Source organism: Aphelocoma coerulescens (genome assembly GCF_041296385.1).
Source record: "Aphelocoma coerulescens isolate FSJ_1873_10779 chromosome Z unlocalized genomic scaffold, UR_Acoe_1.0 ChrZ, whole genome shotgun sequence".
NCBI classification, from domain to species: Eukaryota; Metazoa; Chordata; class Aves; order Passeriformes; family Corvidae; genus Aphelocoma; species Aphelocoma coerulescens.
In genome coordinates, this window is record NW_027184085.1 from 69,217,225 (window position 1) to 69,282,311 (window position 65,087).

Here is a 65,087-nt window from a genome sequence, read left to right on the forward strand (position 1 = left end):
GACCTTTCCTAAAATCACCCGCAATTTTATTCTTTGTCAAATAATCCCCTTGCAGCTCTTCAAATGTTTCAGGGCAGCAGTCGGCAGTGCTTGAATAGCATCAAAGGTCACGGGCGTGACACCCAGCTTTCTCAGAATTCCTGATTTCTATAGAAGTACAGGTATCTAGAAAAATACACGGAAATTCACCGTGAGCAGGAGGAAGTGGTGCTTTCTGCAGGCTCCTGTCAGAGCTCTTGGCCCTCCACAAAGGAACGGGGCGCCTTCCCAACACCCACAAAGTGGGTTTGGACTCCCTGGCCGGCTTTGATCTCCAGGTGGGAGAAAAGGGAGGCCCAGTCGAACACCTTTGGGATTAGTTCTAGGTTATGATTCTTTTTGCCCCCAGTCTTTAGCTCCGCTAAAGTTCCATCTGCTTTGGCACATCCATGAGGAAAGTGAGGCAGGTTGGAACCACCGAGGACATCAACACCAGGGACTCCATGTCGAGGGCACGTTTGAAGAGCAAAGAAATCAAGTGCCCTTAAGTAAAAGTGACAACCAGCTGATTTGGTTTCTTTGAAGTCCGGTACAGAAAGAAAAGTTTTCAGCAGGTGAACAAAGCAGGCTGTTCACAAGTGCCATTAGAAACCAGAAACTCCACCCATAAAAACCCAACCTGCAGGATTTCAACCCTGCTTTCTCGACAGTGGACGTGGCACTCAGTGCCATGGCCTGGTTCTCAGGGTGCTGTTAGGTCATAACTTTATTACCCTGCAGGTGACACTCGAGGGCCATCAGGGGTGACCGAGTGTCCCCTGCAGTGCCAAGGTCCGGCCAGGCCAGGCGCGGGGACCGGGCTGGCCACGCCCCTTTCCTCGTTGGCCACGCCCCTTTCCTCGTTAGCCGCGCCCCTTTCTTCGTTAGCCACGCCCCTTTCCTCGTTGGCCACGCCCCTTTCGACCATCAACCGCCCCTTCGGCTCAGGCTCCGCCCCCACGCGCCCTCCGCAGCTCTCATTGGCCGCCGCCGTCCCCTCGCGCCCAGCGCCACCTCTCATTGGCTGCCGCCGTCGCCTCGTGCCGGCTGCGCTTTGCCATTGGCTGCGGGCGCCGCTGTTGTTGTTCGTGCTGTTCCTGGCAGCAGGAGCGGCCCGGGGCTCACCTGGCACCTCTCGTCCCCTCTCTTCGCCACTTAGCGCATCTTATCGCCTCTGGGCCCTTCTTAGCACCTCTCACCTCTTAGCTCTCTTCCCCTCCCACTCCTTACCATCTCTTGCCACCTGTCCCCTGTCCCCTGGCGCCGCTGTCTTGCCGCAGCTCGATCGTCGCTCGCTCGCTCGCTCCCTGCCCGGGCCATGTCACTGTGCGGCGGCCGCGGGCTGCCCGGGCTGGCGGCCATCTCCCCGCTGCCCTCGCCGGGCACGGCCCCGCTCACGCCGCTGGACAAGGGTGACCCGGCGGGCCCCGCCAGGTGAGGGGGTGGCCGAGGGCCAGCGGCTGGGAGGGGCTTTGGCCGCCCGCCGCACGCGGGACTGCCCCGACGGGACACGGCTGCTCCGCGCGGGGCTCGGCGGCGGGGCCGTGCCAAAGGGGGCTGGCACGCTTTGGGGATCCCCTGCTGCAGCTCCTGCCCCCGGCCCGGCAGGGCCACAAGGGGCGAGGCCCAAGCGGGCCGCTGACACTGCCCCGTCCTGACCGCCCGCAGGCACCGGGACACCCCGAAGCGGGGCCACGGGGGGCTGCCCCTGCCGCGGCTGTGGCACACGCCGTCCCCGCAGCCGCTGGCCTCGGACTGTGGCCGCCACTCGCTCTCTTGCCAGCCCCCGGATGCAGGTGAGGGATGCGGCTGCTCCGTCCCCGGGCGCTGCCCGGGCCTGGGCTCCTGCAGAGGGTGTTAGCCTAAGGGGACAGGGCTGTGGCGGGAGGGCTTGGCCGAGGGGCTGGCGAGGGGCTCGAGGCGGGGCAGCTGGTGGGGAGGGATGGGCGGGAGCCTAGAGCTGCGCTGGCCGGGGCGCAGCCGGGAAGCGCTGCGGTGACAGCCTGCTCCGGGGGACACGCGACATTCCATGGGCAGCGGTGCTCGCAGGGCCGTTGGCACCCGCCTGCTGGGGGACTCCGTGCCCGGCCCCGAAGTGCCCGGGGCCCCGGGCTGGGGGCAGGAGGCCGATCCCCGCAGCGGGGCTACTAGCCCAGTGCCTTGTTCCCGCAGGACTGGAGCCGGACTTCCCCACGCAGCAGAAGCCCGCGGCCGCGCAGGAAGAGTGAGCGGCCCCATGCCCGTGTCCTCCCGGGGACACCCCCTGTCCCTCCCCCGCGCAGCAGGGCCCGCTCTCAGCCTCGCTGGCGGCTGTGCAGCCAGCTGTGAGCCCCAGGCTGTGCCTGGGCGGTGGCAAGCTGGCCTGCTTGGGCGGCGACGTGGATGCCACCGCCACTGACCCCATCTCTGCTCTCCCCACAGCTCCCAGAGAACGATGCCGGCGTTCGGGAGAGCGCTCAAAGAGTAAGTGCAGGGGCTCTGTCCCTGCCGCAGGACATGAATGCCGGGCTGTCCCCGTGCCCAGGCTGTCCCTGTCCCACAGCCAAAAGCCAGGCTGTCCCCGTTCCCCCTGCTGGGGTCCCGCTCAGGCCGTTGGTGTTTCCTCAGTGCCTGGAGGTGGTTTTGCCCCAGGTCCCTTTGGGGAGCTGTGACAGCCCCGGGTGGGGGGGGGGGCGTCTCACCCCGCCCTGAGCACGTGGGGGACAGAGGTGGCAATGGCAGAGGGGTGGGACTCAGCGGCCCAGGCCACCTGCTGTCATTTGACCCTTTCCTCTGCCGGCTCTTGCAGCAGGAAGCTCCTTCGGCAGAGGATGCACGCGTTGCCGGTGAGTGCTGGAGGCTGCGCAGGGCTGAGCAGAGCGAGGCAGGATCCTGCCGAGTCCCTGGGCGAGCCGGGACGAGGAGGATGGAGGCAGGAGAGGGGGCAGGGCTGGTGCGCACCTCTCACCGCTGGCTGTCCCACAGGCGTGGCAGCGGGACGGCAGCCGCGTCCTGAAGGACATCTCGCAGCTGCAGGAGCGCAGGGACAGAGCGCGGCGGCGCCGCAGGGAGCCCGAGGATGAGGTGAGGGGGGCAGCGAGAGCTGGGGGGCAGGGAGGGGACAGAGGGGTGCTGACGCCGTGTCCCCCCCGCTGCAGGAGGGCTTTGTGGCCAAGAAGCTGCCGAGGCCGGGCCAGCGGAGCCATGGGGCCGCCAGGAGGGAGCCCCTTGCCGAGAGCCCCTGGGCCGCATCAGAGCTGCTGGTGAGAGAGGCTGGAGGGCTCGGGAGGGCAGCAGCGATGGGTGATGCCGGGGCTGCACGCGTGGGAGCTGCCGCTCCGAGCTGCCCGCGTGGCCTGGAGAGCTGCGGAGGTGGGAGATGGCCGGGCCGGGGGGTCACGGGGACAGCCCGTGCGTCTCCAAAGCTGGAAGGCACCGGCAGGTGGTGGATGGAGCTCGCCTATGGGATCCGTGCCTGCCTGCGGCTGGGAAGCAGCTGGCAGGACTTGTGCCCATTTCACGATCTCCTCTGCCTGTGCCCCAAGTCTCCCCAGCTGCTGCCCTGGCAGAGCGATGCCACCGTGCCCCAGGAGAAGGAGAACGTGGTGAGCACGCCGGTGATGAGCAAGGAGGAGGCAAAGCTGGTACGTGGGAGCCTTTGGGAAGTGGACAGAGCCCCACAATCCCCTCTTGGGGTCTCCACTGGGGCGTCTGGGGCCGCTGCTTGGTGAGCAGCAGCAGCCCAGAGACTGTGGGCTTGTCTTGGTCACGGGGAGCGGGAGCCTCGGCCGCTGCCCTGCTGGTGCTGGGGCTTGCCAGAGCGCCAGGCAGCAGCGCGGGCTCTCCCCACAGCGGCCGGGGAAGCGCAGCCAGTGCCGGCAGCTGTCCCGCTCGCCCTCGGAGCCGGGCAGTGTCGCCAGGCCCGTCCTGAAGCGGGGACAGCCCTCGGACAGCGACAGCCCTGTGGAGGCCAAGCGGCAGAGGAGGGTGGCCGGCAGCCCTGGCCAGGAGGCGTCGCTGGAGCCGGTGGGTGCTGGGGAAGGTGTGGGCTGAGAGCCAGCGTGTCCCTGGCCGGCCTGGGCCCCGGCCCGGCTCTGGCAGAGCCGCTGCTGACATTTGGGGGTGTCTCTGGCTGGTGCCTCGGCAGGGAGCGTGGCTGGAGCCTTCCCGCTCCGCCCGGCGTGAGGAGCTCGAGAACCTGCTGGCCAACGATGACCAGGAGCTCATCGGGGATTTCTCCAAGGTAGGGCCACGAGGATGGGGCAGGTGAGGGGGTGCCCCCATCATTCGGAACGGGGAGCATGGCTGGAGCCCCGCAGCGCTGTGAGAGCCCAAAGCGAGCTGGTGGCCCATGCCTGGGGCCACGGGGCCTTGGGGCCGTGACTTGCCAGCCTGCAGCATCGCTGCGGTGCATGAAGAGCCCCATGGCCGCTCCTCTGCTCCAGCCGTGTGGCACAGCCCCGTCTATGTGGCCCTTGCCCTCCCGCGGGGGCACAGCTGGCCGCTCGGGGGCTTGTGGGCTGGGGCGACAGGTTGCAGGCCTGGGAGGTGTCCTTGGAATGGGGCTGAGCCCAGAGCCTGTCTGTTGCAGCCTCACCTCCTGCCGACGGTGGAGGGTAAGGAGCCGGGCCTGAAGTACATCTCCCCTGAGACGGTAAGGGGGCTGCAGCCCCTCCCCGGCCCCCCCGAGGGGCTGCCTGCCTGCTCTCGCCCTGTCCCCCGGCTGTCCCCCCCTTTGGTGACGCGCTCCCCCCGCAGCTGGCGGCGGTGCTGGCGGGGCACTTCAGCAGCAGCATCGAGAGCAGCCTCGTCGTGGACTGCCGCTATCCCTACGAGTACGAGGGGGGCCACGTCAAGGTCAGAAGCCCCTCGTGGCCCTGGGGCCGGGAGGAAGGGCGGGGTCCGAAGCACCCTCGGAGGTGCTGAGCCCACGGCGAGGGCTCGAGCAGCCCCCCCGGAGGGCACTGAGCCGCCCGGTGGGGTGGAGCAGCCCCTGGGCAGTGCCGAGCCACCCCCTGAAGGGCTGGTTCGCAGCTGCAAGGAGGAGGGTGACGGTGTCCCAGGACCGCGGGTGACGGTGCTGCTGGGGGAGGCTTGGGGGCAGCGTCCTTGAGTCGCTGCACAAAATGCAATGGGACACGGAGGGGGAAAAGGCGCCTTCTCTGCCTCGCCAGGGCGCTGTCAACCTGCCGCTGCAGCGGGACGTGGAGGAATCGCTGCTGGAGCAGCCCATCGTGCCCCTGGACTCCAGCAGGAGGGTGATCGTCATCTTCCACTGCGAGTTCTCTGTTGAGCGGGGGCCCAAAATGTGAGTGATGGCCCGGGGGGCCCGCTGGGCTCTGCCAGCCGCGGATCCCGGCACGGGGGTGATGCCGCGCGTTTTGTCCGTGGCACAGGTGCAAGTTCCTGCGGGAGAGGGATCGCCGCTGCCACGAGTACCCCCAGCTGCACTACCCCGAGCTGTACGTGCTGAAGGGCGGCTACCGGGAGTTCTTCCTCCAGTTCCCGGTGAGTGCCGTCCCCGTGTCCCCTCGGTGGCAGGCGGTCGGCGCCGAGAGGGAAGAAGTGGCGGGGGCACACGGCGGTGGCGAGGGGCAGCTGTGGCTCTGAGCATCCTCGCCGCCACGGGCGGGGATCTGCAGGGCCGGCGGCTGCTGTGCTGCGGGGGCTGACGGAGCCGTCCGTGGCTTGCAGAGCCACTGCGAGCCCCGGGACTATCGGCCCATGCTGCACTCCGCGTTCAAGGAGGAGCTGCGCAAGTTCCGCGGGCAGAGGCGGCTCCGCGAGCGCGGCCGGCGGGCGCTCTTCAGCCGCGGGCGGGACCTGTGAGCGCCCGGGGGTCTCTCAGCCGCGTCGGGGCAGCGCTGGAGCTGGGAACGGAGGAAGGCTTCCCTTGGCTGCGGATGCGCCTCGCCTGCTCGCTCGGGTTTGCTGCGATGGCTTTGGGGTGGTAGTTTTTGTTCAGAGCGGTTTTGCGTTTGTTCGTTGCAAATATTTTTGTGTTTGTTCGTTGTTGCAAATATTTTTTTGTTCGTTGTTCGAAATATTTTGTGTTTGTTTGTTGTTATAAATATTTTTGCGTTTGTTTGTTGTTCTAAATACTTTTGTGTTTGTTTCCGGTTAGGAATAGTTTTGTGTTCGTTGTTATCAATATTTCTGAGTGTCTCCGTTGTTAGGATTGTTCGCTGCAGTCTCTGTTAATAAAGTCCGATTGCAGGAGAACAAAGGCGTGTCCTGAGCTCTCGCTGCCCGCACCAGGCTGCTGCAGGGGTGGGAGCCCCCGATGCGGGGCTGGTGGGATGGCCAGGCCGGGCTGGAGGGCTCTGCCGGGGGTCTGGGGACAGGGGCAGCTGCTGGCAGGGGACAGGGCTGAGGTGCTGGCTTCCTTGTGGGGCGTGGTGACTTCCCCAGGGACACGTGGGCAAGCGTTGGCCCCGTGGCTGCTGTTCCTGCGTGCTGGGCTGGCAGCAGCATGGCCCCGGACCTCCACGGGACCCTCTTTCCTGAGCATGCTGGGCTTGCAGGCAGGACCCGTGGGACACTTGGGGTGGTGACATGGCACCCCTCTCCCTGGGACCCCCACAGCCAGGATCCTGTCTTTTCTTAGGGGGACTCCTGAACTTTGCAGCACCCCCAGGGCTGGCACAGCCGTTGCTGAGGGGAGCCCGGGCTCAGTAGGACTCGCAGAACTGTGGCAGCCCCGTTTTGGGGGTCAGGGCTCATCAGGACACTCAGGACCATCAACCCCCCAAATTCTGAGATCCTCCTGTAGTGATTACACCCCCTCTCCACGGGACCCCCGCGGTAATGACAGCCCTCTTGAGTGGGGCTGGGCTCATCAGGAGCCCCGGGGCTTTAACACCTCACCGCCCTGCCTGGGAGCCCCAAAGCCGTGTTATCTCTCTTTGTAGAGGGCTCTTCTGGCCTTTGCAGCACCCCCAGGGCTGGCACAATTCCTTTTTGGGGGACAGGGCTCGCTGGGAGGCCGAGGGATGTGGCACCTTGAAGGGGTGGGTGTCCTTAACACCAGGGTCCCCCATTCTCTCTCGGGCAAGTGGCCTCCCAGTGCCAAGTGCTTCAGTCACCCTTGGGGCACCCATCCTCCCCTCCACTTCCCTGTGTTCCTGATGAGCTGAAGTCACTCCTGGATGCCCCAGGGGGGCTTCTCCATGCCCTCCCTTCCCCAGCCAGGTGACAGGGGCCTGGTTATGGGTGTTGGGCCTGGCCTTTGCTTTGCTTTGTGCCCCACCAGAGAATCCATCTCTGGCCAAAATTGCCCTGGCTCCTGCCTGCACCTCCTTGGCCCCATATCCACATCCTGCTCCATCCCAAACTGCCAATGGGCTCCTGGATCAGCTCCTGCCTCACGGACAATCCTGGTTTGAAAGTCTGACAAGGAGCACTGGCACACACACGGGCAAAGAGGCGTGTCCTCTACTGAAGAAGACCTTGGGGGGGGGGGTGAGTAATCAGAGGACTTTGGGGTGCCAGGAAGGCCACACAGCTGAGTAGCTCAAGCAGAAAACAGCAACGCCAATGAGAAGTCACAAGAGCAAAACAGAGGACTGCACTGATGCCATGAAGATTTTTGCCTTTTCTTTTATACCCGTTATACCCTTTTACAACTTCTCTGTTCCTAGTGCTTTTTCCCCACAGTCTTGGACTTGCTTGTCAAGCTAAGAGACTAAACATTTTAGAAGCTTCGTAGCTAGGGATCAGTGTGCCCCAGAGCCCAAGGTCCTCTCCAGAACACATTCTGTAAAGCAAGATAGAACCAAACAGGGGAAGGTTCCTTGGGGAGGGGGGCTCACTTGAGCCTCTCATTGGGGAATCTTTGATAGTTATGCTAATTAGTAAAACCTATAATGTTATACCCAATGTTGGGGGAGAGGGGGACACAGAGAGTCTCGGCGGGGTGCATCTCGATGCATATGACCTGGACGTGTACACCTAAGAATCCTTAAAAACGAACACCAAGGTAAAATCCCTTTTCCCCTTCTAACCATGTATGACTCTTGATTTTAAGAGTGGAAAAGGCATCAGCACAAAATGGCAAAAACAAAGACCTTTCCTAAAATCACCCGCAATTTTATTCTTTGTCAAATAATCCCCTTGCAGCTCTTCAAATGTTTCAGGGCAGCAGTCGGCAGTGCTTGAATAGCATCAAAGGTCACGGGCGTGACACCCAGCTTTCTCAGAATTCCTGATTTCTATAGAAGTACAGGTATCTAGAAAAATACACGGAAATTCACCGTGAGCAGGAGGAAGTGGTGCTTTCTGCAGGCTCCTGTCAGAGCTCTTGGCCCTCCACAAAGGAACGGGGCGCCTTCCCAACACCCACAAAGTGGGTTTGGACTCCCTGGCCGGCTTTGATCTCCAGGTGGGAGAAAAGGGAGGCCCAGTCGAACACCTTTGGGATTAGTTCTAGGTTATGATTCTTTTTGCCCCCAGTCTTTAGCTCCGCTAAAGTTCCATCTGCTTTGGCACATCCATGAGGAAAGTGAGGCAGGTTGGAACCACCGAGGACATCAACACCAGGGACTCCATGTCGAGGGCACGTTTGAAGAGCAAAGAAATCAAGTGCCCTTAAGTAAAAGTGACAACCAGCTGATTTGGTTTCTTTGAAGTCCGGTACAGAAAGAAAAGTTTTCAGCAGGTGAACAAAGCAGGCTGTTCACAAGTGCCATTAGAAACCAGAAACTCCACCCATAAAAACCCAACCTGCAGGATTTCAACCCTGCTTTCTCGACAGTGGACGTGGCACTCAGTGCCATGGCCTGGTTCTCAGGGTGCTGTTAGGTCATAACTTTATTACCCTGCAGGTGACACTCGAGGGCCATCAGGGGTGACCGAGTGTCCCCTGCAGTGCCAAGGTCCGGCCAGGCCAGGCGCGGGGACCGGGCTGGCCACGCCCCTTTCCTCGTTAGCCGCGCCCCTTTCTTCGTTAGCCACGCCCCTTTCCTCGTTGGCCACGCCCCTTTCGACCATCAACCGCCCCTTCGGCTCAGGCTCCGCCCCCACGCGCCCTCCGCAGCTCTCATTGGCCGCCGCCGTCCCCTCGCGCCCAGCGCCACCTCTCATTGGCTGCCGCCGTCGCCTCGTGCCGGCTGCGCTTTGCCATTGGCTGCGGGCGCCGCTGTTGTTGTTCGTGCTGTTCCTGGCAGCAGGAGCGGCCCGGGGCTCACCTGGCACCTCTCGTCCCCTCTCTTCGCCACTTAGCGCATCTTATCGCCTCTGGGCCCTTCTTAGCACCTCTCACCTCTTAGCTCTCTTCCCCTCCCACTCCTTACCATCTCTTGCCACCTGTCCCCTGTCCCCTGGCGCCGCTGTCTTGCCGCAGCTCGATCGTCGCTCGCTCGCTCGCTCCCTGCCCGGGCCATGTCACTGTGCGGCGGCCGCGGGCTGCCCGGGCTGGCGGCCATCTCCCCGCTGCCCTCGCCGGGCACGGCCCCGCTCACGCCGCTGGACAAGGGTGACCCGGCGGGCCCCGCCAGGTGAGGGGGTGGCCGAGGGCCAGCGGCTGGGAGGGGCTTTGGCCGCCCGCCGCACGCGGGACTGCCCCGACGGGACACGGCTGCTCCGCGCGGGGCTCGGCGGCGGGGCCGTGCCAAAGGGGGCTGGCACGCTTTGGGGATCCCCTGCTGCAGCTCCTGCCCCCGGCCCGGCAGGGCCACAAGGGGCGAGGCCCAAGCGGGCCGCTGACACTGCCCCGTCCTGACCGCCCGCAGGCACCGGGACACCCCGAAGCGGGGCCACGGGGGGCTGCCCCTGCCGCGGCTGTGGCACACGCCGTCCCCGCAGCCGCTGGCCTCGGACTGTGGCCGCCACTCGCTCTCTTGCCAGCCCCCGGATGCAGGTGAGGGATGCGGCTGCTCCGTCCCCGGGCGCTGCCCGGGCCTGGGCTCCTGCAGAGGGTGTTAGCCTAAGGGGACAGGGCTGTGGCGGGAGGGCTTGGCCGAGGGGCTGGCGAGGGGCTCGAGGCGGGGCAGCTGGTGGGGAGGGATGGGCGGGAGCCTAGAGCTGCGCTGGCCGGGGCGCAGCCGGGAAGCGCTGCGGTGACAGCCTGCTCCGGGGGACACGCGACATTCCATGGGCAGCGGTGCTCGCAGGGCCGTTGGCACCCGCCTGCTGGGGGACTCCGTGCCCGGCCCCGAAGTGCCCGGGGCCCCGGGCTGGGGGCAGGAGGCCGATCCCCGCAGCGGGGCTACTAGCCCAGTGCCTTGTTCCCGCAGGACTGGAGCCGGACTTCCCCACGCAGCAGAAGCCCGCGGCCGCGCAGGAAGAGTGAGCGGCCCCATGCCCGTGTCCTCCCGGGGACACCCCCTGTCCCTCCCCCGCGCAGCAGGGCCCGCTCTCAGCCTCGCTGGCGGCTGTGCAGCCAGCTGTGAGCCCCAGGCTGTGCCTGGGCGGTGGCAAGCTGGCCTGCTTGGGCGGCGACGTGGATGCCACCGCCACTGACCCCATCTCTGCTCTCCCCACAGCTCCCAGAGAACGATGCCGGCGTTCGGGAGAGCGCTCAAAGAGTAAGTGCAGGGGCTCTGTCCCTGCCGCAGGACATGAATGCCGGGCTGTCCCCGTGCCCAGGCTGTCCCTGTCCCACAGCCAAAAGCCAGGCTGTCCCCGTTCCCCCTGCTGGGGTCCCGCTCAGGCCGTTGGTGTTTCCTCAGTGCCTGGAGGTGGTTTTGCCCCAGGTCCCTTTGGGGAGCTGTGACAGCCCCGGGTGGGGGGGGGGGCGTCTCACCCCGCCCTGAGCACGTGGGGGACAGAGGTGGCAATGGCAGAGGGGTGGGACTCAGCGGCCCAGGCCACCTGCTGTCATTTGACCCTTTCCTCTGCCGGCTCTTGCAGCAGGAAGCTCCTTCGGCAGAGGATGCACGCGTTGCCGGTGAGTGCTGGAGGCTGCGCAGGGCTGAGCAGAGCGAGGCAGGATCCTGCCGAGTCCCTGGGCGAGCCGGGACGAGGAGGATGGAGGCAGGAGAGGGGGCAGGGCTGGTGCGCACCTCTCACCGCTGGCTGTCCCACAGGCGTGGCAGCGGGACGGCAGCCGCGTCCTGAAGGACATCTCGCAGCTGCAGGAGCGCAGGGACAGAGCGCGGCGGCGCCGCAGGGAGCCCGAGGATGAGGTGAGGGGGGCAGCGAGAGCTGGGGGGCAGGGAGGGGACAGAGGGGTGCTGACGCCGTGTCCCCCCCGCTGCAGGAGGGCTTTGTGGCCAAGAAGCTGCCGAGGCCGGGCCAGCGGAGCCATGGGGCCGCCAGGAGGGAGCCCCTTGCCGAGAGCCCCTGGGCCGCATCAGAGCTGCTGGTGAGAGAGGCTGGAGGGCTCGGGAGGGCAGCAGCGATGGGTGATGCCGGGGCTGCACGCGTGGGAGCTGCCGCTCCGAGCTGCCCGCGTGGCCTGGAGAGCTGCGGAGGTGGGAGATGGCCGGGCCGGGGGGTCACGGGGACAGCCCGTGCGTCTCCAAAGCTGGAAGGCACCGGCAGGTGGTGGATGGAGCTCGCCTATGGGATCCGTGCCTGCCTGCGGCTGGGAAGCAGCTGGCAGGACTTGTGCCCATTTCACGATCTCCTCTGCCTGTGCCCCAAGTCTCCCCAGCTGCTGCCCTGGCAGAGCGATGCCACCGTGCCCCAGGAGAAGGAGAACGTGGTGAGCACGCCGGTGATGAGCAAGGAGGAGGCAAAGCTGGTACGTGGGAGCCTTTGGGAAGTGGACAGAGCCCCACAATCCCCTCTTGGGGTCTCCACTGGGGCGTCTGGGGCCGCTGCTTGGTGAGCAGCAGCAGCCCAGAGACTGTGGGCTTGTCTTGGTCACGGGGAGCGGGAGCCTCGGCCGCTGCCCTGCTGGTGCTGGGGCTTGCCAGAGCGCCAGGCAGCAGCGCGGGCTCTCCCCACAGCGGCCGGGGAAGCGCAGCCAGTGCCGGCAGCTGTCCCGCTCGCCCTCGGAGCCGGGCAGTGTCGCCAGGCCCGTCCTGAAGCGGGGACAGCCCTCGGACAGCGACAGCCCTGTGGAGGCCAAGCGGCAGAGGAGGGTGGCCGGCAGCCCTGGCCAGGAGGCGTCGCTGGAGCCGGTGGGTGCTGGGGAAGGTGTGGGCTGAGAGCCAGCGTGTCCCTGGCCGGCCTGGGCCCCGGCCCGGCTCTGGCAGAGCCGCTGCTGACATTTGGGGGTGTCTCTGGCTGGTGCCTCGGCAGGGAGCGTGGCTGGAGCCTTCCCGCTCCGCCCGGCGTGAGGAGCTCGAGAACCTGCTGGCCAACGATGACCAGGAGCTCATCGGGGATTTCTCCAAGGTAGGGCCACGAGGATGGGGCAGGTGAGGGGGTGCCCCCATCATTCGGAACGGGGAGCATGGCTGGAGCCCCGCAGCGCTGTGAGAGCCCAAAGCGAGCTGGTGGCCCATGCCTGGGGCCACGGGGCCTTGGGGCCGTGACTTGCCAGCCTGCAGCATCGCTGCGGTGCATGAAGAGCCCCATGGCCGCTCCTCTGCTCCAGCCGTGTGGCACAGCCCCGTCTATGTGGCCCTTGCCCTCCCGCGGGGGCACAGCTGGCCGCTCGGGGGCTTGTGGGCTGGGGCGACAGGTTGCAGGCCTGGGAGGTGTCCTTGGAATGGGGCTGAGCCCAGAGCCTGTCTGTTGCAGCCTCACCTCCTGCCGACGGTGGAGGGTAAGGAGCCGGGCCTGAAGTACATCTCCCCTGAGACGGTAAGGGGGCTGCAGCCCCTCCCCGGCCCCCCCGAGGGGCTGCCTGCCTGCTCTCGCCCTGTCCCCCGGCTGTCCCCCCCTTTGGTGACGCGCTCCCCCCGCAGCTGGCGGCGGTGCTGGCGGGGCACTTCAGCAGCAGCATCGAGAGCAGCCTCGTCGTGGACTGCCGCTATCCCTACGAGTACGAGGGGGGCCACGTCAAGGTCAGAAGCCCCTCGTGGCCCTGGGGCCGGGAGGAAGGGCGGGGTCCGAAGCACCCTCGGAGGTGCTGAGCCCACGGCGAGGGCTCGAGCAGCCCCCCCGGAGGGCACTGAGCCGCCCGGTGGGGTGGAGCAGCCCCTGGGCAGTGCCGAGCCACCCCCTGAAGGGCTGGTTCGCAGCTGCAAGGAGGAGGGTGACGGTGTCCCAGGACCGCGGGTGACGGTGCTGCTGGGGGAGGCTTGGGGGCAGCGTCCTTGAGTCGCTGCACAAAATGCAATGGGACACGGAGGGGGAAAAGGCGCCTTCTCTGCCTCGCCAGGGCGCTGTCAACCTGCCGCTGCAGCGGGACGTGGAGGAATCGCTGCTGGAGCAGCCCATCGTGCCCCTGGACTCCAGCAGGAGGGTGATCGTCATCTTCCACTGCGAGTTCTCTGTTGAGCGGGGGCCCAAAATGTGAGTGATGGCCCGGGGGGCCCGCTGGGCTCTGCCAGCCGCGGATCCCGGCACGGGGGTGATGCCGCGCGTTTTGTCCGTGGCACAGGTGCAAGTTCCTGCGGGAGAGGGATCGCCGCTGCCACGAGTACCCCCAGCTGCACTACCCCGAGCTGTACGTGCTGAAGGGCGGCTACCGGGAGTTCTTCCTCCAGTTCCCGGTGAGTGCCGTCCCCGTGTCCCCTCGGTGGCAGGCGGTCGGCGCCGAGAGGGAAGAAGTGGCGGGGGCACACGGCGGTGGCGAGGGGCAGCTGTGGCTCTGAGCATCCTCGCCGCCACGGGCGGGGATCTGCAGGGCCGGCGGCTGCTGTGCTGCGGGGGCTGACGGAGCCGTCCGTGGCTTGCAGAGCCACTGCGAGCCCCGGGACTATCGGCCCATGCTGCACTCCGCGTTCAAGGAGGAGCTGCGCAAGTTCCGCGGGCAGAGGCGGCTCCGCGAGCGCGGCCGGCGGGCGCTCTTCAGCCGCGGGCGGGACCTGTGAGCGCCCGGGGGTCTCTCAGCCGCGTCGGGGCAGCGCTGGAGCTGGGAACGGAGGAAGGCTTCCCTTGGCTGCGGATGCGCCTCGCCTGCTCGCTCGGGTTTGCTGCGATGGCTTTGGGGTGGTAGTTTTTGTTCAGAGCGGTTTTGCGTTTGTTCGTTGCAAATATTTTTGTGTTTGTTCGTTGTTGCAAATATTTTTTTGTTCGTTGTTCGAAATATTTTGTGTTTGTTTGTTGTTATAAATATTTTTGCGTTTGTTTGTTGTTCTAAATACTTTTGTGTTTGTTTCCGGTTAGGAATAGTTTTGTGTTCGTTGTTATCAATATTTCTGAGTGTCTCCGTTGTTAGGATTGTTCGCTGCAGTCTCTGTTAATAAAGTCCGATTGCAGGAGAACAAAGGCGTGTCCTGAGCTCTCGCTGCCCGCACCAGGCTGCTGCAGGGGTGGGAGCCCCCGATGCGGGGCTGGTGGGATGGCCAGGCCGGGCTGGAGGGCTCTGCCGGGGGTCTGGGGACAGGGGCAGCTGCTGGCAGGGGACAGGGCTGAGGTGCTGGCTTCCTTGTGGGGCGTGGTGACTTCCCCAGGGACACGTGGGCAAGCGTTGGCCCCGTGGCTGCTGTTCCTGCGTGCTGGGCTGGCAGCAGCATGGCCCCGGACCTCCACGGGACCCTCTTTCCTGAGCATGCTGGGCTTGCAGGCAGGACCCGTGGGACACTTGGGGTGGTGACATGGCACCCCTCTCCCTGGGACCCCCACAGCCAGGATCCTGTCTTTTCTTAGGGGGACTCCTGAACTTTGCAGCACCCCCAGGGCTGGCACAGCCGTTGCTGAGGGGAGCCCGGGCTCAGTAGGACTCGCAGAACTGTGGCAGCCCCGTTTTGGGGGTCAGGGCTCATCAGGACACTCAGGACCATCAACCCCCCAAATTCTGAGATCCTCCTGTAGTGATTACACCCCCTCTCCACGGGACCCCCGCGGTAATGACAGCCCTCTTGAGTGGGGCTGGGCTCATCAGGAGCCCCGGGGCTTTAACACCTCACCGCCCTGCCTGGGAGCCCCAAAGCCGTGTTATCTCTCTTTGTAGAGGGCTCTTCTGGCCTTTGCAGCACCCCCAGGGCTGGCACAATTCCTTTTTGGGGGACAGGGCTCGCTGGGAGGCCGAGGGATGTGGCACCTTGAAGGGGTGGGTGTCCTTAACACCAGGGTCCCCCATTCTCTCTCGGGCAAGTGGCCTCCCAGTGCCAAGTGCTTCAGTCACCCTTGGGGCACCCATCCTCCCCTCCACTTCCCTGTGTTCCTGATGAGCTGAAGTCACTCCTGGATGCCCCAGGGGGGCTTCTCCATGCCCTCCCTTCCCCAGCCAGGTGACAGGGGCCTGGTTATGGGTGTTGGGCCTGGCCTTTGCTTTGCTTTGTGCCCCACCAGAGAATCCATCTCTGGCCAAAATTGCCCTGGCTCCTGCCTGCACCTCCTTGGCCCCATATCCACATCCTGCTCCATCCCAAACTGCCAATGGGCTCCTGGATCAGCTCCTGCCTCACGGACAATCCTGGTTTGAAAGTCTGACAAGGAGCACTGGCACACACACGGGCAAAGAGGCGTGTCCTCTACTGAAGAAGACCTTGGGGGGGGGGGGTGAGTAATCAGAGGACTTTGGGGTGCCAGGAAGGCCACACAGCTGAGTAGCTCAAGCAGAAAACAGCAACGCCAATGAGAAGTCACAAGAGCAAAACAGAGGACTGCACTGATGCCATGAAGATTTTTGCCTTTTCTTTTATACCAGTTATACCCTTTTACAACTTCTCTGTTCCTAGTGCTTTTTCCCCACAGTCTTGGACTTGCTTGTCAAGCTAAGAGACTAAACATTTTAGAAGCTTCGTAGCTAGGGATCAGTGTGCCCCAGAGCCCAAGGTCCTCTCCAGAACACATTCTGTAAAGCAAGATAGAACCAAACAGGGGAAGGTTCCTTGGGGAGGGGGGCTCACTTGAGCCTCTCATTGGGGAATCTTTGATAGTTATGCTAATTAGTAAAACCTATAATGTTATACCCAATGTTGGGGGAGAGGGGGACACAGAGAGTCTCGGCGGGGTGCATCTCGATGCATATGACCTGGACGTGTACACCTAAGAATCCTTAAAAACGAACACCAAGGTAAAATCCCTTTTCCCCTTCTAACCATGTATGACTCTTGATTTTAAGAGTGGAAAAGGCATCAGCACAAAATGGCAAAAACAAAGACCTTTCCTAAAATCACCCGCAATTTTATTCTTTGTCAAATAATCCCCTTGCAGCTCTTCAAATGTTTCAGGGCAGCAGTCGGCAGTGCTTGAATAGCATCAAAGGTCACGGGCGTGACACCCAGCTTTCTCAGAATTCCTGATTTCTATAGAAGTACAGGTATCTAGAAAAATACACGGAAATTCACCGTGAGCAGGAGGAAGTGGTGCTTTCTGCAGGCTCCTGTCAGAGCTCTTGGCCCTCCACAAAGGAACGGGGCGCCTTCCCAACACCCACAAAGTGGGTTTGGACTCCCTGGCCGGCTTTGATCTCCAGGTGGGAGAAAAGGGAGGCCCAGTCGAACACCTTTGGGATTAGTTCTAGGTTATGATTCTTTTTGCCCCCAGTCTTTAGCTCCGCTAAAGTTCCATCTGCTTTGGCACATCCATGAGGAAAGTGAGGCAGGTTGGAACCACCGAGGACATCAACACCAGGGACTCCATGTCGAGGGCACGTTTGAAGAGCAAAGAAATCAAGTGCCCTTAAGTAAAAGTGACAACCAGCTGATTTGGTTTCTTTGAAGTCCGGTACAGAAAGAAAAGTTTTCAGCAGGTGAACAAAGCAGGCTGTTCACAAGTGCCATTAGAAACCAGAAACTCCACCCATAAAAACCCAACCTGCAGGATTTCAACCCTGCTTTCTCGACAGTGGACGTGGCACTCAGTGCCATGGCCTGGTTCTCAGGGTGCTGTTAGGTCATAACTTTATTACCCTGCAGGTGACACTCGAGGGCCATCAGGGGTGACCGAGTGTCCCCTGCAGTGCCAAGGTCCGGCCAGGCCAGGCGCGGGGACCGGGCTGGCCACGCCCCTTTCCTCGTTAGCCGCGCCCCTTTCTTCGTTAGCCACGCCCCTTTCCTCGTTGGCCACGCCCCTTTCGACCATCAACCGCCCCTTCGGCTCAGGCTCCGCCCCCACGCGCCCTCCGCAGCTCTCATTGGCCGCCGCCGTCCCCTCGCGCCCAGCGCCACCTCTCATTGGCTGCCGCCGTCGCCTCGTGCCGGCTGCGCTTTGCCATTGGCTGCGGGCGCCGCTGTTGTTGTTCGTGCTGTTCCTGGCAGCAGGAGCGGCCCGGGGCTCACCTGGCACCTCTCGTCCCCTCTCTTCGCCACTTAGCGCATCTTATCGCCTCTGGGCCCTTCTTAGCACCTCTCACCTCTTAGCTCTCTTCCCCTCCCACTCCTTACCATCTCTTGCCACCTGTCCCCTGTCCCCTGGCGCCGCTGTCTTGCCGCAGCTCGATCGTCGCTCGCTCGCTCGCTCCCTGCCCGGGCCATGTCACTGTGCGGCGGCCGCGGGCTGCCCGGGCTGGCGGCCATCTCCCCGCTGCCCTCGCCGGGCACGGCCCCGCTCACGCCGCTGGACAAGGGTGACCCGGCGGGCCCCGCCAGGTGAGGGGGTGGCCGAGGGCCAGCGGCTGGGAGGGGCTTTGGCCGCCCGCCGCACGCGGGACTGCCCCGACGGGACACGGCTGCTCCGCGCGGGGCTCGGCGGCGGGGCCGTGCCAAAGGGGGCTGGCACGCTTTGGGGATCCCCTGCTGCAGCTCCTGCCCCCGGCCCGGCAGGGCCACAAGGGGCGAGGCCCAAGCGGGCCGCTGACACTGCCCCGTCCTGACCGCCCGCAGGCACCGGGACACCCCGAAGCGGGGCCACGGGGGGCTGCCCCTGCCGCGGCTGTGGCACACGCCGTCCCCGCAGCCGCTGGCCTCGGACTGTGGCCGCCACTCGCTCTCTTGCCAGCCCCCGGATGCAGGTGAGGGATGCGGCTGCTCCGTCCCCGGGCGCTGCCCGGGCCTGGGCTCCTGCAGAGGGTGTTAGCCTAAGGGGACAGGGCTGTGGCGGGAGGGCTTGGCCGAGGGGCTGGCGAGGGGCTCGAGGCGGGGCAGCTGGTGGGGAGGGATGGGCGGGAGCCTAGAGCTGCGCTGGCCGGGGCGCAGCCGGGAAGCGCTGCGGTGACAGCCTGCTCCGGGGGACACGCGACATTCCATGGGCAGCGGTGCTCGCAGGGCCGTTGGCACCCGCCTGCTGGGGGACTCCGTGCCCGGCCCCGAAGTGCCCGGGGCCCCGGGCTGGGGGCAGGAGGCCGATCCCCGCAGCGGGGCTACTAGCCCAGTGCCTTGTTCCCGCAGGACTGGAGCCGGACTTCCCCACGCAGCAGAAGCCCGCGGCCGCGCAGGAAGAGTGAGCGGCCCCATGCCCGTGTCCTCCCGGGGACACCCCCTGTCCCTCCCCCGCGCAGCAGGGCCCGCTCTCAGCCTCGCTGGCGGCTGTGCAGCCAGCTGTGAGCCCCAGGCTGTGCCTGGGCGGTGGCAAGCTGGCCTGCTTGGGCGGCGACGTGGATGCCACCGCCACTGACCCCATCTCTGCTCTCCCCACAGCTCCCAGAGAACGATGCCGGCATTCGGGAGAGCGCTCAAAGAGTAAGTGCAGGGGCTCTGTCCCTGCCGCAGGACATGAATGCCGGGCTGTCCCCGTGCCCAGGCTGTCCCTGTCCCACAGCCAAAAGCCAGGCTGTCCCCGTTCCCCCTGCTGGGGTCCCGCTCAGGCCGTTGGTGTTTCCTCAGTGCCTGGAGGTGGTTTTGCCCCAGGTCCCTTTGGGGAGCTGTGACAGCCCCGGGTGGGGGGGGGGGCGTCTCACCCCGCCCTGAGCACGTGGGGGACAGAGGTGGCAATGGCAGAGGGGTGGGACTCAGCGGCCCAGGCCACCTGCTGTCATTTGACCCTTTCCTCTGCCGGCTCTTGCAGCAGGAAGCTCCTTCGGCAGAGGATGCACGCGTTGCCGGTGAGTGCTGGAGGCTGCGCAGGGCTGAGCAGAGCGAGGCAGGATCCTGCCGAGTCCCTGGGCGAGCCGGGACGAGGAGGATGGAGGCAGGAGAGGGGGCAGGGCTGGTGCGCACCTCTCACCGCTGGCTGTCCCACAGGCGTGGCAGCGGGACGGCAGCCGCGTCCTGAAGGACATCTCGCAGCTGCAGGAGCGCAGGGACAGAGCGCGGCGGCGCCGCAGGGAGCCCGAGGATGAGGTGAGGGGGGCAGCGAGAGCTGGGGGGCAGGGAGGGGACAGAGGGGTGCTGACGCCGTGTCCCCCCCGCTGCAGGAGGGCTTTGTGGCCAAGAAGCTGCCGAGGCCGGGCCAGCGGAGCCATGGGGCCGCCAGGAGGGAGCCCCTTGCCGAGAGCCCCTGGGCCGCATCAGAGCTGCTGGTGAGAGAGGCTGGAGGGCTCGGGAGGGCAGCAGCGATGGGTGATGCCGGGGCTGCACGCGTGGGAGCTGCCGCTCCGAGCTGCCCGCGTGGCCTGGAGAGCTGCGGAGGTGGGAGATGGCCGGGCCGGGGGGTCACGGGGACAGCCCGTGCGTCTCCAAAGCTGGAAGGCACCGGCAGGTGGTGGATGGAGCTCGCCTATGGGATCCGTGCCTGCCTGCGGCTGGGAAGCAGCTGGCAGGACTTGTGCCCATTTCACGATCTCCTCTGCCTGTGCCCCAAGTCTCCCCAGCTGCTGCCCTGGCAGAGCGATGCCACCGTGCCCCAGGAGAAGGAGAACGTGGTGAGCACGCCGGTGATGAGCAAGGAGGAGGCAAAGCTGGTACGTGGGAGCCTTTGGGAAGTGGACAGAGCCCCACAATCCCCTCTTGGGGTCTCCACTGGGGCGTCTGGGGCCGCTGCTTGGTGAGCAGCAGCAGCCCAGAGACTGTGGGCTTGTCTTGGTCACGGGGAGCGGGAGCCTCGGCCGCTGCCCTGCTGGTGCTGGGGCTTGCCAGAGCGCCAGGCAGCAGCGCGGGCTCTCCCCACAGCGGCCGGGGAAGCGCAGCCAGTGCCGGCAGCTGTCCCGCTCGCCCTCGGAGCCGGGCAGTGTCGCCAGGCCCGTCCTGAAGCGGGGACAGCCCTCGGACAGCGACAGCCCTGTGGAGGCCAAGCGGCAGAGGAGGGTGGCCGGCAGCCCTGGCCAGGAGGCGTCGCTGGAGCCGGTGGGTGCTGGGGAAGGTGTGGGCTGAGAGCCAGCGTGTCCCTGGCCGGCCTGGGCCCCGGCCCGGCTCTGGCAGAGCCGCTGCTGACATTTGGGGGTGTCTCTGGCTGGTGCCTCGGCAGGGAGCGTGGCTGGAGCCTTCCCGCTCCGCCCGGCGTGAGGAGCTCGAGAACCTGCTGGCCAACGATGACCAGGAGCTCATCGGGGATTTCTCCAAGGTAGGGCCACGAGGATGGGGCAGGTGAGGGGGTGCCCCCATCATTCGGAACGGGGAGCATGGCTGGAGCCCCGCAGCGCTGTGAGAGCCCAAAGCGAGCTGGTGGCCCATGCCTGGGGCCACGGGGCCTTGGGGCCGTGACTTGCCAGCCTGCAGCATCGCTGCGGTGCATGAAGAGCCCCATGGCCGCTCCTCTGCTCCAGCCGTGTGGCACAGCCCCGTCTATGTGGCCCTTGCCCTCCCGCGGGGGCACAGCTGGCCGCTCGGGGGCTTGTGGGCTGGGGCGACAGGTTGCAGGCCTGGGAGGTGTCCTTGGAATGGGGCTGAGCCCAGAGCCTGTCTGTTGCAGCCTCACCTCCTGCCGACGGTGGAGGGTAAGGAGCCGGGCCTGAAGTACATCTCCCCTGAGACGGTAAGGGGGCTGCAGCCCCTCCCCGGCCCCCCCGAGGGGCTGCCTGCCTGCTCTCGCCCTGTCCCCCGGCTGTCCCCCCCTTTGGTGACGCGCTCCCCCCGCAGCTGGCGGCGGTGCTGGCGGGGCACTTCAGCAGCAGCATCGAGAGCAGCCTCGTCGTGGACTGCCGCTATCCCTACGAGTACGAGGGGGGCCACGTCAAGGTCAGAAGCCCCTCGTGGCCCTGGGGCCGGGAGGAAGGGCGGGGTCCGAAGCACCCTCGGAGGTGCTGAGCCCACGGCGAGGGCTCGAGCAGCCCCCCCGGAGGGCACTGAGCCGCCCGGTGGGGTGGAGCAGCCCCTGGGCAGTGCCGAGCCACCCCCTGAAGGGCTGGTTCGCAGCTGCAAGGAGGAGGGTGACGGTGTCCCAGGACCGCGGGTGACGGTGCTGCTGGGGGAGGCTTGGGGGCAGCGTCCTTGAGTCGCTGCACAAAATGCAATGGGACACGGAGGGGGAAAAGGCGCCTTCTCTGCCTCGCCAGGGCGCTGTCAACCTGCCGCTGCAGCGGGACGTGGAGGAATCGCTGCTGGAGCAGCCCATCGTGCCCCTGGACTCCAGCAGGAGGGTGATCGTCATCTTCCACTGCGAGTTCTCTGTTGAGCGGGGGCCCAAAATGTGAGTGATGGCCCGGGGGGCCCGCTGGGCTCTGCCAGCCGCGGATCCCGGCACGGGGGTGATGCCGCGCGTTTTGTCCGTGGCACAGGTGCAAGTTCCTGCGGGAGAGGGATCGCCGCTGCCACGAGTACCCCCAGCTGCACTACCCCGAGCTGTACGTGCTGAAGGGCGGCTACCGGGAGTTCTTCCTCCAGTTCCCGGTGAGTGCCGTCCCCGTGTCCCCTCGGTGGCAGGCGGTCGGCGCCGAGAGGGAAGAAGTGGCGGGGGCACACGGCGGTGGCGAGGGGCAGCTGTGGCTCTGAGCATCCTCGCCGCCACGGGCGGGGATCTGCAGGGCCGGCGGCTGCTGTGCTGCGGGGGCTGACGGAGCCGTCCGTGGCTTGCAGAGCCACTGCGAGCCCCGGGACTATCGGCCCATGCTGCACTCCGCGTTCAAGGAGGAGCTGCGCAAGTTCCGCGGGCAGAGGCGGCTCCGCGAGCGCGGCCGGCGGGCGCTCTTCAGCCGCGGGCGGGACCTGTGAGCGCCCGGGGGTCTCTCAGCCGCGTCGGGGCAGCGCTGGAGCTGGGAACGGAGGAAGGCTTCCCTTGGCTGCGGATGCGCCTCGCCTGCTCGCTCGGGTTTGCTGCGATGGCTTTGGGGTGGTAGTTTTTGTTCAGAGCGGTTTTGCGTTTGTTCGTTGCAAATATTTTTGTGTTTGTTCGTTGTTGCAAATATTTTTTTGTTCGTTGTTCGAAATATTTTGTGTTTGTTTGTTGTTATAAATATTTTTGCGTTTGTTTGTTGTTCTAAATACTTTTGTGTTTGTTTCCGGTTAGGAATAGTTTTGTGTTCGTTGTTATCAATATTTCTGAGTGTCTCCGTTGTTAGGATTGTTCGCTGCAGTCTCTGTTAATAAAGTCCGATTGCAGGAGAACAAAGGCGTGTCCTGAGCTCTCGCTGCCCGCACCAGGCTGCTGCAGGGGTGGGAGCCCCCGATGCGGGGCTGGTGGGATGGCCAGGCCGGGCTGGAGGGCTCTGCCGGGGGTCTGGGGACAGGGGCAGCTGCTGGCAGGGGACAGGGCTGAGGTGCTGGCTTCCTTGTGGGGCGTGGTGACTTCCCCAGGGACACGTGGGCAAGCGTTGGCCCCGTGGCTGCTGTTCCTGCGTGCTGGGCTGGCAGCAGCATGGCCCCGGACCTCCACGGGACCCTCTTTCCTGAGCATGCTGGGCTTGCAGGCAGGACCCGTGGGACACTTGGGGTGGTGACATGGCACCCCTCTCCCTGGGACCCCCACAGCCAGGATCCTGTCTTTTCTTAGGGGGACTCCTGAACTTTGCAGCACCCCCAGGGCTGGCACAGCCGTTGCTGAGGGGAGCCCGGGCTCAGTAGGACTCGCAGAACTGTGGCAGCCCCGTTTTGGGGGTCAGGGCTCATCAGGACACTCAGGACCATCAACCCCCCAAATTCTGAGATCCTCCTGTAGTGATTACACCCCCTCTCCACGGGACCCCCGCGGTAATGACAGCCCTCTTGAGTGGGGCTGGGCTCATCAGGAGCCCCGGGGCTTTAACACCTCACCGCCCTGCCTGGGAGCCCCAAAGCCGTGTTATCTCTCTTTGTAGAGGGCTCTTCTGGCCTTTGCAGCACCCCCAGGGCTGGCACAATTCCTTTTTGGGGGACAGGGCTCGCTGGGAGGCCGAGGGATGTGGCACCTTGAAGGGGTGGGTGTCCTTAACACCAGGGTCCCCCATTCTCTCTCGGGCAAGTGGCCTCCCAGTGCCAAGTGCTTCAGTCACCCTTGGGGCACCCATCCTCCCCTCCACTTCCCTGTGTTCCTGATGAGCTGAAGTCACTCCTGGATGCCCCAGGGGGGCTTCTCCATGCCCTCCCTTCCCCAGCCAGGTGACAGGGGCCTGGTTATGGGTGTTGGGCCTGGCCTTTGCTTTGCTTTGTGCCCCACCAGAGAATCCATCTCTGGCCAAAATTGCCCTGGCTCCTGCCTGCACCTCCTTGGCCCCATATCCACATCCTGCTCCATCCCAAACTGCCAATGGGCTCCTGGATCAGCTCCTGCCTCACGGACAATCCTGGTTTGAAAGTCTGACAAGGAGCACTGGCACACACACGGGCAAAGAGGCGTGTCCTCTACTGAAGAAGACCTTGGGGGGGGGGGTGAGTAATCAGAGGACTTTGGGGTGCCAGGAAGGCCACACAGCTGAGTAGCTCAAGCAGAAAACAGCAACGCCAATGAGAAGTCACAAGAGCAAAACAGAGGACTGCACTGATGCCATGAAGATTTTTGCCTTTTCTTTTATACCCGTTATACCCTTTTACAACTTCTCTGTTCCTAGTGCTTTTTCCCCACAGTCTTGGACTTGCTTGTCAAGCTAAGAGACTAAACATTTTAGAAGCTTCGTAGCTAGGGATCAGTGTGCCCCAGAGCCCAAGGTCCTCTCCAGAACACATTCTGTAAAGCAAGATAGAACCAAACAGGGGAAGGTTCCTTGGGGAGGGGGGCTCACTTGAGCCTCTCATTGGGGAATCTTTGATAGTTATGCTAATTAGTAAAACCTATAATGTTATACCCAATGTTGGGGGAGAGGGGGACACAGAGAGTCTCGGCGGGGTGCATCTCGATGCATATGACCTGGACGTGTACACCTAAGAATCCTTAAAAACGAACACCAAGGTAAAATCCCTTTTCCCCTTCTAACCATGTATGACTCTTGATTTTAAGAGTGGAAAAGGCATCAGCACAAAATGGCAAAAACAAAGACCTTTCCTAAAATCACCCGCAATTTTATTCTTTGTCAAATAATCCCCTTGCAGCTCTTCAAATGTTTCAGGGCAGCAGTCGGCAGTGCTTGAATAGCATCAAAGGTCACGGGCGTGACACCCAGCTTTCTCAGAATTCCTGATTTCTATAGAAGTACAGGTATCTAGAAAAATACACGGAAATTCACCGTGAGCAGGAGGAAGTGGTGCTTTCTGCAGGCTCCTGTCAGAGCTCTTGGCCCTCCACAAAGGAACGGGGCGCCTTCCCAACACCCACAAAGTGGGTTTGGACTCCCTGGCCGGCTTTGATCTCCAGGTGGGAGAAAAGGGAGGCCCAGTCGAACACCTTTGGGATTAGTTCTAGGTTATGATTCTTTTTGCCCCCAGTCTTTAGCTCCGCTAAAGTTCCATCTGCTTTGGCACATCCATGAGGAAAGTGAGGCAGGTTGGAACCACCGAGGACATCAACACCAGGGACTCCATGTCGAGGGCACGTTTGAAGAGCAAAGAAATCAAGTGCCCTTAAGTAAAAGTGACAACCAGCTGATTTGGTTTCTTTGAAGTCCGGTACAGAAAGAAAAGTTTTCAGCAGGTGAACAAAGCAGGCTGTTCACAAGTGCCATTAGAAACCAGAAACTCCACCCATAAAAACCCAACCTGCAGGATTTCAACCCTGCTTTCTCGACAGTGGACGTGGCACTCAGTGCCATGGCCTGGTTCTCAGGGTGCTGTTAGGTCATAACTTTATTACCCTGCAGGTGACACTCGAGGGCCATCAGGGGTGACCGAGTGTCCCCTGCAGTGCCAAGGTCCGGCCAGGCCAGGCGCGGGGACCGGGCTGGCCACGCCCCTTTCCTCGTTGGCCACGCCCCTTTCCTCGTTAGACACGCCCCTTTCGACCATCAACCGCCCCTTCGGCTCAGGCTCCGCCCCCACGCGCCCTCCGCAGCTCTCATTGGCCGCCGCCGTCCCCTCGCGCCCAGCGCCACCTCTCATTGGCTGCCGCCGTCGCCTCGTGCCGGCTGCGCTTTGCCATTGGCTGCGGGCGCCGCTGTTGTTGTTCGTGCTGTTCCTGGCAGCAGGAGCGGCCCGGGGCTCACCTGGCACCTCTCGTCCCCTCTCTTCGCCACTTAGCGCATCTTATCGCCTCTGGGCCCTTCTTAGCACCTCTCACCTCTTAGCTCTCTTCCCCTCCCACTCCTTACCATCTCTTGCCACCTGTCCCCTGTCCCCTGGCGCCGCTCTCTTGCCGCAGCTCGATCGTCGCTCGCTCGCTCGCTCCCTGCCCGGGCCATGTCACTGTGCGGCGGCCGCGGGCTGCCCGGGCTGGCGGCCATCTCCCCGCTGCCCTCGCCGGGCACGGCCCCGCTCACGCCGCTGGACAAGGGTGACCCGGCGGGCCCCGCCAGGTGAGGGGGTGGCCGAGGGCCAGCGGCTGGGAGGGGCTTTGGCCGCCCGCCGCACGCGGGACTGCCCCGACGGGACACGGCTGCTCCGCGCGGGGCTCGGCGGCGGGGCCGTGCCAAAGGGGGCTGGCACGCTTTGGGGATCCCCTGCTGCAGCTCCTGCCCCCGGCCCGGCAGGGCCACAAGGGGCGAGGCCCAAGCGGGCCGCTGACACTGCCCCGTCCTGACCGCCCGCAGGCACCGGGACACCCCGAAGCGGGGCCACGGGGGGCTGCCCCTGCCGCGGCTGTGGCACACGCCGTCCCCGCAGCCGCTGGCCTCGGACTGTGGCCGCCACTCGCTCTCTTGCCAGCCCCCGGATGCAGGTGAGGGATGCGGCTGCTCCGTCCCCGGGCGCTGCCCGGGCCTGGGCTCCTGCAGAGGGTGTTAGCCTAAGGGGACAGGGCTGTGGCGGGAGGGCTTGGCCGAGGGGCTGGCGAGGGGCTCGAGGCGGGGCAGCTGGTGGGGAGGGATGGGCGGGAGCCTAGAGCTGCGCTGGCCGGGGCGCAGCCGGGAAGCGCTGCGGTGACAGCCTGCTCCGGGGGACACGCGACATTCCATGGGCAGCGGTGCTCGCAGGGCCGTTGGCACCCGCCTGCTGGGGGACTCCGTGCCCGGCCCCGAAGTGCCCGCGGCCCCGGCCTGGGGCCAGGAGGCCGATCCCCGCAGCGGGGCTACTAGCCCAGTGCCTTGTTCCCGCAGGACTGGAGCCGGACTTCCCCACGCAGCAGAAGCCCGCGGCCGCGCAGGAAGAGTGAGCGGCCCCATGCCCGTGTCCTCCCGGGGACACCCCCTGTCCCTCCCCCGCGCAGCAGGGCCCGCTCTCAGCCTCGCTGGCGGCTGTGCAGCCAGCTGTGAGCCCCAGGCTGTGCCTGGGCGGTGGCAAGCTGGCCTGCTTGGGCGGCGACGTGGATGCCACCGCCACTGACCCCATCTCTGCTCTCCCCACAGCTCCCAGAGAACGATGCCGGCGTTCGGGAGAGCGCTCAAAGAGTAAGTGCAGGGGCTCTGTCCCTGCCGCAGGACATGAATGCCGGGCTGTCCCCGTGCCCAGGCTGTCCCTGTCCCACAGCCAAAAGCCAGGCTGTCCCCGTTCCCCCTGCTGGGGTCCCGCTCAGGCCGTTGGTGTTTCCTCAGTGCCTGGAGGTGGTTTTGCCCCAGGTCCCTTTGGGGAGCTGTGACAGCCCCGGGTGGGGGGGGGGGGCGTCTCACCCCGCCCTGAGCACGTGGGGGACAGAGGTGGCAATGGCAGAGGGGTGGGACTCAGCGGCCCAGGCCACCTGCTGTCATTTGACCCTTTCCTCTGCCGGCTCTTGCAGCAGGAAGCTCCTTCGGCAGAGGATGCACGCGTTGCCGGTGAGTGCTGGAGGCTGCGCAGGGCTGAGCAGAGCGAGGCAGGATCCTGCCGAGTCCCTGGGCGAGCCGGGACGAGGAGGATGGAGGCAGGAGAGGGGGCAGGGCTGGTGCGCACCTCTCACCGCTGGCTGTCCCACAGGCGTGGCAGCGGGACGGCAGCCGCGTCCTGAAGGACATCTCGCAGCTGCAGGAGCGCAGGGACAGAGCGCGGCGGCGCCGCAGGGAGCCCGAGGATGAGGTGAGGGGGGCAGCGAGAGCTGGGGGGCAGGGAGGGGACAGAGGGGTGCTGACGCCGTGTCCCCCCCGCTGCAGGAGGGCTTTGTGGCCAAGAAGCTGCCGAGGCCGGGCCAGCGGAGCCATGGGGCCGCCAGGAGGGAGCCCCTTGCCGAGAGCCCCTGGGCCGCATCAGAGCTGCTGGTGAGAGAGGCTGGAGGGCTCGGGAGGGCAGCAGCGATGGGTGATGCCGGGGCTGCACGCGTGGGAGCTGCCGCTCCGAGCTGCCCGCGTGGCCTGGAGAGCTGCGGAGGTGGGAGATGGCCGGGCCGGGGGGTCACGGGGACAGCCCGTGCGTCTCCAAAGCTGGAAGGCACCGGCAGGTGGTGGATGGAGCTCGCCTATGGGATCCGTGCCTGCCTGCGGCTGGGAAGCAGCTGGCAGGACTTGTGCCCATTTCACGATCTCCTCTGCCTGTGCCCCAAGTCTCCCCAGCTGCTGCCCTGGCAGAGCGATGCCACCGTGCCCCAGGAGAAGGAGAACGTGGTGAGCACGCCGGTGATGAGCAAGGAGGAGGCAAAGCTGGTACGTGGGAGCCTTTGGGAAGTGGACAGAGCCCCACAATCCCCTCTTGGGGTCTCCACTGGGGCGTCTGGGGCCGCTGCTTGGTGAGCAGCAGCAGCCCAGAGACTGTGGGCTTGTCTTGGTCACGGGGAGCGGGAGCCTCGGCCGCTGCCCTGCTGGTGCTGGGGCTTGCCAGAGCGCCAGGCAGCAGCGCGGGCTCTCCCCACAGCGGCCGGGGAAGCGCAGCCAGTGCCGGCAGCTGTCCCGCTCGCCCTCGGAGCCGGGCAGTGTCGCCAGGCCCGTCCTGAAGCGGGGACAGCCCTCGGACAGCGACAGCCCTGTGGAGGCCAAGCGGCAGAGGAGGGTGGCCGGCAGCCCTGGCCAGGAGGCGTCGCTGGAGCCGGTGGGTGCTGGGGAAGGTGTGGGCTGAGAGCCAGCGTGTCCCTGGCCGGCCTGGGCCCCGGCCCGGCTCTGGCAGAGCCGCTGCTGACATTTGGGGGTGTCTCTGGCTGGTGCCTCGGCAGGGAGCGTGGCTGGAGCCTTCCCGCTCCGCCCGGCGTGAGGAGCTCGAGAACCTGCTGGCCAACGATGACCAGGAGCTCATCGGGGATTTCTCCAAGGTAGGGCCACGAGGATGGGGCAGGTGAGGGGGTGCCCCCATCATTCGGAACGGGGAGCATGGCTGGAGCCCCGCAGCGCTGTGAGAGCCCAAAGCGAGCTGGTGGCCCATGCCTGGGGCCACGGGGCCTTGGGGCCGTGACTTGCCAGCCTGCAGCATCGCTGCGGTGCATGAAGAGCCCCATGGCCGCTCCTCTGCTCCAGCCGTGTGGCACAGCCCCGTCTATGTGGCCCTTGCCCTCCCGCGGGGGCACAGCTGGCCGCTCGGGGGCTTGTGGGCTGGGGCGACAGGTTGCAGGCCTGGGAGGTGTCCTTGGAATGGGGCTGAGCCCAGAGCCTGTCTGTTGCAGCCTCACCTCCTGCCGACGGTGGAGGGTAAGGAGCCGGGCCTGAAGTACATCTCCCCTGAGACGGTAAGGGGGCTGCAGCCCCTCCCCGGCCCCCCCGAGGGGCTGCCTGCCTGCTCTCGCCCTGTCCCCCGGCTGTCCCCCCCTTTGGTGACGCGCTCCCCCCGCAGCTGGCGGCGGTGCTGGCGGGGCACTTCAGCAGCAGCATCGAGAGCAGCCTCGTCGTGGACTGCCGCTATCCCTACGAGTACGAGGGGGGCCACGTCAAGGTCAGAAGCCCCTCGTGGCCCTGGGGCCGGGAGGAAGGGCGGGGTCCGAAGCACCCTCGGAGGTGCTGAGCCCACGGCGAGGGCTCGAGCAGCCCCCCCGGAGGGCACTGAGCCGCCCGGTGGGGTGGAGCAGCCCCTGGGCAGTGCCGAGCCACCCCCTGAAGGGCTGGTTCGCAGCTGCAAGGAGGAGGGTGACGGTGTCCCAGGACCGCGGGTGACGGTGCTGCTGGGGGAGGCTTGGGGGCAGCGTCCTTGAGTCGCTGCACAAAATGCAATGGGACACGGAGGGGGAAAAGGCGCCTTCTCTGCCTCGCCAGGGCGCTGTCAACCTGCCGCTGCAGCGGGACGTGGAGGAATCGCTGCTGGAGCAGCCCATCGTGCCCCTGGACTCCAGCAGGAGGGTGATCGTCATCTTCCACTGCGAGTTCTCTGTTGAGCGGGGGCCCAAAATGTGAGTGATGGCCCGGGGGGCCCGCTGGGCTCTGCCAGCCGCGGATCCCGGCACGGGGGTGATGCCGCGCGTTTTGTCCGTGGCACAGGTGCAAGTTCCTGCGGGAGAGGGATCGCCGCTGCCACGAGTACCCCCAGCTGCACTACCCCGAGCTGTACGTGCTGAAGGGCGGCTACCGGGAGTTCTTCCTCCAGTTCCCGGTGAGTGCCGTCCCCGTGTCCCCTCGGTGGCAGGCGGTCGGCGCCGAGAGGGAAGAAGTGGCGGGGGCACACGGCGGTGGCGAGGGGCAGCTGTGGCTCTGAGCATCCTCGCCGCCACGGGCGGGGATCTGCAGGGCCGGCGGCTGCTGTGCTGCGGGGGCTGACGGAGCCGTCCGTGGCTTGCAGAGCCACTGCGAGCCCCGGGACTATCGGCCCATGCTGCACTCCGCGTTCAAGGAGGAGCTGCGCAAGTTCCGCGGGCAGAGGCGGCTCCGCGAGCGCGGCCGGCGGGCGCTCTTCAGCCGCGGGCGGGACCTGTGAGCGCCCGGGGGTCTCTCAGCCGCGTCGGGGCAGCGCTGGAGCTGGGAACGGAGGAAGGCTTCCCTTGGCTGCGGATGCGCCTTGCCTGCTCGCTCGGGTTTGCTGCGATGGCTTTGGGGTGGTAGTTTTTGTTCAGAGCGGTTTTGCGTTTGTTCGTTGCAAATATTTTTTGTGTTTGTTCGTTGTTGCAAATATTTTTTTGTTCGTTGTTCGAAATATTTTGTGTTTGTTTGTTGTTATAAATATTTTTGCGTTTGTTTGTTGTTCTAAATACTTTTGTGTTTGTTTCCGGTTAGGAATAGTTTTGTGTTCGTTGTTATCAATATTTCTGAGTGTCTCCGTTGTTAGGATTGTTCGCTGCAGTCTCTGTTAATAAAGTCCGATTGCAGGAGAACAAAGGCGTGTCCTGAGCTCTCGCTGCCCGCACCAGGCTGCTGCAGGGGTGGGAGCCCCCGATGCGGGGCTGGTGGGATGGCCAGGCCGGGCTGGAGGGCTCTGCCGGGGGTCTGGGGACAGGGGCAGCTGCTGGCAGGGGACAGGGCTGAGGTGCTGGCTTCCTTGTGGGGCATGGTGACTTCCCCAGGGACACGTGGGCAAGCGTTGGCCCCGTGGCTGCTGTTCCTGCGTGCTGGGCTGGCAGCAGCATGGCCCCGGACCTCCACGGGACCCTCTTTCCTGAGCATGCTGGGCTTGCAGGCAGGACCCGTGGGACACTTGGGGTGGTGACATGGCACCCCTCTCCCTGGGACCCCCACAGCCAGGATCCTGTCTTTTCTTAGGGGGACTCCTGAACTTTGCAGCACCCCCAGGGCTGGCACAGCCGTTGCTGAGGGGAGCCCGGGCTCAGTAGGACTCGCAGAACTGTGGCAGCCCCGTTTTGGGGGTCAGGGCTCATCAGGACACTCAGGACCATCAACCCCCCAAATTCTGAGATCCTCCTGTAGTGATTACACCCCCTCTCCACGGGACCCCCGCGGTAATGACAGCCCTCTTGAGTGGGGCTGGGCTCATCAGGAGCCCCGGGGCTTTAACACCTCACCGCCCTGCCTGGGAGCCCCAAAGCCGTGTTATGTCTCTTTGTAGAGGGCTCTTCTGGCCTTTGCAGCACCCCCAGGGCTGGCACAATTCCTTTTTGGGGGACAGGGCTCGCTGGGAGGCCGAGGGATGTGGCACCTTGAAGGGGTGGGTGTCCTTAACACCAGGGTCCCCCATTCTCTCTCGGGCAAGTGGCCTCCCAGTGCCAAGTGCTTCAGTCACCCTTGGGGCACCCATCCTCCCCTCCACTTCCCTGTGTTCCTGATGAGCTGAAGTCACTCCTGGATGCCCCAGGGGGGCTTCTCCATGCCCTCCCTTCCCCAGCCAGGTGACAGGGGCCTGGTTATGGGTGTTGGGCCTGGCCTTTGCTTTGCTTTGTGCCCCACCAGAGAATCCATCTCTGGCCAAAATTGCCCTGGCTCCCGCCTGCACCTCCTTGGCCCCATATCCACATCCTGCTCCATCCCAAACTGCCAATGGGCTCCTGGATCAGCTCCTGCCTCACGGACAATCCTGGTTTGAAAGTCTGACAAGGAGCACTGGCACACACACGGGCAAAGAGGCGTGTCCTCTACTGAAGAAGACCTTGGGGGGCGGTGAGTAATCAGAGGACTTTGGGGTGCCAGGAAGGCCACACAGCTGAGTAGCTCAAGCAGAAAACAGCAACGCCAATGAGAAGTCACAAGAGCAAAACAGAGGACTGCACTGATGCCATGAAGATTTTTGCCTTTTCTTTTATACCCGTTATACCCTTTTACAACTTCTCTGTTCCTAGTGCTTTTTCCCCACAGTCTTGGACTTGCTTGTCAAGCTAAGAGACTAAACATTTTAGAAGCTTCGTAGCTAGGGATCAGTGTGCCCCAGAGCCCAAGGTCCTCTCCAGAACACATTCTGTAAAGCAAGATAGAACCAAACAGGGGAAGGTTCCTTGGGGAGGGGGGCTCACTTGAGCCTCTCATTGGGGAATCTTTGATAGTTATGCTAATTAGTAAAACCTATAATGTTATACCCAATGTTGGGGGAGAGGGGGACACAGAGAGTCTCGGCGGGGTGCATCTCGATGCATATGACCTGGACGTGTACACCTAAGAATCCTTAAAAACGAACACCAAGGTAAAATCCCTTTTCCCCTTCTAACCATGTATGACTCTTGATTTTAAGAGTGGAAAAGGCATCAGCACAAAATGGCAAAAACAAAGACCTTTCCTAAAATCACCCGCAATTTTATTCTTTGTCAAATAATCCCCTTGCAGCTCTTCAAATGTTTCAGGGCAGCAGTCGGCAGTGCTTGAATAGCATCAAAGGTCACGGGCGTGACACCCAGCTTTCTCAGAATTCCTGATTTCTATAGAAGTACAGGTATCTAGAAAAATACACGGAAATTCACCGTGAGCAGGAGGAAGTGGTGCTTTCTGCAGGCTCCTGTCAGAGCTCTTGGCCCTCCACAAAGGAACGGGGCGCCTTCCCAACACCCACAAAGTGGGTTTGGACTCCCTGGCCGGCTTTGATCTCCAGGTGGGAGAAAAGGGAGGCCCAGTCGAACACCTTTGGGATTAGTTCTAGGTTATGATTCTTTTTGCCCCCAGTCTTTAGCTCCGCTAAAGTTCCATCTGCTTTGGCACATCCATGAGGAAAGTGAGGCAGGTTGGAACCACCGAGGACATCAACACCAGGGACTCCATGTCGAGGGCACGTTTGAAGAGCAAAGAAATCAAGTGCCCTTAAGTAAAAGTGACAACCAGCTGATTTGGTTTCTTTGAAGTCCGGTACAGAAAGAAAAGTTTTCAGCAGGTGAACAAAGCAGGCTGTTCACAAGTGCCATTAGAAACCAGAAACTCCACCCATAAAAACCCAACCTGCAGGATTTCAACCCTGCTTTCTCGACAGTGGACGTGGCACTCAGTGCCATGGCCTGGTTCTCAGGGTGCTGTTAGGTCATAACTTTATTACCCTGCAGGTGACACTCGAGGGCCATCAGGGGTGACCGAGTGTCCCCTGCAGTGCCAAGGTCCGGCCAGGCCAGGCGCGGGGACCGGGCTGGCCACGCCCCTTTCTTCGTTACCCACGCCCCTTTCCTCGTTGGCCACGCCCCTTTCGACCATCAACCGCCCCTTCGGCTCAGGCTCCGCCCCCACGCGCCCTCCGCAGCTCTCATTGGCCGCCGCCGTCCCCTCGCGCCCAGCGCCACCTCTCATTGGCTGCCGCCGTCGCCTCGTGCCGGCTGCGCTTTGCCATTGGCTGCGGGCGCCGCTGTTGTTGTTCGTGCTGTTCCTGGCAGCAGGAGCGGCCCGGGGCTCACCTGGCACCTCTCGTCCCCTCTCTTCGCCACTTAGCGCATCTTATCGCCTCTGGGCCCTTCTTAGCACCTCTCACCTCTTAGCTCTCTTCCCCTCCCACTCCTTACCATCTCTTGCCACCTGTCCCCTGTCCCCTGGCGCCGCTCTCTTGCCGCAGCTCGATCGTCGCTCGCTCGCTCGCTCCCTGCCCGGGCCATGTCACTGTGCGGCGGCCGCGGGCTGCCCGGGCTGGCGGCCATCTCCCCGCTGCCCTCGCCGGGCACGGCCCCGCTCACGCCGCTGGACAAGGGTGACCCGGCGGGCCCCGCCAGGTGAGGGGGTGGCCGAGGGCCAGCGGCTGGGAGGGGCTTTGGCCGCCCGCCGCACGCGGGACTGCCCCGACGGGACACGGCTGCTCCGCGCGGGGCTCGGCGGCGGGGCCGTGCCAAAGGGGGCTGGCACGCTTTGGGGATCCCCTGCTGCAGCTCCTGCCCCCGGCCCGGCAGGGCCACAAGGGGCGAGGCCCAAGCGGGCCGCTGACACTGCCCCGTCCTGACCGCCCGCAGGCACCGGGACACCCCGAAGCGGGGCCACGGGGGGCTGCCCCTGCCGCGGCTGTGGCACACGCCGTCCCCGCAGCCGCTGGCCTCGGACTGTGGCCGCCACTCGCTCTCTTGCCAGCCCCCGGATGCAGGTGAGGGATGCGGCTGCTCCGTCCCCGGGCGCTGCCCGGGCCTGGGCTCCTGCAGAGGGTGTTAGCCTAAGGGGACAGGGCTGTGGCGGGAGGGCTTGGCCGAGGGGCTGGCGAGGGGCTCGAGGCGGGGCAGCTGGTGGGGAGGGATGGGCGGGAGCCTAGAGCTGCGCTGGCCGGGGCGCAGCCGGGAAGCGCTGCGGTGACAGCCTGCTCCGGGGGACACGCGACATTCCATGGGCAGCGGTGCTCGCAGGGCCGTTGGCACCCGCCTGCTGGGGGACTCCGTGCCCGGCCCCGAAGTGCCCGGGGCCCCGGGCTGGGGGCAGGAGGCCGATCCCCGCAGCGGGGCTACTAGCCCAGTGCCTTGTTCCCGCAGGACTGGAGCCGGACTTCCCCACGCAGCAGAAGCCCGCGGCCGCGCAGGAAGAGTGAGCGGCCCCATGCCCGTGTCCTCCCGGGGACACCCCCTGTCCCTCCCCCGCGCAGCAGGGCCCGCTCTCAGCCTCGCTGGCGGCTGTGCAGCCAGCTGTGAGCCCCAGGCTGTGCCTGGGCGGTGGCAAGCTGGCCTGCTTGGGCGGCGACGTGGATGCCACCGCCACTGACCCCATCTCTGCTCTCCCCACAGCTCCCAGAGAACGATGCCGGCGTTCGGGAGAGCGCTCAAAGAGTAAGTGCAGGGGCTCTGTCCCTGCCGCAGGACATGAATGCCGGGCTGTCCCCGTGCCCAGGCTGTCCCTGTCCCACAGCCAAAAGCCAGGCTGTCCCCGTTCCCCCTGCTGGGGTCCCGCTCAGGCCGTTGGTGTTTCCTCAGTGCCTGGAGGTGGTTTTGCCCCAGGTCCCTTTGGGGAGCTGTGACAGCCCCGGGTGGGGGGGGGGGGCGTCTCACCCCGCCCTGAGCACGTGGGGGACAGAGGTGGCAATGGCAGAGGGGTGGGACTCAGCGGCCCAGGCCACCTGCTGTCATTTGACCCTTTCCTCTGCCGGCTCTTGCAGCAGGAAGCTCCTTCGGCAGAGGATGCACGCGTTGCCGGTGAGTGCTGGAGGCTGCGCAGGGCTGAGCAGAGCGAGGCAGGATCCTGCCGAGTCCCTGGGCGAGCCGGGACGAGGAGGATGGAGGCAGGAGAGGGGGCAGGGCTGGTGCGCACCTCTCACCGCTGGCTGTCCCACAGGCGTGGCAGCGGGACGGCAGCCGCGTCCTGAAGGACATCTCGCAGCTGCAGGAGCGCAGGGACAGAGCGCGGCGGCGCCGCAGGGAGCCCGAGGATGAGGTGAGGGGGGCAGCGAGAGCTGGGGGGCAGGGAGGGGACAGAGGGGTGCTGACGCCGTGTCCCCCCCGCTGCAGGAGGGCTTTGTGGCCAAGAAGCTGCCGAGGCCGGGCCAGCGGAGCCATGGGGCCGCCAGGAGGGAGCCCCTTGCCGAGAGCCCCTGGGCCGCATCAGAGCTGCTGGTGAGAGAGGCTGGAGGGCTCGGGAGGGCAGCAGCGATGGGTGATGCCGGGGCTGCACGCGTGGGAGCTGCCGCTCCGAGCTGCCCGCGTGGCCTGGAGAGCTGCGGAGGTGGGAGATGGCCGGGCCGGGGGGTCACGGGGACAGCCCGTGCGTCTCCAAAGCTGGAAGGCACCGGCAGGTGGTGGATGGAGCTCGCCTATGGGATCCGTGCCTGCCTGCGGCTGGGAAGCAGCTGGCAGGACTTGTGCCCATTTCACGATCTCCTCTGCCTGTGCCCCAAGTCTCCCCAGCTGCTGCCCTGGCAGAGCGATGCCACCGTGCCCCAGGAGAAGGAGAACGTGGTGAGCACGCCGGTGATGAGCAAGGAGGAGGCAAAGCTGGTACGTGGGAGCCTTTGGGAAGTGGACAGAGCCCCACAATCCCCTCTTGGGGTCTCCACTGGGGCGTCTGGGGCCGCTGCTTGGTGAGCAGCAGCAGCCCAGAGACTGTGGGCTTGTCTTGGTCACGGGGAGCGGGAGCCTCGGCCGCTGCCCTGCTGGTGCTGGGGCTTGCCAGAGCGCCAGGCAGCAGCGCGGGCTCTCCCCACAGCGGCCGGGGAAGCGCAGCCAGTGCCGGCAGCTGTCCCGCTCGCCCTCGGAGCCGGGCAGTGTCGCCAGGCCCGTCCTGAAGCGGGGACAGCCCTCGGACAGCGACAGCCCTGTGGAGGCCAAGCGGCAGAGGAGGGTGGCCGGCAGCCCTGGCCAGGAGGCGTCGCTGGAGCCGGTGGGTGCTGGGGAAGGTGTGGGCTGAGAGCCAGCGTGTCCCTGGCGGGCCTGGGCCCCGGCCCGGCTCTGGCAGAGCCGCTGCTGACATTTGGGGGTGTCTCTGGCTGGTGCCTCGGCAGGGAGCGTGGCTGGAGCCTTCCCGCTCCGCCCGGCGTGAGGAGCTCGAGAACCTGCTGGCCAACGATGACCAGGAGCTCATCGGGGATTTCTCCAAGGTAGGGCCACGAGGATGGGGCAGGTGAGGGGGTGCCCCCATCATTCGGAACGGGGAGCATGGCTGGAGCCCCGCAGCGCTGTGAGAGCCCAAAGCGAGCTGGTGGCCCATGCCTGGGGCCACGGGGCCTTGGGGCCGTGACTTGCCAGCCTGCAGCATCGCTGCGGTGCATGAAGAGCCCCATGGCCGCTCCTCTGCTCCAGCCGTGTGGCACAGCCCCGTCTATGTGGCCCTTGCCCTCCCGCGGGGGCACAGCTGGCCGCTCGGGGGCTTGTGGGCTGGGGCGACAGGTTGCAGGCCTGGGAGGTGTCCTTGGAATGGGGCTGAGCCCAGAGCCTGTCTGTTGCAGCCTCACCTCCTGCCGACGGTGGAGGGTAAGGAGCCGGGCCTGAAGTACATCTCCCCTGAGACGGTAAGGGGGCTGCAGCCCCTCCCCGGCCCCCCCGAGGGGCTGCCTGCCTGCTCTCGCCCTGTCCCCCGGCTGTCCCCCCCTTTGGTGACGCGCTCCCCCCGCAGCTGGCGGCGGTGCTGGCGGGGCACTTCAGCAGCAGCATCGAGAGCAGCCTCGTCGTGGACTGCCGCTATCCCTACGAGTACGAGGGGGGCCACGTCAAGGTCAGAAGCCCCTCGTGGCCCTGGGGCCGGGAGGAAGGGCGGGGTCCGAAGCACCCTCGGAGGTGCTGAGCCCACGGCGAGGGCTCGAGCAGCCCCCCCGGAGGGCACTGAGCCGCCCGGTGGGGTGGAGCAGCCCCTGGGCAGTGCCGAGCCACCCCCTGAAGGGCTGGTTCGCAGCTGCAAGGAGGAGGGTGACGGTGTCCCAGGACCGCGGGTGACGGTGCTGCTGGGGGAGGCTTGGGGGCAGCGTCCTTGAGTCGCTGCACAAAATGCAATGGGACACGGAGGGGGAAAAGGCGCCTTCTCTGCCTCGCCAGGGCGCTGTCAACCTGCCGCTGCAGCGGGACGTGGAGGAATCGCTGCTGGAGCAGCCCATCGTGCCCCTGGACTCCAGCAGGAGGGTGATCGTCATCTTCCACTGCGAGTTCTCTGTTGAGCGGGGGCCCAAAATGTGAGTGATGGCCCGGGGGGCCCGCTGGGCTCTGCCAGCCGCGGATCCCGGCACGGGGGTGATGCCGCGCGTTTTGTCCGTGGCACAGGTGCAAGTTCCTGCGGGAGAGGGATCGCCGCTGCCACGAGTACCCCCAGCTGCACTACCCCGAGCTGTACGTGCTGAAGGGCGGCTACCGGGAGTTCTTCCTCCAGTTCCCGGTGAGTGCCGTCCCCGTGTCCCCTCGGTGGCAGGCGGTCGGCGCCGAGAGGGAAGAAGTGGCGGGGGCACACGGCGGTGGCGAGGGGCAGCTGTGGCTCTGAGCATCCTCGCCGCCACGGGCGGGGATCTGCAGGGCCGGCGGCTGCTGTGCTGCGGGGGCTGACGGAGCCGTCCGTGGCTTGCAGAGCCACTGCGAGCCCCGGGACTATCGGCCCATGCTGCACTCCGCGTTCAAGGAGGAGCTGCGCAAGTTCCGCGGGCAGAGGCGGCTCCGCGAGCGCGGCCGGCGGGCGCTCTTCAGCCGCGGGCGGGACCTGTGAGCGCCCGGGGGTCTCTCAGCCGCGTCGGGGCAGCGCTGGAGCTGGGAACGGAGGAAGGCTTCCCTTGGCTGCGGATGCGCCTCGCCTGCTCGCTCGGGTTTGCTGCGATGGCTTTGGGGTGGTAGTTTTTGTTCAGAGCGGTTTTGCGTTTGTTCGTTGCAAATATTTTTTGTGTTTGTTCGTTGTTGCAAATATTTTTTTGTTCGTTGTTCGAAATATTTTGTGTTTGTTTGTTGTTATAAATATTTTTGCGTTTGTTTGTTGTTCTAAATACTTTTGTGTTTGTTTCCGGTTAGGAATAGTTTTGTGTTCGTTGTTATCAATATTTCTGAGTGTCTCCGTTGTTAGGATTGTTCGCTGCAGTCTCTGTTAATAAAGTCCGATTGCAGGAGAACAAAGGCGTGTCCTGAGCTCTCGCTGCCCGCACCAGGCTGCTGCAGGGGTGGGAGCCCCCGATGCGGGGCTGGTGGGATGGCCAGGCCGGGCTGGAGGGCTCTGCCGGGGGTCTGGGGACAGGGGCAGCTGCTGGCAGGGGACAGGGCTGAGGTGCTGGCTTCCTTGTGGGGCGTGGTGACTTCCCCAGGGACACGTGGGCAAGCGTTGGCCCCGTGGCTGCTGTTCCTGCGTGCTGGGCTGGCAGCAGCATGGCCCCGGACCTCCACGGGACCCTCTTTCCTGAGCATGCTGGGCTTGCAGGCAGGACCCGTGGGACACTTGGGGTGGTGACATGGCACCCCTCTCCCTGGGACCCCCACAGCCAGGATCCTGTCTTTTCTTAGGGGGACTCCTGAACTTTGCAGCACCCCCAGGGCTGGCACAGCCGTTGCTGAGGGGAGCCCGGGCTCAGTAGGACTCGCAGAACTGTGGCAGCCCCGTTTTGGGGGTCAGGGCTCATCAGGACACTCAGGACCATCAACCCCCCAAATTCTGAGATCCTCCTGTAGTGATTACACCCCCTCTCCACGGGACCCCCGCGGTAATGACAGCCCTCTTGAGTGGGGCTGGGCTCATCAGGAGCCCCGGGGCTTTAACACCTCACCGCCCTGCCTGGGAGCCCCAAAGCCGTGTTATGTCTCTTTGTAGAGGGCTCTTCTGGCCTTTGCAGCACCCCCAGGGCTGGCACAATTCCTTTTTGGGGGACAGGGCTCGCTGGGAGGCCGAGGGATGTGGCACCTTGAAGGGGTGGGTGTCCTTAACACCAGGGTCCCCCATTCTCTCTCGGGCAAGTGGCCTCCCAGTGCCAAGTGCTTCAGTCACCCTTGGGGCACCCATCCTCCCCTCCACTTCCCTGTGTTCCTGATGAGCTGAAGTCACTCCTGGATGCCCCAGGGGGGCTTCTCCATGCCCTCCCTTCCCCAGCCAGGTGACAGGGGCCTGGTTATGGGTGTTGGGCCTGGCCTTTGCTTTGCTTTGTGCCCCACCAGAGAATCCATCTCTGGCCAAAATTGCCCTGGCTCCCGCCTGCACCTCCTTGGCCCCATATCCACATCCTGCTCCATCCCAAACTGCCAATGGGCTCCTGGATCAGCTCCTGCCTCACGGACAATCCTGGTTTGAAAGTCTGACAAGGAGCACTGGCACACACACGGGCAAAGAGGCGTGTCCTCTACTGAAGAAGACCTTGGGGGGCGGTGAGTAATCAGAGGACTTTGGGGTGCCAGGAAGGCCACACAGCTGAGTAGCTCAAGCAGAAAACAGCAACGCCAATGAGAAGTCACAAGAGCAAAACAGAGGACTGCACTGATGCCATGAAGATTTTTGCCTTTTCTTTTATACCCGTTATACCCTTTTACAACTTCTCTGTTCCTAGTGCTTTTTCCCCACAGTCTTGGACTTGCTTGTCAAGCTAAGAGACTAAACATTTTAGAAGCTTCGTAGCTAGGGATCAGTGTGCCCCAGAGCCCAAGGTCCTCTCCAGAACACATTCTGTAAAGCAAGATAGAACCAAACAGGGGAAGGTTCCTTGGGGAGGGGGGCTCACTTGAGCCTCTCATTGGGGAATCTTTGATAGTTATGCTAATTAGTAAAACCTATAATGTTATACCCAATGTTGGGGGAGAGGGGGACACAGAGAGTCTCGGCGGGGTGCATCTCGATGCATATGACCTGGACGTGTACACCTAAGAATCCTTAAAAACGAACACCAAGGTAAAATCCCTTTTCCCCTTCTAACCATGTATGACTCTTGATTTTAAGAGTGGAAAAGGCATCAGCACAAAATGGCAAAAACAAAGACCTTTCCTAAAATCACCCGCAATTTTATTCTTTGTCAAATAATCCCCTTGCAGCTCTTCAAATGTTTCAGGGCAGCAGTCGGCAGTGCTTGAATAGCATCAAAGGTCACGGGCGTGACACCCAGCTTTCTCAGAATTCCTGATTTCTATAGAAGTACAGGTATCTAGAAAAATACACGGAAATTCACCGTGAGCAGGAGGAAGTGGTGCTTTCTGCAGGCTCCTGTCAGAGCTCTTGGCCCTCCACAAAGGAACGGGGCGCCTTCCCAACACCCACAAAGTGGGTTTGGACTCCCTGGCCGGCTTTGATCTCCAGGTGGGAGAAAAGGGAGGCCCAGTCGAACACCTTTGGGATTAGTTCTAGGTTATGATTCTTTTTGCCCCCAGTCTTTAGCTCCGCTAAAGTTCCATCTGCTTTGGCACATCCATGAGGAAAGTGAGGCAGGTTGGAACCACCGAGGACATCAACACCAGGGACTCCATGTCGAGGGCACGTTTGAAGAGCAAAGAAATCAAGTGCCCTTAAGTAAAAGTGACAACCAGCTGATTTGGTTTCTTTGAAGTCCGGTACAGAAAGAAAAGTTTTCAGCAGGTGAACAAAGCAGGCTGTTCACAAGTGCCATTAGAAACCAGAAACTCCACCCATAAAAACCCAACCTGCAGGATTTCAACCCTGCTTTCTCGACAGTGGACGTGGCACTCAGTGCCATGGCCTGGTTCTCAGGGTGCTGTTAGGTCATAACTTTATTACCCTGCAGGTGACACTCGAGGGCCATCAGGGGTGACCGAGTGTCCCCTGCAGTGCCAAGGTCCGGCCAGGCCAGGCGCGGGGACCGGGCTGGCCACGCCCCTTTCTTCGTTACCCACGCCCCTTTCCTCGTTGGCCACGCCCCTTTCGACCATCAACCGCCCCTTCGGCTCAGGCTCCGCCCCCACGCGCCCTCCGCAGCTCTCATTGGCCGCCGCCGTCCCCTCGCGCCCAGCGCCACCTCTCATTGGCTGCCGCCGTCGCCTCGTGCCGGCTGCGCTTTGCCATTGGCTGCGGGCGCCGCTGTTGTTGTTCGTGCTGTTCCTGGCAGCAGGAGCGGCCCGGGGCTCACCTGGCACCTCTCGTCCCCTCTCTTCGCCACTTAGCGCATCTTATCGCCTCTGGGCCCTTCTTAGCACCTCTCACCTCTTAGCTCTCTTCCCCTCCCACTCCTTACCATCTCTTGCCACCTGTCCCCTGTCCCCTGGCGCCGCTCTCTTGCCGCAGCTCGATCGTCGCTCGCTCGCTCGCTCCCTGCCCGGGCCATGTCACTGTGCGGCGGCCGCGGGCTGCCCGGGCTGGCGGCCATCTCCCCGCTGCCCTCGCCGGGCACGGCCCCGCTCACGCCGCTGGACAAGGGTGACCCGGCGGGCCCCGCCAGGTGAGGGGGTGGCCGAGGGCCAGCGGCTGGGAGGGGCTTTGGCCGCCCGCCGCACGCGGGACTGCCCCGACGGGACACGGCTGCTCCGCGCGGGGCTCGGCGGCGGGGCCGTGCCAAAGGGGGCTGGCACGCTTTGGGGATCCCCTGCTGCAGCTCCTGCCCCCGGCCCGGCAGGGCCACAAGGGGCGAGGCCCAAGCGGGCCGCTGACACTGCCCCGTCCTGACCGCCCGCAGGCACCGGGACACCCCGAAGCGGGGCCACGGGGGGCTGCCCCTGCCGCGGCTGTGGCACACGCCGTCCCCGCAGCCGCTGGCCTCGGACTGTGGCCGCCACTCGCTCTCTTGCCAGCCCCCGGATGCAGGTGAGGGATGCGGCTGCTCCGTCCCCGGGCGCTGCCCGGGCCTGGGCTCCTGCAGAGGGTGTTAGCCTAAGGGGACAGGGCTGTGGCGGGAGGGCTTGGCCGAGGGGCTGGCGAGGGGCTCGAGGCGGGGCAGCTGGTGGGGAGGGATGGGCGGGAGCCTAGAGCTGCGCTGGCCGGGGCGCAGCCGGGAAGCGCTGCGGTGACAGCCTGCTCCGGGGGACACGCGACATTCCATGGGCAGCGGTGCTCGCAGGGCCGTTGGCACCCGCCTGCTGGGGGACTCCGTGCCCGGCCCCGAAGTGCCCGGGGCCCCGGGCTGGGGGCAGGAGGCCGATCCCCGCAGCGGGGCTACTAGCCCAGTGCCTTGTTCCCGCAGGACTGGAGCCGGACTTCCCCACGCAGCAGAAGCCCGCGGCCGCGCAGGAAGAGTGAGCGGCCCCATGCCCGTGTCCTCCCGGGGACACCCCCTGTCCCTCCCCCGCGCAGCAGGGCCCGCTCTCAGCCTCGCTGGCGGCTGTGCAGCCAGCTGTGAGCCCCAGGCTGTGCCTGGGCGGTGGCAAGCTGGCCTGCTTGGGCGGCGACGTGGATGCCACCGCCACTGACCCCATCTCTGCTCTCCCCACAGCTCCCAGAGAACGATGCCGGCGTTCGGGAGAGCGCTCAAAGAGTAAGTGCAGGGGCTCTGTCCCTGCCGCAGGACATGAATGCCGGGCTGTCCCCGTGCCCAGGCTGTCCCTGTCCCACAGCCAAAAGCCAGGCTGTCCCCGTTCCCCCTGCTGGGGTCCCGCTCAGGCCGTTGGTGTTTCCTCAGTGCCTGGAGGTGGTTTTGCCCCAGGTCCCTTTGGGGAGCTGTGACAGCCCCGGGTGGGGGGGGGGGGGCGTCTCACCCCGCCCTGAGCACGTGGGGGACAGAGGTGGCAATGGCAGAGGGGTGGGACTCAGCGGCCCAGGCCACCTGCTGTCATTTGACCCTTTCCTCTGCCGGCTCTTGCAGCAGGAAGCTCCTTCGGCAGAGGATGCACGCGTTGCCGGTGAGTGCTGGAGGCTGCGCAGGGCTGAGCAGAGCGAGGCAGGATCCTGCCGAGTCCCTGGGCGAGCCGGGACGAGGAGGATGGAGGCAGGAGAGGGGGCAGGGCTGGTGCGCACCTCTCACCGCTGGCTGTCCCACAGGCGTGGCAGCGGGACGGCAGCCGCGTCCTGAAGGACATCTCGCAGCTGCAGGAGCGCAGGGACAGAGCGCGGCGGCGCCGCAGGGAGCCCGAGGATGAGGTGAGGGGGGCAGCGAGAGCTGGGGGGCAGGGAGGGGACAGAGGGGTGCTGACGCCGTGTCCCCCCCGCTGCAGGAGGGCTTTGTGGCCAAGAAGCTGCCGAGGCCGGGCCAGCGGAGCCATGGGGCCGCCAGGAGGGAGCCCCTTGCCGAGAGCCCCTGGGCCGCATCAGAGCTGCTGGTGAGAGAGAATGGAGGGCTCGGGAGGGCAGCAGCGATGGGTGATGCCGGGGCTGCACGCGTGGGAGCTGCCGCTCCGAGCTGCCCGCGTGGCCTGGAGAGCTGCGGAGGTGGGAGATGGCCGGGCCGGGGGGTCACGGGGACAGCCCGTGCGTCTCCAAAGCTGGAAGGCACCGGCAGGTGGTGGATGGAGCTCGCCTATGGGATCCGTGCCTGCCTGCGGCTGGGAAGCAGCTGGCAGGACTTGTGCCCATTTCACGATCTCCTCTGCCTGTGCCCCAAGTCTCCCCAGCTGCTGCCCTGGCAGAGCGATGCCACCGTGCCCCAGGAGAAGGAGAACGTGGTGAGCACGCCGGTGATGAGCAAGGAGGAGGCAAAGCTGGTACGTGGGAGCCTTTGGGAAGTGGACAGAGCCCCACAATCCCCTCTTGGGGTCTCCACTGGGGCGTCTGGGGCCGCTGCTTGGTGAGCAGCAGCAGCCCAGAGACTGTGGGCTTGTCTTGGTCACGGGGAGCGGGAGCCTCGGCCGCTGCCCTGCTGGTGCTGGGGCTTGCCAGAGCGCCAGGCAGCAGCGCGGGCTCTCCCCACAGCGGCCGGGGAAGCGCAGCCAGTGCCGGCAGCTGTCCCGCTCGCCCTCGGAGCCGGGCAGTGTCGCCAGGCCCGTCCTGAAGCGGGGACAGCCCTCGGACAGCGACAGCCCTGTGGAGGCCAAGCGGCAGAGGAGGGTGGCCGGCAGCCCTGGCCAGGAGGCGTCGCTGGAGCCGGTGGGTGCTGGGGAAGGTGTGGGCTGAGAGCCAGCGTGTCCCTGGCGGGCCTGGGCCCCGGCCCGGCTCTGGCAGAGCCGCTGCTGACATTTGGGGGTGTCTCTGGCTGGTGCCTCGGCAGGGAGCGTGGCTGGAGCCTTCCCGCTCCGCCCGGCGTGAGGAGCTCGAGAACCTGCTGGCCAACGATGACCAGGAGCTCATCGGGGATTTCTCCAAGGTAGGGCCACGAGGATGGGGCAGGTGAGGGGGTGCCCCCATCATTCGGAACGGGGAGCATGGCTGGAGCCCCGCAGCGCTGTGAGAGCCCAAAGCGAGCTGGTGGCCCATGCCTGGGGCCACGGGGCCTTGGGGCCGTGACTTGCCAGCCTGCAGCATCGCTGCGGTGCATGAAGAGCCCCATGGCCGCTCCTCTGCTCCAGCCGTGTGGCACAGCCCCGTCTATGTGGCCCTTGCCCTCCCGCGGGGGCACAGCTGGCCGCTCGGGGGCTTGTGGGCTGGGGCGACAGGTTGCAGGCCTGGGAGGTGTCCTTGGAATGGGGCTGAGCCCAGAGCCTGTCTGTTGCAGCCTCACCTCCTGCCGACGGTGGAGGGTAAGGAGCCGGGCCTGAAGTACATCTCCCCTGAGACGGTAAGGGGGCTGCAGCCCCTCCCCGGCCCCCCCGAGGGGCTGCCTGCCTGCTCTCGCCCTGTCCCCCGGCTGTCCCCCCCTTTGGTGACGCGCTCCCCCCGCAGCTGGCGGCGGTGCTGGCGGGGCACTTCAGCAGCAGCATCGAGAGCAGCCTCGTCGTGGACTGCCGCTATCCCTACGAGTACGAGGGGGGCCACGTCAAGGTCAGAAGCCCCTCGTGGCCCTGGGGCCGGGAGGAAGGGCGGGGTCCGAAGCACCCTCGGAGGTGCTGAGCCCACGGCGAGGGCTCGAGCAGCCCCCCCGGAGGGCACTGAGCCGCCCGGTGGGGTGGAGCAGCCCCTGGGCAGTGCCGAGCCACCCCCTGAAGGGCTGGTTCGCAGCTGCAAGGAGGAGGGTGACGGTGTCCCAGGACCGCGGGTGACGGTGCTGCTGGGGGAGGCTTGGGGGCAGCGTCCTTGAGTCGCTGCACAAAATGCAATGGGACACGGAGGGGGAAAAGGCGCCTTCTCTGCCTCGCCAGGGCGCTGTCAACCTGCCGCTGCAGCGGGACGTGGAGGAATCGCTGCTGGAGCAGCCCATCGTGCCCCTGGACTCCAGCAGGAGGGTGATCGTCATCTTCCACTGCGAGTTCTCTGTTGAGCGGGGGCCCAAAATGTGAGTGATGGCCCGGGGGGCCCGCTGGGCTCTGCCAGCCGCGGATCCCGGCACGGGGGTGATGCCGCGCGTTTTGTCCGTGGCACAGGTGCAAGTTCCTGCGGGAGAGGGATCGCCGCTGCCACGAGTACCCCCAGCTGCACTACCCCGAGCTGTACGTGCTGAAGGGCGGCTACCGGGAGTTCTTCCTCCAGTTCCCGGTGAGTGCCGTCCCCGTGTCCCCTCGGTGGCAGGCGGTCGGCGCCGAGAGGGAAGAAGTGGCGGGGGCACACGGCGGTGGCGAGGGGCAGCTGTGGCTCTGAGCATCCTCGCCGCCACGGGCGGGGATCTGCAGGGCCGGCGGCTGCTGTGCTGCGGGGGCTGACGGAGCCGTCCGTGGCTTGCAGAGCCACTGCGAGCCCCGGGACTATCGGCCCATGCTGCACTCCGCGTTCAAGGAGGAGCTGCGCAAGTTCCGCGGGCAGAGGCGGCTCCGCGAGCGCGGCCGGCGGGCGCTCTTCAGCCGCGGGCGGGACCTGTGAGCGCCCGGGGGTCTCTCAGCCGCGTCGGGGCAGCGCTGGAGCTGGGAACGGAGGAAGGCTTCCCTTGGCTGCGGATGCGCCTCGCCTGCTCGCTCGGGTTTGCTGCGATGGCTTTGGGGTGGTAGTTTTTGTTCAGAGCGGTTTTGCGTTTGTTCGTTGCAAATATTTTTGTGTTTGTTCGTTGTTGCAAATATTTTTTTGTTCGTTGTTCGAAATATTTTGTGTTTGTTTGTTGTTATAAATATTTTTGCGTTTGTTTGTTGTTCTAAATACTTTTGTGTTTGTTTCCGGTTAGGAATAGTTTTGTGTTCGTTGTTATCAATATTTCTGAGTGTCTCCGTTGTTAGGATTGTTCGCTGCAGTCTCTGTTAATAAAGTCCGATTGCAGGAGAACAAAGGCGTGTCCTGAGCTCTCGCTGCCCGCACCAGGCTGCTGCAGGGGTGGGAGCCCCCGATGCGGGGCTGGTGGGATGGCCAGGCCGGGCTGGAGGGCTCTGCCGGGGGTCTGGGGACAGGGGCAGCTGCTGGCAGGGGACAGGGCTGAGGTGCTGGCTTCCTTGTGGGGCGTGGTGACTTCCCCAGGGACACGTGGGCAAGCGTTGGCCCCGTGGCTGCTGTTCCTGCGTGCTGGGCTGGCAGCAGCATGGCCCCGGACCTCCACGGGACCCTCTTTCCTGAGCATGCTGGGCTTGCAGGCAGGACCCGTGGGACACTTGGGGTGGTGACATGGCACCCCTCTCCCTGGGACCCCCACAGCCAGGATCCTGTCTTTTCTTAGGGGGACTCCTGAACTTTGCAGCACCCCCAGGGCTGGCACAGCCGTTGCTGAGGGGAGCCCGGGCTCAGTAGGACTCGCAGAACTGTGGCAGCCCCGTTTTGGGGGTCAGGGCTCATCAGGACACTCAGGACCATCAACCCCCCAAATTCTGAGATCCTCCTGTAGTGATTACACCCCCTCTCCACGGGACCCCCGCGGTAATGACAGCCCTCTTGAGTGGGGCTGGGCTCATCAGGAGCCCCGGGGCTTTAACACCTCACCGCCCTGCCTGGGAGCCCCAAAGCCGTGTTATGTCTCTTTGTAGAGGGCTCTTCTGGCCTTTGCAGCACCCCCAGGGCTGGCACAATTCCTTTTTGGGGGACAGGGCTCGCTGGGAGGCCGAGGGATGTGGCACCTTGAAGGGGTGGGTGTCCTTAACACCAGGGTCCCCCATTCTCTCTCGGGCAAGTGGCCTCCCAGTGCCAAGTGCTTCAGTCACCCTTGGGGCACCCATCCTCCCCTCCACTTCCCTGTGTTCCTGATGAGCTGAAGTCACTCCTGGATGCCCCAGGGGGGCTTCTCCATGCCCTCCCTTCCCCAGCCAGGTGACAGGGGCCTGGTTATGGGTGTTGGGCCTGGCCTTTGCTTTGCTTTGTGCCCCACCAGAGAATCCATCTCTGGCCAAAATTGCCCTGGCTCCTGCCTGCACCTCCTTGGCCCCATATCCACATCCTGCTCCATCCCAAACTGCCAATGGGCTCCTGGATCAGCTCCTGCCTCACGGACAATCCTGGTTTGAAAGTCTGACAAGGAGCACTGGCACACACACGGGCAAAGAGGCGTGTCCTCTACTGAAGAAGACCTTGGGGGGGGGGTGAGTAATCAGAGGACTTTGGGGTGCCAGGAAGGCCACACAGCTGAGTAGCTCAAGCAGAAAACAGCAACGCCAATGAGAAGTCACAAGAGCAAAACAGAGGACTGCACTGATGCCATGAAGATTTTTGCCTTTTCTTTTATACCCGTTATACCCTTTTACAACTTCTCTATTCCTAGTGCTTTTTCCCCACAGTCTTGGACTTGCTTGTCAAGCTAAGAGACTAAACATTTTAGAAGCTTCGTAGCTAGGGATCAGTGTGCCCCAGAGCCCAAGGTCCTCTCCAGAACACATTCTGTAAAGCAAGATAGAACCAAACAGGGGAAGGTTCCTTGGGGAGGGGGGCTCACTTGAGCCTCTCATTGGGGAATCTTTGATAGTTATGCTAATTAGTAAAACCTATAATGTTATACCCAATGTTGGGGGAGAGGGGGACACAGAGAGTCTCGGCGGGGTGCATCTCGATGCATATGACCTGGACGTGTACACCTAAGAATCCTTAAAAACGAACACCAAGGTAAAATCCCTTTTCCCCTTCTAACCATGTATGACTCTTGATTTTAAGAGTGGAAAAGGCATCAGCACAAAATGGCAAAAACAAAGACCTTTCCTAAAATCACCCGCAATTTTATTCTTTGTCAAATAATCCCCTTGCAGCTCTTCAAATGTTTCAGGGCAGCAGTCGGCAGTGCTTGAATAGCATCAAAGGTCACGGGCGTGACACCCAGCTTTCTCAGAATTCCTGATTTCTATAGAAGTACAGGTATCTAGAAAAATACACGGAAATTCACCGTGAGCAGGAGGAAGTGGTGCTTTCTGCAGGCTCCTGTCAGAGCTCTTGGCCCTCCACAAAGGAACGGGGTGCCTTCCCAACACCCACAAAGTGGGTTTGGACTCCCTGGCCGGCTTTGATCTCCAGGTGGGAGAAAAGGGAGGCCCAGTCGAACACCTTTGGGATTAGTTCTAGGTTATGATTCTTTTTGCCCCCAGTCTTTAGCTCCGCTAAAGTTCCATCTGCTTTGGCACATCCATGAGGAAAGTGAGGCAGGTTGGAACCACCGAGGACATCAACACCAGGGACTCCATGTCGAGGGCACGTTTGAAGAGCAAAGAAATCAAGTGCCCTTAAGTAAAAGTGACAACCAGCTGATTTGGTTTCTTTGAAGTCCGGTACAGAAAGAAAAGTTTTCAGCAGGTGAACAAAGCAGGCTGTTCACAAGTGCCATTAGAAACCAGAAACTCCACCCATAAAAACCCAACCTGCAGGATTTCAACCCTGCTTTCTCGACAGTGGACGTGGCACTCAGTGCCATGGCCTGGTTCTCAGGGTGCTGTTAGGTCATAACTTTATTACCCTGCAGGTGACACTCGAGGGCCATCAGGGGTGACCGAGTGTCCCCTGCAGTGCCAAGGTCCGGCCAGGCCAGGCGCGGGGACCGGGCTGGCCACGCCCCTTTCTTCGTTACCCACGCCCCTTTCCTCGTTGGCCACGCCCCTTTCGACCATCAACCGCCCCTTCGGCTCAGGCTCCGCCCCCACGCGCCCTCCGCAGCTCTCATTGGCCGCCGCCGTCCCCTCGCGCCCAGCGCCACCTCTCATTGGCTGCCGCCGTCGCCTCGTGCCGGCTGCGCTTTGCCATTGGCTGCGGGCGCCGCTGTTGTTGTTCGTGCTGTTCCTGGCAGCAGGAGCGGCCCGGGGCTCACCTGGCACCTCTCGTCCCCTCTCTTCGCCACTTAGCGCATCTTATCGCCTCTGGGCCCTTCTTAGCACCTCTCACCTCTTAGCTCTCTTCCCCTCCCACTCCTTACCATCTCTTGCCACCTGTCCCCTGTCCCCTGGCGCCGCTCTCTTGCCGCAGCTCGATCGTCGCTCGCTCGCTCGCTCCCTGCCCGGGCCATGTCACTGTGCGGCGGCCGCGGGCTGCCCGGGCTGGCGGCCATCTCCCCGCTGCCCTCGCCGGGCACGGCCCCGCTCACGCCGCTGGACAAGGGTGACCCGGCGGGCCCCGCCAGGTGAGGGGGTGGCCGAGGGCCAGCGGCTGGGAGGGGCTTTGGCCGCCCGCCGCACGCGGGACTGCCCCGACGGGACACGGCTGCTCCGCGCGGGGCTCGGCGGCGGGGCCGTGCCAAAGGGGGCTGGCACGCTTTGGGGATCCCCTGCTGCAGCTCCTGCCCCCGGCCCGGCAGGGCCACAAGGGGCGAGGCCCAAGCGGGCCGCTGACACTGCCCCGTCCTGACCGCCCGCAGGCACCGGGACACCCCGAAGCGGGGCCACGGGGGGCTGCCCCTGCCGCGGCTGTGGCACACGCCGTCCCCGCAGCCGCTGGCCTCGGACTGTGGCCGCCACTCGCTCTCTTGCCAGCCCCCGGATGCAGGTGAGGGATGCGGCTGCTCCGTCCCCGGGCGCTGCCCGGGCCTGGGCTCCTGCAGAGGGTGTTAGCCTAAGGGGACAGGGCTGTGGCGGGAGGGCTTGGCCGAGGGGCTGGCGAGGGGCTCGAGGCGGGGCAGCTGGTGGGGAGGGATGGGCGGGAGCCTAGAGCTGCGCTGGCCGGGGCGCAGCCGGGAAGCGCTGCGGTGACAGCCTGCTCCGGGGGACACGCGACATTCCATGGGCAGCGGTGCTCGCAGGGCCGTTGGCACCCGCCTGCTGGGGGACTCCGTGCCCGGCCCCGAAGTGCCCGGGGCCCCGGGCTGGGGGCAGGAGGCCGATCCCCGCAGCGGGGCTACTAGCCCAGTGCCTTGTTCCCGCAGGACTGGAGCCGGACTTCCCCACGCAGCAGAAGCCCGCGGCCGCGCAGGAAGAGTGAGCGGCCCCATGCCCGTGTCCTCCCGGGGACACCCCCTGTCCCTCCCCCGCGCAGCAGGGCCCGCTCTCAGCCTCGCTGGCGGCTGTGCAGCCAGCTGTGAGCCCCAGGCTGTGCCTGGGCGGTGGCAAGCTGGCCTGCTTGGGCGGCGACGTGGATGCCACCGCCACTGACCCCATCTCTGCTCTCCCCACAGCTCCCAGAGAACGATGCCGGCGTTCGGGAGAGCGCTCAAAGAGTAAGTGCAGGGGCTCTGTCCCTGCCGCAGGACATGAATGCCGGGCTGTCCCCGTGCCCAGGCTGTCCCTGTCCCACAGCCAAAAGCCAGGCTGTCCCCGTTCCCCCTGCTGGGGTCCCGCTCAGGCCGTTGGTGTTTCCTCAGTGCCTGGAGGTGGTTTTGCCCCAGGTCCCTTTGGGGAGCTGTGACAGCCCCGGGTGGGGGGGGGGGCGTCTCACCCCGCCCTGAGCACGTGGGGGACAGAGGTGGCAATGGCAGAGGGGTGGGACTCAGCGGCCCAGGCCACCTGCTGTCATTTGACCCTTTCCTCTGCCGGCTCTTGCAGCAGGAAGCTCCTTCGGCAGAGGATGCACGCGTTGCCGGTGAGTGCTGGAGGCTGCGCAGGGCTGAGCAGAGCGAGGCAGGATCCTGCCGAGTCCCTGGGCGAGCCGGGACGAGGAGGATGGAGGCAGGAGAGGGGGCAGGGCTGGTGCGCACCTCTCACCGCTGGCTGTCCCACAGGCGTGGCAGCGGGACGGCAGCCGCGTCCTGAAGGACATCTCGCAGCTGCAGGAGCGCAGGGACAGAGCGCGGCGGCGCCGCAGGGAGCCCGAGGATGAGGTGAGGGGGGCAGCGAGAGCTGGGGGGCAGGGAGGGGACAGAGGGGTGCTGACGCCGTGTCCCCCCCGCTGCAGGAGGGCTTTGTGGCCAAGAAGCTGCCGAGGCCGGGCCAGCGGAGCCATGGGGCCGCCAGGAGGGAGCCCCTTGCCGAGAGCCCCTGGGCCGCATCAGAGCTGCTGGTGAGAGAGGCTGGAGGGCTCGGGAGGGCAGCAGCGATGGGTGATGCCGGGGCTGCACGCGTGGGAGCTGCCGCTCCGAGCTGCCCGCGTGGCCTGGAGAGCTGCGGAGGTGGGAGATGGCCGGGCCGGGGGGTCACGGGGACAGCCCGTGCGTCTCCAAAGCTGGAAGGCACCGGCAGGTGGTGGATGGAGCTCGCCTATGGGATCCGTGCCTGCCTGCGGCTGGGAAGCAGCTGGCAGGACTTGTGCCCATTTCACGATCTCCTCTGCCTGTGCCCCAAGTCTCCCCAGCTGCTGCCCTGGCAGAGCGATGCCACCGTGCCCCAGGAGAAGGAGAACGTGGTGAGCACGCCGGTGATGAGCAAGGAGGAGGCAAAGCTGGTACGTGGGAGCCTTTGGGAAGTGGACAGAGCCCCACAATCCCCTCTTGGGGTCTCCACTGGGGCGTCTGGGGCCGCTGCTTGGTGAGCAGCAGCAGCCCAGAGACTGTGGGCTTGTCTTGGTCACGGGGAGCGGGAGCCTCGGCCGCTGCCCTGCTGGTGCTGGGGCTTGCCAGAGCGCCAGGCAGCAGCGCGGGCTCTCCCCACAGCGGCCGGGGAAGCGCAGCCAGTGCCGGCAGCTGTCCCGCTCGCCCTCGGAGCCGGGCAGTGTCGCCAGGCCCGTCCTGAAGCGGGGACAGCCCTCGGACAGCGACAGCCCTGTGGAGGCCAAGCGGCAGAGGAGGGTGGCCGGCAGCCCTGGCCAGGAGGCGTCGCTGGAGCCGGTGGGTGCTGGGGAAGGTGTGGGCTGAGAGCCAGCGTGTCCCTGGCGGGCCTGGGCCCCGGCCCGGCTCTGGCAGAGCCGCTGCTGACATTTGGGGGTGTCTCTGGCTGGTGCCTCGGCAGGGAGCGTGGCTGGAGCCTTCCCGCTCCGCCCGGCGTGAGGAGCTCGAGAACCTGCTGGCCAACGATGACCAGGAGCTCATCGGGGATTTCTCCAAGGTAGGGCCACGAGGATGGGGCAGGTGAGGGGGTGCCCCCATCATTCGGAACGGGGAGCATGGCTGGAGCCCCGCAGCGCTGTGAGAGCCCAAAGCGAGCTGGTGGCCCATGCCTGGGGCCACGGGGCCTTGGGGCCGTGACTTGCCAGCCTGCAGCATCGCTGCGGTGCATGAAGAGCCCCATGGCCGCTCCTCTGCTCCAGCCGTGTGGCACAGCCCCGTCTATGTGGCCCTTGCCCTCCCGCGGGGGCACAGCTGGCCGCTCGGGGGCTTGTGGGCTGGGGCGACAGGTTGCAGGCCTGGGAGGTGTCCTTGGAATGGGGCTGAGCCCAGAGCCTGTCTGTTGCAGCCTCACCTCCTGCCGACGGTGGAGGGTAAGGAGCCGGGCCTGAAGTACATCTCCCCTGAGACGGTAAGGGGGCTGCAGCCCCTCCCCGGCCCCCCCGAGGGGCTGCCTGCCTGCTCTCGCCCTGTCCCCCGGCTGTCCCCCCCTTTGGTGACGCGCTCCCCCCGCAGCTGGCGGCGGTGCTGGCGGGGCACTTCAGCAGCAGCATCGAGAGCAGCCTCGTCGTGGACTGCCGCTATCCCTACGAGTACGAGGGGGGCCACGTCAAGGTCAGAAGCCCCTCGTGGCCCTGGGGCCGGGAGGAAGGGCGGGGTCCGAAGCACCCTCGGAGGTGCTGAGCCCACGGCGAGGGCTCGAGCAGCCCCCCCGGAGGGCACTGAGCCGCCCGGTGGGGTGGAGCAGCCCCTGGGCAGTGCCGAGCCACCCCCTGAAGGGCTGGTTCGCAGCTGCAAGGAGGAGGGTGACGGTGTCCCAGGACCGCGGGTGACGGTGCTGCTGGGGGAGGCTTGGGGGCAGCGTCCTTGAGTCGCTGCACAAAATGCAATGGGACACGGAGGGGGAAAAGGCGCCTTCTCTGCCTCGCCAGGGCGCTGTCAACCTGCCGCTGCAGCGGGACGTGGAGGAATCGCTGCTGGAGCAGCCCATCGTGCCCCTGGACTCCAGCAGGAGGGTGATCGTCATCTTCCACTGCGAGTTCTCTGTTGAGCGGGGGCCCAAAATGTGAGTGATGGCCCGGGGGGCCCGCTGGGCTCTGCCAGCCGCGGATCCCGGCACGGGGGTGATGCCGCGCGTTTTGTCCGTGGCACAGGTGCAAGTTCCTGCGGGAGAGGGATCGCCGCTGCCACGAGTACCCCCAGCTGCACTACCCCGAGCTGTACGTGCTGAAGGGCGGCTACCGGGAGTTCTTCCTCCAGTTCCCGGTGAGTGCCGTCCCCGTGTCCCCTCGGTGGCAGGCGGTCGGCGCCGAGAGGGAAGAAGTGGCGGGGGCACACGGCGGTGGCGAGGGGCAGCTGTGGCTCTGAGCATCCTCGCCGCCACGGGCGGGGATCTGCAGGGCCGGCGGCTGCTGTGCTGCGGGGGCTGACGGAGCCGTCCGTGGCTTGCAGAGCCACTGCGAGCCCCGGGACTATCGGCCCATGCTGCACTCCGCGTTCAAGGAGGAGCTGCGCAAGTTCCGCGGGCAGAGGCGGCTCCGCGAGCGCGGCCGGCGGGCGCTCTTCAGCCGCGGGCGGGACCTGTGAGCGCCCGGGGGTCTCTCAGCCGCGTCGGGGCAGCGCTGGAGCTGGGAACGGAGGAAGGCTTCCCTTGGCTGCGGATGCGCCTCGCCTGCTCGCTCGGGTTTGCTGCGATGGCTTTGGGGTGGTAGTTTTTGTTCAGAGCGGTTTTGCGTTTGTTCGTTGCAAATATTTTTGTGTTTGTTCGTTGTTGCAAATATTTTTTTGTTCGTTGTTCGAAATATTTTGTGTTTGTTTGTTGTTATAAATATTTTTGCGTTTGTTTGTTGTTCTAAATACTTTTGTGTTTGTTTCCGGTTAGGAATAGTTTTGTGTTCGTTGTTATCAATATTTCTGAGTGTCTCCGTTGTTAGGATTGTTCGCTGCAGTCTCTGTTAATAAAGTCCGATTGCAGGAGAACAAAGGCGTGTCCTGAGCTCTCGCTGCCCGCACCAGGCTGCTGCAGGGGTGGGAGCCCCCGATGCGGGGCTGGTGGGATGGCCAGGCCGGGCTGGAGGGCTCTGCCGGGGGTCTGGGGACAGGGGCAGCTGCTGGCAGGGGACAGGGCTGAGGTGCTGGCTTCCTTGTGGGGCGTGGTGACTTCCCCAGGGACACGTGGGCAAGCGTTGGCCCCGTGGCTGCTGTTCCTGCGTGCTGGGCTGGCAGCAGCATGGCCCCGGACCTCCACGGGACCCTCTTTCCTGAGCATGCTGGGCTTGCAGGCAGGACCCGTGGGACACTTGGGGTGGTGACATGGCACCCCTCTCCCTGGGACCCCCACAGCCAGGATCCTGTCTTTTCTTAGGGGGACTCCTGAACTTTGCAGCACCCCCAGGGCTGGCACAGCCGTTGCTGAGGGGAGCCCGGGCTCAGTAGGACTCGCAGAACTGTGGCAGCCCCGTTTTGGGGGTCAGGGCTCATCAGGACACTCAGGACCATCAACCCCCCAAATTCTGAGATCCTCCTGTAGTGATTACACCCCCTCTCCACGGGACCCCCGCGGTAATGACAGCCCTCTTGAGTGGGGCTGGGCTCATCAGGAGCCCCGGGGCTTTAACACCTCACCGCCCTGCCTGGGAGCCCCAAAGCCGTGTTATGTCTCTTTGTAGAGGGCTCTTCTGGCCTTTGCAGCACCCCCAGGGCTGGCACAATTCCTTTTTGGGGGACAGGGCTCGCTGGGAGGCCGAGGGATGTGGCACCTTGAAGGGGTGGGTGTCCTTAACACCAGGGTCCCCCATTCTCTCTCGGGCAAGTGGCCTCCCAGTGCCAAGTGCTTCAGTCACCCTTGGGGCACCCATCCTCCCCTCCACTTCCCTGTGTTCCTGATGAGCTGAAGTCACTCCTGGATGCCCCAGGGGGGCTTCTCCATGCCCTCCCTTCCCCAGCCAGGTGACAGGGGCCTGGTTATGGGTGTTGGGCCTGGCCTTTGCTTTGCTTTGTGCCCCACCAGAGAATCCATCTCTGGCCAAAATTGCCCTGGCTCCTGCCTGCACCTCCTTGGCCCCATATCCACATCCTGCTCCATCCCAAACTGCCAATGGGCTCCTGGATCAGCTCCTGCCTCACGGACAATCCTGGTTTGAAAGTCTGACAAGGAGCACTGGCACACACACGGGCAAAGAGGCGTGTCCTCTACTGAAGAAGACCTTGGGGGGGGGGTGAGTAATCAGAGGACTTTGGGGTGCCAGGAAGGCCACACAGCTGAGTAGCTCAAGCAGAAAACAGCAACGCCAATGAGAAGTCACAAGAGCAAAACAGAGGACTGCACTGATGCCATGAAGATTTTTGCCTTTTCTTTTATACCCGTTATACCCTTTTACAACTTCTCTATTCCTAGTGCTTTTTCCCCACAGTCTTGGACTTGCTTGTCAAGCTAAGAGACTAAACATTTTAGAAGCTTCGTAGCTAGGGATCAGTGTGCCCCAGAGCCCAAGGTCCTCTCCAGAACACATTCTGTAAAGCAAGATAGAACCAAACAGGGGAAGGTTCCTTGGGGAGGGGGGCTCACTTGAGCCTCTCATTGGGGAATCTTTGATAGTTATGCTAATTAGTAAAACCTATAATGTTATACCCAATGTTGGGGGAGAGGGGGACACAGAGAGTCTCGGCGGGGTGCATCTCGATGCATATGACCTGGACGTGTACACCTAAGAATCCTTAAAAACGAACACCAAGGTAAAATCCCTTTTCCCCTTCTAACCATGTATGACTCTTGATTTTAAGAGTGGAAAAGGCATCAGCACAAAATGGCAAAAACAAAGACCTTTCCTAAAATCACCCGCAATTTTATTCTTTGTCAAATAATCCCCTTGCAGCTCTTCAAATGTTTCAGGGCAGCAGTCGGCAGTGCTTGAATAGCATCAAAGGTCACGGGCGTGACACCCAGCTTTCTCAGAATTCCTGATTTCTATAGAAGTACAGGTATCTAGAAAAATACACGGAAATTCACCGTGAGCAGGAGGAAGTGGTGCTTTCTGCAGGCTCCTGTCAGAGCTCTTGGCCCTCCACAAAGGAACGGGGTGCCTTCCCAACACCCACAAAGTGGGTTTGGACTCCCTGGCCGGCTTTGATCTCCAGGTGGGAGAAAAGGGAGGCCCAGTCGAACACCTTTGGGATTAGTTCTAGGTTATGATTCTTTTTGCCCCCAGTCTTTAGCTCCGCTAAAGTTCCATCTGCTTTGGCACATCCATGAGGAAAGTGAGGCAGGTTGGAACCACCGAGGACATCAACACCAGGGACTCCATGTCGAGGGCACGTTTGAAGAGCAAAGAAATCAAGTGCCCTTAAGTAAAAGTGACAACCAGCTGATTTGGTTTCTTTGAAGTCCGGTACAGAAAGAAAAGTTTTCAGCAGGTGAACAAAGCAGGCTGTTCACAAGTGCCATTAGAAACCAGAAACTCCACCCATAAAAACCCAACCTGCAGGATTTCAACCCTGCTTTCTCGACAGTGGACGTGGCACTCAGTGCCATGGCCTGGTTCTCAGGGTGCTGTTAGGTCATAACTTTATTACCCTGCAGGTGACACTCGAGGGCCATCAGGGGTGACCGAGTGTCCCCTGCAGTGCCAAGGTCCGGCCAGGCCAGGCGCGGGGACCGGGCTGGCCACGCCCCTTTCCTCGTTGGCCACGCCCCTTTCCTCGTTGGCCACGCCCCTTTCTTCGTTAGCCACGCCCCTTTCCTCGTTGGCCACGCCCCTTTCGACCATCAACCGCCCCTTCGGCTCAGGCTCCGCCCCCACGCGCCCTCCGCAGCTCTCATTGGCCGCCGCCGTCCCCTCGCGCCCAGCGCCACCTCTCATTGGCTGCCGCCGTCGCCTCGTGCCGGCTGCGCTTTGCCATTGGCTGCGGGCGCCGCTGTTGTTGTTCGTGCTGTTCCTGGCAGCAGGAGCGGCCCGGGGCTCACCTGGCACCTCTCGTCCCCTCTCTTCGCCACTTAGCGCATCTTATCGCCTCTGGGCCCTTCTTAGCACCTCTCACCTCTTAGCTCTCTTCCCCTCCCACTCCTTACCATCTCTTGCCACCTGTCCCCTGTCCCCTGGCGCCGCTCTCTTGCCGCAGCTCGATCGTCGCTCGCTCGCTCGCTCCCTGCCCGGGCCATGTCACTGTGCGGCGGCCGCGGGCTGCCCGGGCTGGCGGCCATCTCCCCGCTGCCCTCGCCGGGCACGGCCCCGCTCACGCCGCTGGACAAGGGTGACCCGGCGGGCCCCGCCAGGTGAGGGGGTGGCCGAGGGCCAGCGGCTGGGAGGGGCTTTGGCCGCCCGCCGCACGCGGGACTGCCCCGACGGGACACGGCTGCTCCGCGCGGGGCTCGGCGGCGGGGCCGTGCCAAAGGGGGCTGGCACGCTTTGGGGATCCCCTGCTGCAGCTCCTGCCCCCGGCCCGGCAGGGCCACAAGGGGCGAGGCCCAAGCGGGCCGCTGACACTGCCCCGTCCTGACCGCCCGCAGGCACCGGGACACCCCGAAGCGGGGCCACGGGGGGCTGCCCCTGCCGCGGCTGTGGCACACGCCGTCCCCGCAGCCGCTGGCCTCGGACTGTGGCCGCCACTCGCTCTCTTGCCAGCCCCCGGATGCAGGTGAGGGATGCGGCTGCTCCGTCCCCGGGCGCTGCCCGGGCCTGGGCTCCTGCAGAGGGTGTTAGCCTAAGGGGACAGGGCTGTGGCGGGAGGGCTTGGCCGAGGGGCTGGCGAGGGGCTCGAGGCGGGGCAGCTGGTGGGGAGGGATGGGCGGGAGCCTAGAGCTGCGCTGGCCGGGGCGCAGCCGGGAAGCGCTGCGGTGACAGCCTGCTCCGGGGGACACGCGACATTCCATGGGCAGCGGTGCTCGCAGGGCCGTTGGCACCCGCCTGCTGGGGGACTCCGTGCCCGGCCCCGAAGTGCCCGGGGCCCCGGGCTGGGGGCAGGAGGCCGATCCCCGCAGCGGGGCTACTAGCCCAGTGCCTTGTTCCCGCAGGACTGGAGCCGGACTTCCCCACGCAGCAGAAGCCCGCGGCCGCGCAGGAAGAGTGAGCGGCCCCATGCCCGTGTCCTCCCGGGGACACCCCCTGTCCCTCCCCCGCGCAGCAGGGCCCGCTCTCAGCCTCGCTGGCGGCTGTGCAGCCAGCTGTGAGCCCCAGGCTGTGCCTGGGCGGTGGCAAGCTGGCCTGCTTGGGCGGCGACGTGGATGCCACCGCCACTGACCCCATCTCTGCTCTCCCCACAGCTCCCAGAGAACGATGCCGGCGTTCGGGAGAGCGCTCAAAGAGTAAGTGCAGGGGCTCTGTCCCTGCCGCAGGACATGAATGCCGGGCTGTCCCCGTGCCCAGGCTGTCCCTGTCCCACAGCCAAAAGCCAGGCTGTCCCCGTTCCCCCTGCTGGGGTCCCGCTCAGGCCGTTGGTGTTTCCTCAGTGCCTGGAGGTGGTTTTGCCCCAGGTCCCTTTGGGGAGCTGTGACAGCCCCGGGTGGGGGGGGGGGGGCGTCTCACCCCGCCCTGAGCACGTGGGGGACAGAGGTGGCAATGGCAGAGGGGTGGGACTCAGCGGCCCAGGCCACCTGCTGTCATTTGACCCTTTCCTCTGCCGGCTCTTGCAGCAGGAAGCTCCTTCGGCAGAGGATGCACGCGTTGCCGGTGAGTGCTGGAGGCTGCGCAGGGCTGAGCAGAGCGAGGCAGGATCCTGCCGAGTCCCTGGGCGAGCCGGGACGAGGAGGATGGAGGCAGGAGAGGGGGCAGGGCTGGTGCGCACCTCTCACCGCTGGCTGTCCCACAGGCGTGGCAGCGGGACGGCAGCCGCGTCCTGAAGGACATCTCGCAGCTGCAGGAGCGCAGGGACAGAGCGCGGCGGCGCCGCAGGGAGCCCGAGGATGAGGTGAGGGGGGCAGCGAGAGCTGGGGGGCAGGGAGGGGACAGAGGGGTGCTGACGCCGTGTCCCCCCCGCTGCAGGAGGGCTTTGTGGCCAAGAAGCTGCCGAGGCCGGGCCAGCGGAGCCATGGGGCCGCCAGGAGGGAGCCCCTTGCCGAGAGCCCCTGGGCCGCATCAGAGCTGCTGGTGAGAGAGGCTGGAGGGCTCGGGAGGGCAGCAGCGATGGGTGATGCCGGGGCTGCACGCGTGGGAGCTGCCGCTCCGAGCTGCCCGCGTGGCCTGGAGAGCTGCGGAGGTGGGAGATGGCCGGGCCGGGGGGTCACGGGGACAGCCCGTGCGTCTCCAAAGCTGGAAGGCACCGGCAGGTGGTGGATGGAGCTCGCCTATGGGATCCGTGCCTGCCTGCGGCTGGGAAGCAGCTGGCAGGACTTGTGCCCATTTCACGATCTCCTCTGCCTGTGCCCCAAGTCTCCCCAGCTGCTGCCCTGGCAGAGCGATGCCACCGTGCCCCAGGAGAAGGAGAACGTGGTGAGCACGCCGGTGATGAGCAAGGAGGAGGCAAAGCTGGTACGTGGGAGCCTTTGGGAAGTGGACAGAGCCCCACAATCCCCTCTTGGGGTCTCCACTGGGGCGTCTGGGGCCGCTGCTTGGTGAGCAGCAGCAGCCCAGAGACTGTGGGCTTGTCTTGGTCACGGGGAGCGGGAGCCTCGGCCGCTGCCCTGCTGGTGCTGGGGCTTGCCAGAGCGCCAGGCAGCAGCGCGGGCTCTCCCCACAGCGGCCGGGGAAGCGCAGCCAGTGCCGGCAGCTGTCCCGCTCGCCCTCGGAGCCGGGCAGTGTCGCCAGGCCCGTCCTGAAGCGGGGACAGCCCTCGGACAGCGACAGCCCTGTGGAGGCCAAGCGGCAGAGGAGGGTGGCCGGCAGCCCTGGCCAGGAGGCGTCGCTGGAGCCGGTGGGTGCTGGGGAAGGTGTGGGCTGAGAGCCAGCGTGTCCCTGGCGGGCCTGGGCCCCGGCCCGGCTCTGGCAGAGCCGCTGCTGACATTTGGGGGTGTCTCTGGCTGGTGCCTCGGCAGGGAGCGTGGCTGGAGCCTTCCCGCTCCGCCCGGCGTGAGGAGCTCGAGAACCTGCTGGCCAACGATGACCAGGAGCTCATCGGGGATTTCTCCAAGGTAGGGCCACGAGGATGGGGCAGGTGAGGGGGTGCCCCCATCATTCGGAACGGGGAGCATGGCTGGAGCCCCGCAGCGCTGTGAGAGCCCAAAGCGAGCTGGTGGCCCATGCCTGGGGCCACGGGGCCTTGGGGCCGTGACTTGCCAGCCTGCAGCATCGCTGCGGTGCATGAAGAGCCCCATGGCCGCTCCTCTGCTCCAGCCGTGTGGCACAGCCCCGTCTATGTGGCCCTTGCCCTCCCGCGGGGGCACAGCTGGCCGCTCGGGGGCTTGTGGGCTGGGGCGACAGGTTGCAGGCCTGGGAGGTGTCCTTGGAATGGGGCTGAGCCCAGAGCCTGTCTGTTGCAGCCTCACCTCCTGCCGACGGTGGAGGGCAAGGAGCCGGGCCTGAAGTACATCTCCCCTGAGACGGTAAGGGGGCTGCAGCCCCTCCCCGGCCCCCCCGAGGGGCTGCCTGCCTGCTCTCGCCCTGTCCCCCGGCTGTCCCCCCCTTTGGTGACGCGCTCCCCCCGCAGCTGGCGGCGGTGCTGGCGGGGCACTTCAGCAGCAGCATCGAGAGCAGCCTCGTCGTGGACTGCCGCTATCCCTACGAGTACGAGGGGGGCCACGTCAAGGTCAGAAGCCCCTCGTGGCCCTGGGGCCGGGAGGAAGGGCGGGGTCCGAAGCACCCTCGGAGGTGCTGAGCCCACGGCGAGGGCTCGAGCAGCCCCCCCGGAGGGCACTGAGCCGCCCGGTGGGGTGGAGCAGCCCCTGGGCAGTGCCGAGCCACCCCCTGAAGGGCTGGTTCGCAGCTGCAAGGAGGAGGGTGACGGTGTCCCAGGACCGCGGGTGACGGTGCTGCTGGGGGAGGCTTGGGGGCAGCGTCCTTGAGTCGCTGCACAAAATGCAATGGGACACGGAGGGGGAAAAGGCGCCTTCTCTGCCTCGCCAGGGCGCTGTCAACCTGCCGCTGCAGCGGGACGTGGAGGAATCGCTGCTGGAGCAGCCCATCGTGCCCCTGGACTCCAGCAGGAGGGTGATCGTCATCTTCCACTGCGAGTTCTCTGTTGAGCGGGGGCCCAAAATGTGAGTGATGGCCCGGGGGGCCCGCTGGGCTCTGCCAGCCGCGGATCCCGGCACGGGGGTGATGCCGCGCGTTTTGTCCGTGGCACAGGTGCAAGTTCCTGCGGGAGAGGGATCGCCGCTGCCACGAGTACCCCCAGCTGCACTACCCCGAGCTGTACGTGCTGAAGGGCGGCTACCGGGAGTTCTTCCTCCAGTTCCCGGTGAGTGCCGTCCCCGTGTCCCCTCGGTGGCAGGCGGTCGGCGCCGAGAGGGAAGAAGTGGCGGGGGCACACGGCGGTGGCGAGGGGCAGCTGTGGCTCTGAGCATCCTCGCCGCCACGGGCGGGGATCTGCAGGGCCGGCGGCTGCTGTGCTGCGGGGGCTGACGGAGCCGTCCGTGGCTTGCAGAGCCACTGCGAGCCCCGGGACTATCGGCCCATGCTGCACTCCGCGTTCAAGGAGGAGCTGCGCAAGTTCCGCGGGCAGAGGCGGCTCCGCGAGCGCGGCCGGCGGGCGCTCTTCAGCCGCGGGCGGGACCTGTGAGCGCCCGGGGGTCTCTCAGCCGCGTCGGGGCAGCGCTGGAGCTGGGAACGGAGGAAGGCTTCCCTTGGCTGCGGATGCGCCTCGCCTGCTCGCTCGGGTTTGCTGCGATGGCTTTGGGGTGGTAGTTTTTGTTCAGAGCGGTTTTGCGTTTGTTCGTTGCAAATATTTTTGTGTTTGTTCGTTGTTGCAAATATTTTTTTGTTCGTTGTTCGAAATATTTTGTGTTTGTTTGTTGTTATAAATATTTTTGCGTTTGTTTGTTGTTCTAAATACTTTTGTGTTTGTTTCCGGTTAGGAATAGTTTTGTGTTCGTTGTTATCAATATTTCTGAGTGTCTCCGTTGTTAGGATTGTTCGCTGCAGTCTCTGTTAATAAAGTCCGATTGCAGGAGAACAAAGGCGTGTCCTGAGCTCTCGCTGCCCGCACCAGGCTGCTGCAGGGGTGGGAGCCCCCGATGCGGGGCTGGTGGGATGGCCAGGCCGGGCTGGAGGGCTCTGCCGGGGGTCTGGGGACAGGGGCAGCTGCTGGCAGGGGACAGGGCTGAGGTGCTGGCTTCCTTGTGGGGCGTGGTGACTTCCCCAGGGACACGTGGGCAAGCGTTGGCCCCGTGGCTGCTGTTCCTGCGTGCTGGGCTGGCAGCAGCATGGCCCCGGACCTCCACGGGACCCTCTTTCCTGAGCATGCTGGGCTTGCAGGCAGGACCCGTGGGACACTTGGGGTGGTGACATGGCACCCCTCTCCCTGGGACCCCCACAGCCAGGATCCTGTCTTTTCTTAGGGGGACTCCTGAACTTTGCAGCACCCCCAGGGCTGGCACAGCCGTTGCTGAGGGGAGCCCGGGCTCAGTAGGACTCGCAGAACTGTGGCAGCCCCGTTTTGGGGGTCAGGGCTCATCAGGACACTCAGGACCATCAACCCCCCAAATTCTGAGATCCTCCTGTAGTGATTACACCCCCTCTCCACGGGACCCCCGCGGTAATGACAGCCCTCTTGAGTGGGGCTGGGCTCATCAGGAGCCCCGGGGCTTTAACACCTCACCGCCCTGCCTGGGAGCCCCAAAGCCGTGTTATCTCTCTTTGTAGAGGGCTCTTCTGGCCTTTGCAGCACCCCCAGGGCTGGCACAATTCCTTTTTGGGGGACAGGGCTCGCTGGGAGGCCGAGGGATGTGGCACCTTGAAGGGGTGGGTGTCCTTAACACCAGGGTCCCCCATTCTCTCTCGGGCAAGTGGCCTCCCAGTGCCAAGTGCTTCAGTCACCCTTGGGGCACCCATCCTCCCCTCCACTTCCCTGTGTTCCTGATGAGCTGAAGTCACTCCTGGATGCCCCAGGGGGGCTTCTCCATGCCCTCCCTTCCCCAGCCAGGTGACAGGGGCCTGGTTATGGGTGTTGGGCCTGGCCTTTGCTTTGCTTTGTGCCCCACCAGAGAATCCATCTCTGGCCAAAATTGCCCTGGCTCCCGCCTGCACCTCCTTGGCCCCATATCCACATCCTGCTCCATCCCAAACTGCCAATGGGCTCCTGGATCAGCTCCTGCCTCACGGACAATCCTGGTTTGAAAGTCTGACAAGGAGCACTGGCACACACACGGGCAAAGAGGCGTGTCCTCTACTGAAGAAGACCTTGGGGGGGGGGGTGAGTAATCAGAGGACTTTGGGGTGCCAGGAAGGCCACACAGCTGAGTAGCTCAAGCAGAAAACAGCAACGCCAATGAGAAGTCACAAGAGCAAAACAGAGGACTGCACTGATGCCATGAAGATTTTTGCCTTTTCTTTTATACCCGTTATACCCTTTTACAACTTCTCTATTCCTAGTGCTTTTTCCCCACAGTCTTGGACTTGCTTGTCAAGCTAAGAGACTAAACATTTTAGAAGCTTCGTAGCTAGGGATCAGTGTGCCCCAGAGCCCAAGGTCCTCTCCAGAACACATTCTGTAAAGCAAGATAGAACCAAACAGGGGAAGGTTCCTTGGGGAGGGGGGCTCACTTGAGCCTCTCACTGGGGAATCTTTGATAGTTATGCTAATTAGTAAAACCTATAATGTTATACCCAATGTTGGGGGAGAGGGGGACACAGAGAGTCTCGGCGGGGTGCATCTCGATGCATATGACCTGGACGTGTACACCTAAGAATCCTTAAAAACGAACACCAAGGTAAAATCCCTTTTCCCCTTCTAACCATGTATGACTCTTGATTTTAAGAGTGGAAAAGGCATCAGCACAAAATGGCAAAAACAAAGACCTTTCCTAAAATCACCCGCAATTTTATTCTTTGTCAAATAATCCCCTTGCAGCTCTTCAAATGTTTCAGGGCAGCAGTCGGCAGTGCTTGAATAGCATCAAAGGTCACGGGCGTGACACCCAGCTTTCTCAGAATTCCTGATTTCTATAGAAGTACAGGTATCTAGAAAAATACACGGAAATTCACCGTGAGCAGGAGGAAGTGGTGCTTTCTGCAGGCTCCTGTCAGAGCTCTTGGCCCTCCACAAAGGAACGGGGCGCCTTCCCAACACCCACAAAGTGGGTTTGGACTCCCTGGCCGGCTTTGATCTCCAGGTGGGAGAAAAGGGAGGCCCAGTCGAACACCTTTGGGATTAGTTCTAGGTTATGATTCTTTTTGCCCCCAGTCTTTAGCTCCGCTAAAGTTCCATCTGCTTTGGCACATCCATGAGGAAAGTGAGGCAGGTTGGAACCACCGAGGACATCAACACCAGGGACTCCATGTCGAGGGCACGTTTGAAGAGCAAAGAAATCAAGTGCCCTTAAGTAAAAGTGACAACCAGCTGATTTGGTTTCTTTGAAGTCCGGTACAGAAAGAAAAGTTTTCAGCAGGTGAACAAAGCAGGCTGTTCACAAGTGCCATTAGAAACCAGAAACTCCACCCATAAAAACCCAACCTGCAGGATTTCAACCCTGCTTTCTCGACAGTGGACGTGGCACTCAGTGCCATGGCCTGGTTCTCAGGGTGCTGTTAGGTCATAACTTTATTACCCTGCAGGTGACACTCGAGGGCCATCAGGGGTGACCGAGTGTCCCCTGCAGTGCCAAGGTCC

General features: G+C 64.5%; 5 protein-coding genes across 5 annotated transcripts; all 5 read left to right on the forward strand.

Annotated features, from left to right (window-relative positions):
- Positions 1 to 2,452: 2,452 nt before the first annotated feature.
- LOC138103884 (M-phase inducer phosphatase 2-like) lies at positions 2,453 to 5,826 on the forward strand. Its single transcript, XM_069002495.1, has 10 exons — positions 2,453 to 2,481; positions 2,807 to 2,843; positions 3,543 to 3,641; positions 3,817 to 4,023; positions 4,145 to 4,240; positions 4,589 to 4,651; positions 4,756 to 4,854; positions 5,172 to 5,305; positions 5,394 to 5,505; positions 5,692 to 5,826. Exons 1-10 carry the CDS (start codon positions 2,453 to 2,455, stop codon positions 5,824 to 5,826), a joined length of 1,011 nt encoding a protein of 336 aa, XP_068858596.1.
- A 4,665-nt stretch (positions 5,827 to 10,491) lies between these two features.
- On the forward strand, positions 10,492 to 13,865 carry LOC138103885 (M-phase inducer phosphatase 2-like). The gene is made up of 10 exons (XM_069002496.1): positions 10,492 to 10,520; positions 10,846 to 10,882; positions 11,582 to 11,680; positions 11,856 to 12,062; positions 12,184 to 12,279; positions 12,628 to 12,690; positions 12,795 to 12,893; positions 13,211 to 13,344; positions 13,433 to 13,544; positions 13,731 to 13,865. Exons 1-10 carry the CDS (start codon positions 10,492 to 10,494, stop codon positions 13,863 to 13,865), a joined length of 1,011 nt encoding a protein of 336 aa, XP_068858597.1.
- An 11,568-nt stretch (positions 13,866 to 25,433) lies between these two features.
- LOC138103886 (M-phase inducer phosphatase 2-like) lies at positions 25,434 to 29,924 on the forward strand. The gene is made up of 13 exons (XM_069002498.1): positions 25,434 to 25,549; positions 25,784 to 25,911; positions 26,288 to 26,339; positions 26,537 to 26,578; positions 26,905 to 26,941; positions 27,641 to 27,739; positions 27,915 to 28,121; positions 28,243 to 28,338; positions 28,687 to 28,749; positions 28,854 to 28,952; positions 29,270 to 29,403; positions 29,492 to 29,603; positions 29,790 to 29,924. Exons 1-13 carry the CDS (start codon positions 25,434 to 25,436, stop codon positions 29,922 to 29,924), a joined length of 1,320 nt encoding a protein of 439 aa, XP_068858599.1.
- A 4,643-nt stretch (positions 29,925 to 34,567) lies between these two features.
- On the forward strand, positions 34,568 to 37,942 carry LOC138103887 (M-phase inducer phosphatase 2-like). Its single transcript, XM_069002499.1, has 10 exons — positions 34,568 to 34,596; positions 34,923 to 34,959; positions 35,659 to 35,757; positions 35,933 to 36,139; positions 36,261 to 36,356; positions 36,705 to 36,767; positions 36,872 to 36,970; positions 37,288 to 37,421; positions 37,510 to 37,621; positions 37,808 to 37,942. The coding sequence occupies exons 1-10, from the start codon at positions 34,568 to 34,570 to the stop codon at positions 37,940 to 37,942; spliced, it is 1,011 nt and encodes a 336-aa protein (XP_068858600.1).
- A 12,662-nt stretch (positions 37,943 to 50,604) lies between these two features.
- Positions 50,605 to 53,978, forward strand: LOC138103888 (M-phase inducer phosphatase 2-like). The gene is made up of 10 exons (XM_069002500.1): positions 50,605 to 50,633; positions 50,959 to 50,995; positions 51,695 to 51,793; positions 51,969 to 52,175; positions 52,297 to 52,392; positions 52,741 to 52,803; positions 52,908 to 53,006; positions 53,324 to 53,457; positions 53,546 to 53,657; positions 53,844 to 53,978. The coding sequence occupies exons 1-10, from the start codon at positions 50,605 to 50,607 to the stop codon at positions 53,976 to 53,978; spliced, it is 1,011 nt and encodes a 336-aa protein (XP_068858601.1).
- Positions 53,979 to 65,087: the final 11,109 nt, after the last annotated feature.

What these genes read in the sequence shown, in the direction of transcription:
- LOC138103884 (XM_069002495.1), top strand. Translation starts at nt 2,453, where the DNA reads ATGCCGGCGTTCGGGAGAGCGCTCAAAGA. An exon ending in TCATCGGGGATTTCTCCAAG is followed by an intron (nt 4,241 to 4,588) that starts GTAGGGCCACGA and finishes TGTCTGTTGCAG; the next exon opens with CCTCACCTCCTGCCGACGGT. An exon ending in ACGAGGGGGGCCACGTCAAG is followed by an intron (nt 4,855 to 5,171) that starts GTCAGAAGCCCC and finishes CTGCCTCGCCAG; the next exon opens with GGCGCTGTCAACCTGCCGCT.
- LOC138103885 (XM_069002496.1), top strand. Translation starts at nt 10,492, where the DNA reads ATGCCGGCGTTCGGGAGAGCGCTCAAAGA. An exon ending in AGTACATCTCCCCTGAGACG is followed by an intron (nt 12,691 to 12,794) that starts GTAAGGGGGCTG and finishes CTCCCCCCGCAG; the next exon opens with CTGGCGGCGGTGCTGGCGGG. An exon ending in ACGAGGGGGGCCACGTCAAG is followed by an intron (nt 12,894 to 13,210) that starts GTCAGAAGCCCC and finishes CTGCCTCGCCAG; the next exon opens with GGCGCTGTCAACCTGCCGCT.
- LOC138103886 (XM_069002498.1), top strand. Translation starts at nt 25,434, where the DNA reads ATGTCACTGTGCGGCGGCCGCGGGCTGCCCGGGCTGGCGGCCATCTCC. An exon ending in CCCGCGGCCGCGCAGGAAGA is followed by an intron (nt 26,340 to 26,536) that starts GTGAGCGGCCCC and finishes CTCTCCCCACAG; the next exon opens with CTCCCAGAGAACGATGCCGG. An exon ending in GTTGAGCGGGGGCCCAAAAT is followed by an intron (nt 29,404 to 29,491) that starts GTGAGTGATGGC and finishes TCCGTGGCACAG; the next exon opens with GTGCAAGTTCCTGCGGGAGA.
- LOC138103887 (XM_069002499.1), top strand. Translation starts at nt 34,568, where the DNA reads ATGCCGGCGTTCGGGAGAGCGCTCAAAGA. An exon ending in AGAGGATGCACGCGTTGCCG is followed by an intron (nt 34,960 to 35,658) that starts GTGAGTGCTGGA and finishes CTGTGCCCCAAG; the next exon opens with TCTCCCCAGCTGCTGCCCTG. An exon ending in GCAAGGAGGAGGCAAAGCTG is followed by an intron (nt 35,758 to 35,932) that starts GTACGTGGGAGC and finishes GGGGCTTGCCAG; the next exon opens with AGCGCCAGGCAGCAGCGCGG.
- LOC138103888 (XM_069002500.1), top strand. Translation starts at nt 50,605, where the DNA reads ATGCCGGCGTTCGGGAGAGCGCTCAAAGA. An exon ending in TTCGGGAGAGCGCTCAAAGA is followed by an intron (nt 50,634 to 50,958) that starts GTAAGTGCAGGG and finishes CGGCTCTTGCAG; the next exon opens with CAGGAAGCTCCTTCGGCAGA. An exon ending in AGGAGGCGTCGCTGGAGCCG is followed by an intron (nt 52,176 to 52,296) that starts GTGGGTGCTGGG and finishes GTGCCTCGGCAG; the next exon opens with GGAGCGTGGCTGGAGCCTTC.